At 46.7% G+C, this 72089-nt stretch overlaps 1 protein-coding gene across 1 annotated transcript; it reads right to left on the reverse strand.

Moving 5' to 3' along the window:
* Positions 1-4758: 4758 nt before the first annotated feature.
* On the reverse strand, positions 4759-31880 carry LOC144135239 (uncharacterized). Its single transcript, XM_077667973.1, has 4 exons — positions 31760-31880; positions 19080-19289; positions 12015-12216; positions 4759-4835 (listed from the first exon to the last, which is right to left on the reverse strand). Exons 1-4 carry the CDS (start codon positions 31821-31823, stop codon positions 4781-4783), a joined length of 531 nt encoding a protein of 176 aa, XP_077524099.1. The 5' UTR covers positions 31824-31880; the 3' UTR covers positions 4759-4780.
* Between the last annotated feature and the right edge of the window lie 40209 nt (positions 31881-72089).

Here is a 72089-nt window from a genome sequence, read left to right on the forward strand (position 1 = left end):
AGCATCACATGGCAGACATTTGGAACATGAAAGGAAATGGCCATTTATAAGACGGATGTTTACTGGCAGTTTTGCTTTCACCTGCCAGACCAGTGCAACATACCGGAGCACTGTTTTATGCTGTTTGTTTTTCTTACTTCGGTGGTTGACTTTATACATGACACCTGTTTGGTATAGACCTTTCTGTAGGGTGAGGGAGGTGACAAAACACTCCTCTCTGGGCTGTTGTAAACTGGTTCTGCTGCTTCTAATGGAAGAAGCTGGCTTCTAATTGAAGAAGAATGCTGGCTTCAGATGTATGACCAGCGAGCATATTGGTGATGCCCAGGGAGCCCTTATTGGAAAGGTCTGTAGTAGGGAAGAAAGAATTTTGAATACCTTTTGTCCATCTAATTTTAAATTTCGTTCCTCATCCTCATACAACAGTTGTGTTGGCTTTGTACAGAATGTAATGGCATTGTAGATGTCATATTTTGAATTTTTTGTCACGTGACAGATATGTTTGGCATTGGAGATGTAATAGCATCTTGTGCTTCACCTTTTTGTTCTTAATAAAAGGCGTGGGCATTCATTTGATTGTAGTTTAGCAGTTTCGTTGGTGCTAATCAAAAAACCTTGGTAATGCCACGTAACTTGCTCCACATATAACATGACAACACTGTCCAGAATGAACACATTATTGAATGGTTAGTTCTACCAGTAAAAGATTTGTCCACAGCAGAAGCTGAGAGAGAGGGGGAGAAACCCTTTATTGAAAGGCAAATTTTAGCTGGCAAGAAAAATTAGCTGACATGCTACTCTGTGTGGGCAAGGGAATTGGGTATAGAAGAGCAGGACAGAGGTGCACAAAGTTATAAATAAGAGGAAAAAATAATTATGAAAAGACTGAACTTGGCAGCAGCTTAAGCTCTGCCTTAAGAGTAAATGCTCTAGTGCCCGCTCTTTAGACCACCCACATGACTGGATCACTACGCAATGCACCTAGTCTCTCCCATGCTCAGTGGAAACTTTCAACTCCAATTCCTGAAGGACTAACGATGACGTGACATGCTCAACGTTCCTGGTGGCCTCCGCGGGAACTGAAGAGCTCCGTTCTCCCAAGCTGCGAAAGGCCTCCGGAGCTGCTAACAACGCAACAGAGCCACACCAGCCTTCGACTGTGGCGACGTTGACAACGCCGGTTTTTTTGCCTCACGAGCTCCTTAACGCTCTGGTGTTAAAATTAATGGGCGTTTGGGCTGAGGTACAGTTTTGGTCAAGTCTTAAGTGTAAAGGCGTTTTGGTTCATCCGCATAACAGAGCCATTACAGCACTAATAAAGACCGAATGACTTGAAATGCTAGCAGAAGGTTTCTTCTTGCGGTAGAGAAGCTTCCTGCTTGACATGTTTTTAATTATCCGCTACGCTGAGCATTCTAGGAACAAACATTTCGCTGCAGCTGAACATTGTGGCCATACGACGTTTGACCAAGACTACATCAATGTGTAATGCTACAAGGTGTTAAATGACCTGAATAGCATGGCACAGATGGCCAGTGCTTTCCATTAAACAATAAACATTTAATATATGCCATATTCTTCCTCCTGAATGGCAGCAAAAATTGTTTAGCCAATTAAGTTCAGTTTTAAGGCTATGATGCAATAGCTTTAATGGCTTCCTTCAGTGGCGTGGAGTTCTCTGCGCATAGCTTCACAGACAGCGACATATTTTTTCACCATCTCATTACCAGTAACCTACCCTTAAGAGAGCAATGTGATAGCATTAGAGATCCCTCCCTGTGCAAGTACCACTTCTCCATTGCCTAGGTTCTGCTTGCATGCCCGTATATGCGGAATTGGTCGTCCTCTACTTAAAATTCATAGATTGTGGGGAGTCCGCATACCGCTCCTGGCGCAGTGGTGCAGCGGTTAAACAGTGTGCCACTGCTCCAGCAGGTGGCCACCGGTGGGGCTTGCGAGAGTCGCGGTGCACTTCCCGAGCAACCCCTCGCAAGCAATCGTTAACTGCTACGGTGGGCAGGTTGTGATGACGTAAGGTCACGCCACCTACTTGCTTTTCTCAACACGCTGGCGTTCCCGCTGAACGGGACACTTAAACCCTGTTTCACATGCAAGCGGAAACACCAGCAAATCCAACCGCTGCCACGCAAAAGCCAGTTTTGAGTCGTTGTGGCAGCTTCAGCGGCAAGGACTGTGAGGCTCCAAGAGGTTGGAAATTTTCGCTGACACTCTGCTCAATTTGTTCAACCGCTTGCATGAGAACCAGCTTTAACGCTGCTGCATTGAAACAAAACTATGGCATGTGCGCGTTATGTTGTCCCGCACTAAGACGATGTAAAAAATTGTAAACTGCTGGTTTTAATGCCCAGAAGCAACAAACGGGCTATGAGGGACGCCATAGTGGAGGTGTCCGGACTAATTCAGACCACCTGGAATTATTTAGTTTCTTTACGTCTCACAGCACGTGGTTATTAATGCAAGAAATAGCACGCTTGGTTAATAACTTTTTAGGCCTTCAAAATAAAAACTCTTCTGAATAAATGCAAAAAAAAATGCTGGCCTTCTGCAAAGATCAGCTTCATGATCACTGCAATTGAAATGATATAATATGTGCATAACAGCGAAGAGGAATATAGGCATCCACAAGTACGAAACAGCGCTGACTGACGGGACGAAAGAGATGACACACATGTGCTCTGTCAACATCCGTCAGCGCTGTTTCGTTGTACCGTTCAACATGAATAATCCAGCCCGACTCGGCCCTCTCCTTGCATCCACAATGTTGACTCGATCCCTATTTATGTTCATCGAATGGAGAAAAAAAGAGCAGAGGAACTACATAATGGCAATATTCTTCCGGACTAGTTGGTGTGGTTCCATTTGTAGGGCCAGCTGGAACAAAGGGATGTAACAAAACACACAGCACATTGCTGTATGTGTTCTACTGTGGTTCTCTGTCTCTTCCTGTGTCCCATTATTCAGGTGGCCTCAGAAATTAAGCAGAGGTATGCAGGAGGTAGAGAGTGCTTCAAATTTATGTTCGGGGTAGGATTCATTTGGGGGGGGGGTGAAGGACCCTTTCCGTTTAACTGTGGCTACGTTTACCGGGCCGATATATAACCTTTAATTTGCATGAATTTCAATAGAACATGCAGGTAGTTGTCAGTGGTCACCTTGGGATTCATTCCAGGCCCCGTGGGTGTTAACCATACTTTAGAAAATGCCAGTAAAAGTGGCAACCACCTAACTAGAGAAATAACACTCTTTAAGAAATTTCAGATAAAGACAACTGCATCAAGTGATTATGGTCACACAGTGAAATTTTTTCTAGCCGCGAAATTTTATGGTGTATCCCAGAGGATTTTGTGGGCTTTAGTAGAGTTTTCTGATTTTTATTGTGTCAGCATTGGAATCACCATCGGAGAAAAAAAAAAGTGGCGCCGTGTGCTGTAAGATTGGTCGATTTATAGGGTTTAACGTCCCAAAGAGACTCTGGCTGTGAGGTATGCCTTAGTGGAGGGCTCCGGATAATTCTGACATCTTTGGATTGCTCAACCTGCACTTGTATTGCGCAGTACACGGGCTTCTAGCATCTCGCCTCCATCGAAATGCGGTGACCGGGATCGGACCCTCGTCTTTCGGGTCAGCAGGCGAGCACCATGCAACTACTGAGTCACCACGGCTGCTCAAGATGTCATAAAGACTGCTGATTGTCCCTTTCGACATCACAAGGCGACGTGTAACGGGTGTGACGTGACGTCACCGTACCTGAAATAACTTGAATTAGCCGGAAGGGACGTTACTTCCGGTATAGGCACCAACACCGCTTGATGCTACCGCATTATGTGTATTGTCCCCGAGTTTCCTGTTATTCTTTTTTCTCGTTTTTCTTGTCCTGAAACAAAGCATAATATAACAGTTCCCTGTTCTCATATATATGTCTTGTGCTTCAGACTGCGCGAACCTTCCCAAGACTGTCCGCACAAGCTGCACGTTTTGCAAATGGAACATCTGACCTGTTCACCCCTATCATTCGATGTGGATGTTTTCTCGACTTTTGCATGCTTTCTTTTGTTGGATTGTCTGTGTTCCTTCTTACTTCAGCGTTTTTCCTCTCTTCGTCGCTTTCGATGATTTATTCAAACGCAGTAGGTTTGGAAAACAAATAGAATTTTCAAGTTTGCAGATGCCTCGCTTTACGGAACACTGCTCAAACCTTGCCTGCATGCTTAGTAGTGACTTTATCTTGAAGATGCTCATCATTAGAATTGAACGCGAAATGGAGCGCACTTCAAGGTGATTTCTTAACGAATTTGAATACGGCTGCTCGGCAGCGCTCTTCAATTATACCATTTGCAAAAACTTCGCTTCGGAACCGGGCTTTTTCCAGTGGCCACATCGCAGAGGTCAAGAGACAGCGGCGCCTTTTGTGAGCTGTGCTGTTAGTTGTAGGCGGCGTCTCCAACATCAGTTTCTGTACTAGATTCGTGGTCCGAGCAGCGCTGCGCATTTCGTCTAAACCTCGCAGGTGGCAGAACAATCTGCCAACCTCCTAGTTTCGGCCCAGAGCGAACGTCTGCAATAATTCGGAGGAATGCTTAGGGCAGCGAAATATATTAGCAGGAATTTGTTGTGCGGTACGCCGCCTTTGCATCGAAAAGTGTGTAGCAGGGAGGCACGCTTGGCAGGTGGAAAGAAGGAGTTTGCAGGAGTGGATATTTACTTGCTCCTTCAAACAGCTCGGCATCTGAACAGCACGAAGTCTGTCGGGAGTGTTTCATTATTCAGTACGCTCGGATCTGTTACTTCCGCATACATCTGCTTGGCTGAACCCCCTGCAAAAGAAAAGAAAAGGGCTGAACGTAAAAATAAATCGGAGCAGTCACCAGGACTGATGGGAGCAGTATAAACGTGCTTTTCGGTGAGAATAATTTAGGATTGACTGGGAAGCTGCCGTTTTGCTGTTATAGTCACGGTGCAAGAGTACTGAGGTGTTGACACTGCGCCCTGTGGAGCGTCCCGATTATGTTCGGCCGCGGCACAGCGCGCCTTGCAGTTCGGCTGCAAGCCGACAGATGGCGCCGATGTCAGCGGGTTCAGTATCTGACAGAGCATGAAAAATATGTAATGAATAAAGCTAGTAGGAATGCAGCTGTCATGAAAAATAGGGCACTGTGGAATTACAATAGGTATGAGGTGGTAAGAGGGATCTGGAAAGGGGTGATGGTCCCTAGCCTGACCTTCGGGAATGCGGTCCTGTGTATGAGGCCAGATGTTCAAGCAAGGCTGGAAATTAGGCAACGGGGAGTAGGGAGGTTAGCTTTGGGAGCACATGGCAATACACCAAATCAGGGGGTACAGGGTGATATGGGATGGGCGTCTTTCGAGAGCAGAGAGGCTAGCAGTAAGATAGCATTTGAGGAACGATTGAGAAGGATGGAGGCAAAGCGGTGGGCTAGGAAAGTTTTCAGATACCTGTATATAAAGAATGTTGACACGAAATGGAGAAAGCGAACTAGAAAATTGACAAGCAAATATCTGGACAGCAGTAAGGGGGCAAATCAGCAATTATCGGTTAAGAAAAAGGTTAAAGGAACAGAGAGAGCTTTGTGGAAAACAGGGATGCTGACGAAATCGGCACTGGGAACATACCGGACCTTTAAACAGGAAATTGTCAAAGAAAATATCTATGATAATTGTAGGGGAAGTTCTTTGTTGTTTGAGGCCAGGACTGGAGTTTTGCGGACTAAGACGTATAGAGGCAGGTACCAGGAGATAGACACTTTGTGCATTGCGTGCGGAGAGGAGGAGGAAACAGCTGAACACTTGATACTTTTCTGTAAAGGGCTTCACCCTACAGTGGAAGGCAGCGGGGCTGACTTACCCAAGGCATTGGGGTTTAGGGATAGTGAAGGGAAAGTGGATTTTAAGAGGTTAGAAGTAACCAAGCGAAGGTTATCTGATTGGTGGCTAAAAGCAAGACAGGAGTAAAATTTCACAAGACATGGCTAGGTGGCTTGAGCCACCGCCCGATGTAAAGGGTTCAGCCGTATCCATCCATCCATCCATCCATCCATCCATCCAGTTTAACGGTTCTGGTGCCTTGAGATTCCGCTGCCCAAGCTCGATTTTCGCTTTGGTGGCGTGAATTGAATTCCAAACGCAAAGTAAATTCGTTGCTTGAAATTAAAATCAGTAGTGTGACAGTCTTAAAATTTTGTTTGGATGAAATTATCTTATGTAAAGGAGTTAATATTGTTTATATGTATATTTTGTATCCGTCTGCTGCTAATATTTCATAATTTTATTCTTTTGGTTTTATTATTTTGTGTTGTGTTGTGTTGGGTTTTGTGGCACATAGGCACTAAGGCCATCATGCGCCAAGCTCAAGGTATAGAATTGGTTTTCTGTAGAATGTTTAGGAATATGAAAAATCGTCGATGGCGTAGATGGCCTAAGATATTGAACTGCCTAGTAAAAAACAGAGAAGAAGAAATCTGGAAATAGCTAATTGTAAACGCCCCAGAGAAGGTAAGGTAGCCTCAGCGGTTATCCTTGGCTGGGAAAGGATTCTGAGGCTCCCAACCAATCAAATAAAAAGCCTCAGCCTTCTCAGGAATGAGAAAGGGGCTGAGATGTATCATGCAATAAAGTGATCCAGTGGTTCAAAATTTACAGTTTTTCAAGTACCCCTGCTTCTTTAAAAAGGTAAAAGCAGAGGGTATGTTAACAATGGCATTATTATCTAAGAGCAGTGCTGGATGAAACGGAATGCATTCATTATAAAATTGAGTAAAATACTTCTTTCTTAGTGTTTCAAGTTTCACACATGAAAATAAAATGTGATTAACAGTGAGATCATTTCCGCATTCGCAAACAGGTTTGTCTTGTTTTGTTAGCAGGAAGTTGTGCGTAAGGTGCGTGTGGCCTATCCGGAGACGGCATAAAATCACTTCCTTAAAGCGTTCCTGGGGAACACATGATCTAAATTCACCTAAAACCGGTTTTACCAATTGTAGTTTATTATTCGCTTCGCCGTTCCATGCCGACTGCCATTTTCCTCTTAATTTACGCTGTACAAAATTTATGCAATCCTTAAAAGGTATAATTACTTTTTTATTTCCTTGACACGAGCTCTAGCAGCGCAGAAATCTCTCCTGTCGTTTCCTCTTATTGCGACATGACTGGGAACCCAGCAGAATTTTATGTTTTGTCCTCGAGCTGTGGCTGTTACTATCTTGTGTATGATGTCACCAAGAATCGGAGTGACTGCATTTCTAGAGTGCAGAGCTGTAAGTATACTGATAGAGTCTGTGTAAATAATACTGGTGGTGAGGTTTTCGTTTTCTATTTTTTCTATGGCCACACAGACTGCGTAACATTCTGCAGTGAAGATGGATGAGCATCGTGGAAGTTGTACTGTTTTCTCCGATTTCACCCAGACCACTGCACTTCCTACGTAAACGTCCGTTTTTGAACCATTTGTATAAAACTGCAGAAAACTAGTGTATTTTTTTCGAGTGCACGGAATTCTATTACTATATGTTGTTGCGGAGTTTGTTTTTTATGGAACTGAGTAAGAGTGAGATCACAGATTGTAGGAAAATTTTACCATGAAAGTAGTGGATTTCGTCTCCGCGCAATGTCAGGTAATGCATCTAGTACGCCGAGGTTTTGGCACATATCTTTTCAAGACGAAGCAGGAGTGGCCTGATAGCGAGCGGTTTGTTGTTAAACAATGTTCTAGATGGGCATTTTGTGACTATTGGGTAACATACGTGTTTGGGCAGTGAACGGATTTTTAAAATGTATGAGGAGGTGAGCATGGTTCTTTTATCTATAAGTGACGATTCGTCGATTTCTACATAAAGACTATTTATCAGCGACGTCCTGTAAGCACCAGAGGAAAGGCGCAAACCAAAATTATCTATTGGATCTAGTCGTTTCAGGTACGAAGGTCTCGCTGACCCATAAACAATACACCCTTAGTCTAAGGTGGAGCGCACCACTGAGTGATCGATTTGTAAAAGACATGTCCTGTCAGCACCCGAACGCTTACGTGACAGTACTTTGAGTATATTTAGTGATCCGGAGGCTTTCTTTTTCAGTGCGTTTATATGAGGCAGAAAGTTGATTTTTTTAACAAAAGTTATCCTTAAAAATTTATGCTCATTTTTGACGGGTATCTGTGTTCCGTTCGGATGTATGAATGGGTCGGCTTGTATGCCTCGTTTCAGCGAGAAAAGGAGGGCTCCTGTTTTCTGTGTGGAGAACTGGAAACCGTTCTGATCTGCCCATGTCACTAGTTTATTCATTGGCAACTGTATTTGTCTGTCGCATGTTGCTACGTTTGAGGATGTGCAGGCTATTTGAAGATCGTCAACGTACACTGAATACAGGATGGACTTTGGGATTATTTTACTTATCGAATTCATTTTTATAATAAACAATGTCGTGCTTAAAATACACCCCTCAGGAACCCCGTTCTCTTGTACGAAGCTCCTAGACAGGGTTGATCACAGGCGCACTTGAAATGAACGGTCTGAAAGGAAGTCAGTCAGGCAGTTTAACATCCTACCGCGGATACCTAGGTTGCCCATGCATGTCGCGGAGGATCCCAAACCTCCAGACTGTATCATACGCTTTCTCCATATCGAAGAAAACGGCAAGACAGTGCCGTTTGTTTATAAGAGCTTCTCTTATTGTGTTTTCGCGGCGAACTAAATGGTCTGTTGTTGAACATCCCTTTTTATAACCGCATTGATGGACACCAAGAAGTTCGCGGGATTCAAGGACAAATGTTAATCTTATATTAAGGACACTTTAAAAAGATTTCGCGAGACAGCTTGTGAGGGCTATCGACCTATAGCTACAGGAGAAAGTCAGTGGTTTTCCATGTTTCAGGAATGACACTATGACGGCTTTCTTCCACTCCATAGCTATTTTTCCTTCTGCAAATATTTTGTTAAAGAAATTCAAGAGTGCCTCAATGGCAGGCTGGGAAAGATGGGCAAGCATTTGATAGTGCATCTGGTCCGGTCCTGGAGCAGTTTTTTGCCGGCAGACAGTACAGTATTAATTTCTTGAAGAGTGATTAAATTGTTGTATTGTTCGTTTGCACCTTCACTTGTTGGAAGTCTGTTTTTCGGCAATAATTTTGTATTTCAGGAATGACTCCGTATAGTGAGATGAACTAGAAACTGCAGCGAAGTGTTCCCCTAAAATGTCTGCCTGTTTCCTTATGCTTGTTTGTATGCCAGGTATTGTCAAAAAGAGGAATCGTGAACGGTGAGAAGTTGCCATTTAATTTCCGAACCTGTTCCCAGATTTTTTTAAATGTTATTTGACAGCTTATACATGAAATGTAACTCTGCCAAGAGGCTTTCTCGGCACTGCGACGGACGTACAGAGCTTTTGCTCTTGCCTTTTTAAAACCTACGAGGTTCTCTTGTGTAGGGTACCTGCGAAATTTTTGCCCCAAGTATTGTTTTGATGTTTTTTGCTTCCTTGCATTCCTTTGTCCACCACACTTCGTGTTTTTGCCGCACCCCTCCTGAAGACTGAGGAATAGCTATGTGTGCGGCAGTAATTATACTATTCGTGAACATTTAGTTTATCTCGTCGATACTGAGGTTTTCTAAAACTATATCTTCTAAATTGGCTTGTGCTCTAAACATTTTCCAGTCTGCTAAATGCAGCTTCCAACGTCGCGGTTTAGTTTGGATGATTTCTGGTGTGGATGTAAAACTTATTAACACAGGAAGGTGATGACTGCCATATGGGTTGTCGATAACATCCCATTTAAAATCATTAAAAGCAGAAGGTGAACTAAAAGCCAAATCTAAACAGCTCATATTGCCTGAGGTTGGAGAGCAGTATGTGGCCTTTGCCGTGTTTAAAAGACATATATTGTTTGTGAGAATAAAATCTTCGATTGTTTGCCCCCTAGAGTCGCAGCGCTCGCTTCCCCCAAAAGGGGAGTGCGCGTTAAAATCCCCAACTACCAGATATGGCTCTGGAAGTTCATCTATTAGCTCTTGTTGGTCATGGACTCTTAATGTAAAGTGTGGATGAATGTATACGGAACAGATTGTTAGTGATTTGTAGCTGACGATGCTGACTGCTACCACCTCAAGTTTTGCTTTGAGCTTGATTTCTTGAGCAGAGACGCCGCTTTGAACAACAATCGCGACGCCTCCAGAGAGTCGATTTGCTTGCTCTCGATCGCGTCTAAAAGTTTTATAATGTTTTAGGATATGCAGATTTTGTGGACCAAGATTGGTCTCCTGAAGACATAAAACTATGGGTAACATTGACCCTGAAATATGTGTTATGACACTGTAATTTCGCATAAGTCCTCTTCAATTCCACTGAATTAAAAAAGCAATGTTTATGTTTTTGAGAGAAAATGAAAGGGGATTTACTTATGTTTTGGGCCCGTTATGAGGGGTCTGTCTTTTTTCCGCTCAAGAGAGCTGTTCCGCCGCTGTAAAGCGGGCGGACTGGGTGATATCCATCACCTCGCCAGAGGTGCTTGAGGACCGCGCAGCCGCGATTGTGTTAGTTTCAGGCCTCTCCCGACGGGAGAGGTCCTGCGGGATGCCGACCCATGGACCGGCGCTCCCTGCTTTGGCAATGACAGGGCAGCTTTCGCTGACCCTGCTTGGGGCGTGGATGGCCCTGCCATAGGCTCTGTGAAAGCGGTCTTGGCAGGTGCCGGAGTGGTGTGTGGTGCTACGCCCCTGCTCATCACATCAGCGAAGTTTTGTTTTGCTGTGAAGGAGAATGTGTTTGTAAGCGCAAAACGCCTTCTCGCTTCTTTAAATGAAATGTCTTCCTTTGTCTTTATAGTGATTATCTCTTTTTCTTTCTTACAGGACGGACACGCCCCCCCCCCCCCTTCGGCCCCTTCAGACGATCTGACGGGAATGGAGCATGCAACCAACGGCAGTCCACAGTAGTTTACAACCGCGAGCGAAAAAGCATCGCGATCATAGTATTCGGCGGCGTCGACGTAGACCGCTGTATGATCTGTTAAATACTTCTTATGCAGAGACTTAGCCCTGTCCTTGCGGCGAGCGAAATGATACTCTGGGTGCATGTTTTTCGGCAGAGGGGTAACGATAAGGTTGCTGTGGATATGGGACGGAAGCTGGGCCTTGTCGGCGACGGTCGTTCCGAAGCTTATTCCAAGCTCGTCGAGTATGTGACGTTCAGTGGAGGTGTGGGAGAGATGCTCGTACGGAGAGGTGAGATGAGCTTCCGAGAGCTCTGTCACAGTGTTGTAGACCCCTAATGCCAGTAGTTTATACGTAGGGGTCCTGTGGGGTAGATGAAGAGCCGCCTTGTATGCCTTTCTAGTAAGGCTGTCAACGTGGTCCCGTTCTTGGCAGCTAAGGTAGAGGTAAGGGAGGGTGCATGTGAGGCGACTGATAACAAACGCCTGAACAAGACGTCGGAGGTCAGCCTCTCGCATGCCTCCATGTTTATTAGCAATGCGAAGAATTAGACGAATGGCCTGCGAGACGGAGACTGAGTTTAGCCAGAGTGCCGGTGTTTCTCCGATTGCTCTGGATGAGAAGCCTCAATACCCTAATGGTGGATACTGCGCGCATGGGTTGGCCACTAGCAGTAATGCAGATGGGAGGATGGCCATGGTGGCTGGGTCGACCTCAAATGAGCAGTAGCTCGGACATCTGAGGCGAGCACGAGAGGTCGGCCCCGGCTACGTGGCGCTCAATGACATCCACCGCTTGTTGAAGTGCGGATGTGCCAAAAACACGTGCGCAGTGCCGCGCCACGCCGGACCGAGCCGCCCGGTGTGAGCCCGCCTTTCGCAGCGCCCTCTAAGTTAGCGACCGGTTTTCATGGCAACCCTTGCCCCCCCCCCCCCCCCCCCTCGAACATATTGTGGCCGCGAGCGGGCGGCGCTCTCGCACGGCGGGGGAGAGTGGCAACACCTCAGTATGTTATTCTTACACCGTGGCTATAGCTAACTATAGAAGTATACTCACTGGCACTGGTATTCACAATTGATACGATCGTAGAAGCCATTCACGTCCGTTTCTTTGGCCTGGAAGTAACCACCGCAGTCTTGGTACTCTTCGCATTTCCTTGATGATACGTTGTAGAAGTATGATATTTCATAATCGTCGGATATGGTAGACTCATTGCAAGCATTCCACGGTTGCTGAGCACAGAATGGGGCGCCCTGGCCTGAATGGAATTACCAAAAAGCATCGATATTGCAGTTGAAAACAGAAGTAAAACCAGAGGAAGTTGGTAGGGGGAAGGGGGAGGGAGCATGGTACACTAAAAAGGAGTAGCATGTTCGGTATTTGGCTGCACTGCTGAAGGCACAAGTGCCAATAATTTGTATTTGGAGCTTAACTTCGCGACGCTGCGTACCACGCGGTTATGAGGGATGCAGTAAGTGGTCAGCTCCGGATTGATTTCGACCCTGTGGGGTCATTTGAGGTACGCTGGCATCGCACGGGCGTCGTTTACATTTCGCCTCCATCAAAACGCGGCTGCTGTAGCTGGGATTCTATCCTGGACCTTGGGCAGGGCAGCTGAACGCCATAGACCCCAAGGTACCACTGCAAGTACAAGTACTCTAAATTCGTATGATACTCGGCGGTTTCAATTTTTAATATGTGCGCATATGTGATAGTGGGAAACGATAAACCAAGAAGTTTCCTGGAGGCATCCAGTGAAATTGGGATGCGATTAATCGATTTGCTTTCAGTCGTGAATATGGAGGGCTGCTAACCCTGTGTGCTAAGCAAAGGGTGTACATCCGTTATGAGCGCATAGGAGTCCTTGCCGTGGCAGAGCTCCACTGCAGAGTCCAAGAGACTCCACGAAATCAGTCAGTCTTGACATGAGAAGTTTCTAACCGGCAGAACAAAAAGTATAGAGGAGGTGGGATTGGGGCTGTGCGAAATAAGCCACAACAATGGACCCGAGATAAGCCAGAGGGTTAAGGACACATGTGGCGGACTGGGCAGCTGGCAGACTTCTTGGGAGCCCTTGCTTTGAGCTTACCCGTGACCAGGATCAAACTATGAAAAAAGCAACCTCAACTGTGCTTGCTGTTGCCAGGATGGCAACGCGCTCCTAGAGCACCACAAACTGCTTATTATTAGTGACTTAAATGCACATATTAAAGAGCTTGTAGAAAGAAGGGATCCAAACGCCAGAAGTCTGTAGAAATTGGCTTCTAAGCGAGGTTTGGTGGTGTCAGATTGCAGCCCAAATGTCAAGGTGCCATCACATTGGCAGTGCATAACCATTCCCCATGACAGAGAGCTTGCTCAATGTTCAAAGCTCTGTTTGCTATGGTTATCAATGAAAAAAGTGCTGGCAACCTCAGCGGCTATCACACCCAAATCCGACTCACATTTCACAATGGCTATGAGAAGACCGGGTGCCAGCAGCATGCGAAAACTTGGACCAAGCGACTGGGATCTACAAGCCACGGTTGGGACTCTAGAAGGATGTGACAAGAGACCCGACACACATGAAGAGCTGGTGAAGGAGATGCGGGTTGTATTGCAGCTAAGGACAGCCCCTGAACAGCATCGTCACTGAGAAAAAAACCATGTGGTCTAGGGAAGTGGGAGATACAAACACCGGAGAGAGAACAGCCAGTTGTATCGATGGCTTAATAAAAGTGATTGTGATGCTGTAGCCGAAGCCTGGGAGTCATACCAAGCATGCAAGAGGAAGGCAGCTGAGCTCGATGAATAGAATATTTACTGCCTCGACCAGCCTGTCATGGGAAAGCTTTAAAGAGCAGATCACGATGCCCCAAAATGGTGTTGGAGGGAGATAAGGGCTGGTACACAAAGCTTCATTCGGGAGGGCTTGGGAAATTGCCCAATGATCCACTAGAAGATGAAATGGCTCATGTACGGCTCTCGTGGGAAACTAGCTACTGTCAACTCGGGCAGCTGAGGATGTGATCCAAGCACCACACGACAATCATGTGCTAGTCCTGGACAGTGGGCTGGGAGATATAACTGTTGAACATCGATGCAGGGCAACAGCCTGTGGATAGCAACCAACAGCTTCTAGGATAGACATTGACACGCAGCATGCGACCGAATCGACATGAGCATGTTAAAGAGCTTGGGTCCTCAAGAAGTTGGAAGATTGCTTGATAAGATGTTTGGTCCTCAAGAAGGTGGAAGATTGCTTCAGTAATAAGATGTTTGTCGAAGCCGCAGTACTACAGGAGTGGAAGCAGAGCATGGTAACACCGCTGTACGAATGAAGACACAAGTGAAAGGATATGCGGAGTTACCGACCAATACTGGTTTCTACAGTGCTTTACTGGACTGGTTTCTCCAGTGCTTTACTGGATGGGTGCCCAACGTTGTCAGACACCAATCATGGTGACGGACTGAAAAGAAGGGAATTCTTGGGGAGCTGCTGACTGCATTTCGTACTCAACGGCGGATTCAGGACAAATTGTTCCGGCACACACAATGCATCGAGATTGCTGAACACACTCTGCAACCGTTGTATGCAGCCTTCCTCAATATATACAGTTATTGTCGGACATCCTCTCGGATCATGGCCTTGAGGAGGGTGATGTGGCACTACTGAGGGCATTATCAGGGCCCTTACACAGACGTTACTGCAGTGATGGATTAGGATAAATACTGAAAAGCACCAAATACCATAGAACGTCTATTTCAACAAACATGCCCACTGTCGCCGCTGTTGTCTACGTATGCTGTATGTGGTAGGAGCAACACAGCTGGAGGCATCGGGCTGTGCTTTCACCTTGTAATACCATAAAGAGGGTCAAGTAATGGTCCAATGGACTCCTGCCATGTTAGAAGCGGACGACAGTGTGCTGCTTTAGAATATAACAGAGGAACTCCGAATACTTTTGGACGTACGTGGCACAGACAAGAGCTTCATCCCTTTGCGTTTCAACGAACACAAATGTGTGGTCTTGAAGTGGGGATCATGGGAGCAATCGCGCGCTCCATGGACACTACAGGGGTACCTGAAACAGCTAGTAGAGCAGACAAAATACCTGGATGTGCACTTAAACAGTGGACCCAAATAATTGATGAAGCATGAGAAGCACCTCAAGGTTGAGGCGGCCCGGTAGCGGCGCCCAAGAGACGCTTGACGACTTGCGGGGTGTGCCTAGAAGTACGCAGCTGTGGAGGGCATCCGGGGTAATGTTGGATGGTCGACGTTCGTATAGCGCGAGAGACTGGCCATTGGCCAAGTACCATTCTGAGTAGCGACTTGCGCGCTTACCGAACACCCATATTGCCCGCCAGGTATGGACTCGTACCGTACCCACCAGCTGCGCTACACGTTGGACGAAACGCACACAGTTCCTTCGAAACACGTACAGCCTCCTTGCATGCAGTCTGTAACAGTGCCAAGGCCAGTACGGGCCGTCAGCAGCCAAGGTTCGCGACCTAGTGCGGCAGGCTGAGACAGCGGAGTGTGCGGAGGCGACACTAGCGCTAAACGTCGAGAACCAAAAGTGCATTGAGAAAGTAGATTGTTTTGACAACTTCAGAGGCAGTCACCTGCTGGCAGAAGCACGATGTGGTGTGCTCAGAACACGAACGTGGCGAGCACGTATGGTTGACGGCTAACCGACAGAATGTTCCCACTTGGGTTCGCCGGACGAAATGCTGGAGCATGTTTTGGAATAATGTGCTTGAATTCTACCACACACCATTACCGACTCCCTTCTAATGTGGTTCGCCTAGGACAGAACTACCGCAGGAAGACGCTTGAAACTATAGTGCAATACTTGAAACAGCGAAATTCCGCCTGGAACACCGGTGACGCTTTGATGCATGCAGCAGGTTTGGTAGCTTCACCAAGGAGTTGGATGAGTCTTGTGTGAAAGTGGTCGCCAGCAGAGCCATAACACTGTGCACAAATGTTTTCCAATTTTCTTTCCATTTCTAATTTTTCTGGCTTGACTGTGTGATACGTCCTGCGGCTCATTCGTTGCAAAGGGCATAGCCACGACCCTCATAACAATCAGCGTTGAACTAGATTATGCTTTTAGGAACGCAATGTGGGTACGATGAAATTTGCTCTAATTGTTTATCCGATAGCTGCAGCAACGTTCAGGTATACGCAACCGAAAAGCGCACATCAAACACCGTTATGAATGACGCAAGTTGATGTTAATGCCCGAAGTCATTATTTTGTTCGTACCTTCTTTCAGGCAATCGCCTTAGGTGAAAGTATGCTGAACTCGTGCTGGCATGCATCACGCATCTTGCGAAAAGTGATGACGCAGCAGCACTTTTTTTTTAAAGGAAGTGGAGGGGGGGGGGTTGTATCGCGCGATTTGAAATAAGATGATCCTTTGAAGCGCTTATCGTAAATTCTGGGACCATAACTAAATAGTGGTTTTAGTTGTTGATTATAGCCTATAAGTCATTTCATAGTACCGTCATGGCATTGTGGCTTTTTGATGTGGCTGCACATATGTTTTCGCGTCGGAACTGTCGGCACATTGCACATGACGTCATGGACGCCATGATGGTGGCCCACGCATAGCATCCACAGTAAAATTCTGGGCACGTAGCGTAGTATTGTAAAAGCGCGAAACATTTAACCGTATACTATTATTGACCCCCAACATGACGGCCACGTATAGCGGCATCAGTGCAACCCATTTATACGTGCGATGGAAATAAGAAGGTACAGATTGAGTGGCCACTGAAGACCGAAATCGTAGCAAAGAATACGGCTTGCGTACTTGCCAATGGCTGCAGCATTTACGAGCATATTTTGTCCGCTTACTATTTAGCCTTTGCTTTTCTGGGTCTTCGATTTTTTTTTCCAACCAGCATGCTGACATCGTTTTATCAGTCGGGGTGATGTAATGGGATTCGCCAACGATGTTATTGCAACAAGGTTGAGGACTGGGCGAGTTGGTAAGTATTCATTTTAAACCAGCCAGAAGACGCGACACAAAGGAAGAAGCAAACAAGACGAGGCTGGACTAACAACTGAAGTTTTATTGAAAGGAAGAAAACAACGAAGACTCGCACTGAGATGCGCGCCTCGGCTGCGATTGCCAAGAGTTTTAAGAAGGTTAAAGCAAAGCCATCATCTTACAGGAAGAAGGCTATTGCATGGCTTGATGATCACAATCTGAGGTCATTGAGTTCAAGGGTGAAGGCGGCCTCAGAAGCCCATTTGGACGTTTTCTTCACGGCGAAGACGCACAAGGTGGACATTCCGTTCAGGACTATTGTTTCAGAACGTCGCACCTGGCAGTACGAGATTTCCGGGTTCCTGCAGAGGCACCTGAAGACGCTGAAAGTTCAGGATCCGTTTTTGATTCCAAGTTCTTCTACTGTGATCCAGTTTCTTATGGACAAGAACCCGGGCACGTGCTCAGCAATGAGCATCGATGTGGAGGACCTTTACTATTCATTGCCACAGGACAGACTTCTAAGGTGTGTGCAAGATTGCATCACGGTGGATAATGATGAACAGGATTTCATTGATGCGTGCGGAGTATCGGTGGCTAGCTTCATGGAGCTGTTGTCCTTTTACCTCAGCTCCACGTTTGTCTGTTGGCAAGACAGCATGTACGTCCAGAGGTCAGGCGTTTGCATAGGGTCACAGGTCGCACCTTTGCTCAGCGACATTTTTCTTTCCAAAGTTGACACTGCTTTACAGCCTGGTTTGGAAGCCATCGGCGTAGTAGCGTTTCGCTACGTTGATGACTACTTGATTTTCTTAGGCAAGGATGACTCTGATAGGTTGGCACAAGATTTTCTAGGAATGTTCAAGGAGGGCGGTCAGGGCCTGTCTTTTACGTCTGAATTTCCTAAAGATAACCATTTGCAGTTTCTTGATTTAGACCTGTTCTTTGGGGACGATCACGTATGTTGGGGCTACAGCCCCAGGTCAGGGAAGCCTCTGCTTAGCTATCAGTCTGACCACTCGAGGTTGGTAAAGGACGGCTTGGCAGTCGCATGCATCAAGTCCGCTTTACGTAAGTCTTGCCATCACCGCGTTGAGGACTCATTCTCGCAGCAGGTTTCAAAGTTAATGGCAGCTGGGTTTCCAACTGCCCACCTTGCCCGCTTGTCTGAACGTGTTTTGACTCGCTTGAGAAAGAGCAACACGGGGCCGGAAGATGCTGACGTGGAGGTGCGGCGAAAAAAGGTGGCCGCCTTCCCCTACCTCCATGGTGTTTCACACCGACTCAAGAAACTTGCGGCGAAGTATGACGTTGGCGTTGTCTTCACAGCTAAAAACAAGATAGGAGGCTTGTGCGCCAGCGTAAAAAGGAGGCTTGATAAAACATCAAGTGATCGTTCCCGATGCACAGTGTCACATAAGACACGGCTCACCCCTTGCAGAAAGGATGTGGTGTATCGCGTTCCGCTGCCTTGTGGTCGATGCTACTACGGGCAGACGGGCAGATGTCTAAATGTGCGCCTGACGGAGCATTCTAACTCTCTGGGTGGGAAGGCGAACTCTAATCTGGCGTTGCACGTGCAATCTCGAGAATGCAAATCGGACGATGATCTGTCTCTTTGCACGCCTGACTTCAGCGACACTACTGTAGTTTATAGAAATGAAAAACAAATCTGTCGCGAGATAGTTGAAGCCTTCTACATTGCTAAGGCTAAGGACACGTGTGTGGCTGAGCCGTCGGTAAACCTTCATGCTAAGGAATTTGCCTTTTTAGATAACTTGTTAGTAAGACCCTGACATTGAAAAATGTTTTGTGTGCCCTTTCACTGATACGGCTTATGTGCGCGCGCATCTCAGTGCGAGTCTTCGTTGTTTTCTTCCTTTCAATAAAACTTCAGTTGTTAGTCCAGCCTCGTCTTGTTTGCTTCTTCCTTTGTGTCGCGTCTTCTGGCTGGTTTAAAATGGATGTTATTGCCAGGAATGGGCGGTAAGAGAAGCGTCGCAGTGAGTACAGTTCTGCTGCGAAGAATACGTCGTTGAAATAAGCAGTGTTAAGCTATTAGCATAACTGTTTGTGAGTTCTTAAATAGCAACACCAACAACAAGAATAATTACTCGCACGACAAATGAGCACGTACCTGTATTACACTGAGATACACACTTGAAGCGGGAGTCGAACGTATAGTTGCGAAAGGTCGGGTCGATAAAGACTTCTTCGCACAACTTGCTTGTCTCGTTGAATATAAACCGAAAATCCGTGTTATTTAGGATTTCGTAAAATGGCTTCTGTGGAGTCTTGCATTGTGGCTTGTCGCTGGGATCTTCTTCACCGTGTACTCCAGGTGACGCTTAGAAGAGATGGAACATGAATGAGCCTCCTAATTACCGCAAGCGCTGTCATACTCGTATAGTTGTCCTGCCCCGTCTTGCTTCCATAGACTATTGTTGTATTGCGTTTTTGATAACAGAAAAGCTGGCATAACCACCCACTCCGAGATCACCTGCAGCTACTGCGCAATGGTAATATGTGATATATGGTGATTGTAACCAAAGTGGGCCAGCCCACCTGACCACCATTGTGAACAGTCTTGGCAGAGAGCTCGGGTGGCAAGGCGGTACAGATATCACCCACATGTCCCAGGATTTCCTTGATCACGTGACAGCAGATGGATAGGGAGAGATGCACTTCAATTATTTTGTGAAACGACAAACTGCGCAGTCAAGGGGAAATGTCCCTGATACCGCTATATCTGTAAAACGAACGAGAACACCGCATCAAATGTTTACGCCGAAGAATGCAGATCCTATCTCGAAAGTTGATATCTTTTCTATACGCTGAGCACTTGATCGGATGACGATGTTTAATTGCTTTTATTTTATTTCAGTGGTATCTACTGTTGCCTTCGTGTACCAAGTTGATGGCCTCCATAGACGGAGGCTAGTCCCGGATGCATGCAGAAATATAAATTAGAAATGCGCGTAACCCTGCACGCACGAGCACAAAAAATTGTCGCATACACATATAAATTGTCACATAAACATGTCAAATATACTAAAAAATTACAAACTTTGTGCTATTGTGGAAGTTACACAATACAATCCTAACATTAACTAGATAATACATGCCAAATATCACCTAATTTCTTAAACGATAGTTACAGTATTGTAGAACATCATACAGCGGTGAGCAGCCCTGTCTAGAGCGCGCCGACGGTGCTCTGCGGAGCAAGTCAGCGCCATCTAACGTTAGGCATTGGGTTTGAGTTATGCGTCCCGTGCGCATGCGCGGAAAAAACAAAGCGGTGCCTGCTCGTGGGTTCTCGGCCTCATTTCCGCTCAGTGGTTGCGCTTCACGCCGCCAGGGCCGCGCTGAATATATGTAACAGCGGCCTGAAAAACAGCACGTTCCGCCTGAATCACGAGGCGGCTAGGCAAGCAAGTGCAAGTGATAAAGGGTGATCACGCGTTTCAAACCAGCACCAGGCTGAGTGTGCGAGAATTGGGCCTAGTTGGTTGTTTGTCTGTTTTCGTCTTGCCGGTATATGGTTTCGCATTACCACACGTACCATGCGTTACAGGCGTATTGTTCGACTGCGTGTCTTTGCGCTGTGTTATCAGCTAAAAGGGACACTGCATTTGGCATCCGTACATATCTAGGAACTTGGATGCAGAAACGCGTGATAATACGCTACCACTCGCGCTTGCTTGCGTGGCCGTCTCGTTACACTCGTGGAACAAGACGACGCCCTGGCCACCGTGATAGCGTCACAAATGCAGGCAGCGCGGCCCTGGCGACACAAAACGAAGTCGCAAGGCGGGGGGATTGACAAGAAAGCGACGAGCAGGCTTCCCTCTGTTTTTGCTGCGCATGCGCACGGGACGCATGCGTTCTTCAGTAAGCTTCAAAATACAGAAGAAATGTTACTTGGCGTACCTGAAACCATGAAAGCCACTGAGGCATACCACGTAACGGAGGCGATGAGAAGACCCCACACCACGCTTTTTCACCCAGACGAAATGAGTAAGTATATATGTAGAGCTGGTGATGCTTCACCTTGGACAGGCTTCTGTGATGGCACAGCTAAGAATATATATATATATATATATATATATATATATATATATATATATATATATATATATATATATATATATATATATATATATATATATATATATATATATATATATATATATATATATATATATATTCAAAGTTGAAAACGCTTCATTTATTTTGAGTCGACGTTTCGGACAGAGCCTGTCCTTTCTCAAGACTGAAGTTACAGGGGTCTTCTTCCTCTTCTTAAGGAGTTGGCACTAGGCCGGGGAGCACCGACTCGCGGCGTCAAAGTGGTTGAAGAGGTGCTTAGTCTGTGAATCTCCAATTACTGCCCATTTTGGCGGATGAAGAGGAAATTTCCAAAAAACTGTTTTAGAAGCGTTACTAGCAGCCATCGATGAAATGCAGTATAGAAAGATAAACGTATTTGGTTGCTAGAGGCAAAAATTCAAAGTTGAAAACGCTTCATTTATTTTGAGTCGACGTTTCGGACAGAGCCTGTCCTTTCTCAAGACTGAAGTTACAGGGGTCTTCTATATATATATATATATATATATATATATATATATATATATATATATATATATATATATATATATATATATATATATATATATATATATATATATATATATATATATATATATATATATATATATATATATATTTCTTTAAATATCTAGTGCCAATCAATTAGTTTTTTAAAGAAAATTACTTATAAAGCAGCAGAAAAAACAACCATGCCGCCGGTGGGATCCGAACCCACGACCTCCGAATATCGCGCCCAGAATTTTCTTTTAAAAAAACTAATCGATTGGCACTAGATATTTAAAGAAATATATATATATATATATATATATATATATATAGAAACATTCCCCTATGCACCTTGGTTTCGGTGACTGTTGGCTTCCTTAATATATGTTTGTCAAACGAGCCCCTCACTTCATTTGACTAGTCTGCTTATATATATATATATATATATATATATATATATATATATATATATATATATATATATATATATATATATATATATATATATATATATATATATATATATATATATATATGGGAGACACGCTCTGTTCACATGATTAAATTTTTTTCTGGCCTGAAGTGTGGCGTAAAAGGTTTGACATATGCTTTCAACAATGCGTTGATATTTGCGCACATAAACCCGTCCGCTCCTATTCAATCTTTTTTTTTTTTTGGCACAAGTTCTGTGCAGTTTTGAGTAAGGGTGCCGACTTGCACCGACTTGCACGAGCGGGTACTCCTGCGCCTGCTCACTAACACGATGCTGTGCCCGGCAACTCTAAAGCATTTCAATCCTCAATTCGACGGGCGGTGCTCACACTGTGGGGAGGTGTCGGACACCTACCACATGGTGTGGGCCTGCCAGCAGAACCCATCCCTACCCCCTATCCCAAACCCAACCCGAGAGGACTGGGAGGCGACCCTGTCCGGCTGCTGCACCCTCCAGGCCCAAAGCGCCTCAACGCAGCGTGCCCGGGCTGCGGCAACCGCCAATGGGGTGCCTGACTAGGCATCCCCACCTAGTGGTTGTAAGGGCGTGACCCTTCATGTCACGGACCCCAACACCTCTCCCTATAATTAATAAATGTTTTTACCACCACCACCATTATGTGAGATGAATCTCACTCGGCTCGCCCCTGCTCATCACACGCATCAGCAAAAATTCGCGGTCATCACACGCTCTGGATTTGCTGTGTAGTAGACTTATTTTTGGTATAAGCGCTCATGAGTTTGCTTCCTCGCGTGTAAAACCGCATCTGAAGCATTGGTAATCCTTTCAGAGTTACCATGTGTCCTAAGTGCGATACAGTAAAAAATTCTCAAGTTCTCCTGAAATCGTACTGCTGCACGTTTTGCAACAAAAGTGGATGTGCGACTTATCAAATTCCTTTTAAGGCCCAAAAATGTAACCGGTGTTATGTTACCATTATGTAACGAAGAGTATGTGTTAGTTCCACTGCCGCGGACGACGTTGGCCTAAGAGAAGCCGTACAGATATTACTTTTTTTCAGACAGTATTTACACCGGCATTGGTAAACAGCGGCCACGGTTATTCGCATCTCCTCCTTTACAGGCCGAGACAACCTTAATTATATACTAGACACCCGTGTATTACCCTGATACAATGTGTAATTAATGTTGAATTACAATAGCAGATCGGCCTACAGACCTCCAACAGGGTGAATACCCTGTTTTATTGAATATTTAGACACAATATAAAATGGACTTGTCTCAAACTGATGAAAATGCTATTGTTGGAGACATCAATATTGATTTACAAGTGTCTCGCAATGCTCAGAGTGAAATTTTGTCAATGATGATTATTCATGGCCTCAGAAATACTATAGCTTGTCCCGCGCGAATAAATGACACTTCTGAAACTATCAATGATATTTGCTTTGCAAATTACGAGAGAGGCAACACCGCCTCCAGTGCACTTGTGTCTGGAATTAGTGACCATCGGCCTTTGTTTTGTATATTAGAAGGTAGTGTGACAAGACAGCTGACAGCACCAGGTAATGCAGCCAGAAAAATTAATCAAAAAACGTTATCCACTTTTAGAACCCTTACTCCTGAGACAGACTAGCCTGGCGTGTTTTGTGAAAGTGACGCACAGAAAAGCTTTTTCATCTTTTATGCTATAATTAGGGACCTATATGATAATGTGTTTTCATCATGCTATTGGAAGAAATCTAAAAAGCGCAAAAACCGTGGATGAACGCGGATATTTATCACAAAATAAGACAAAGAAACAAGGTGTTTGAGGATTACCTTAAGATAAAAGACAAATCAAAATTCAATGAATTTAAAAAAAATCCCCGATAAAGTTAATGCTCAGATCAAGACAGCTAAACATGCCTATCAGAGCAGTAAATTTGAAAATATTGACCGGCCACTTAAGTTCTGGAAGCCTTATATTGAACTTTCAAATGCTCGAAGGATGGATACTGCTCCCTCTGACATAAACTTAGGTGGCGAAATGACATCAAGGCATTGAGCTCTGTGAAAAGTTTAATGAGCATTTTCTCGTAGGTGATAATAGGCAAACAAATTCTGGGTTGTTACCTGACCAAACAAAATACATACAGACATGTCAAACATTCAATATTTTTAGCACATTTTGATGGGGCTGAAATTAAGAATATTGAATCATTAAAATATTTGGTGCAGCTGGCCCTGAAGATATTGAAGCCTTGCCAATAAAAGTAGTAGCTGATGTTCTTGCAGCACCGTTGTCGCTTGTTTGTAATTGCATTCCGAATGACGGCTGTTTCCCTGAAGAACTAAATGTTGCACGAGTGACGGTAATACATAAATGAGGAGGAAAGGAATTCCTAAACAACTATAGGCCAATATCTATATTGAGTGTTTTTTCGAAAATTGTCGAACGTTTGATCTAAAGGAGGCTATCCACAATTCTAGACAGCCTAAAGATTACCACTCCGAATCAGTTCGGCTTTAAAGAGAACAAGTCTACAGAATTAGCACTAATAGCCATAATGGAAAGAATAGTTGAAAATATTGGGTCGTTTCGTGGGGTCTCCTACAGCCCTTGATCACAGCGCCATCTGTGGCAGCAACTACTCACCACGTTTGGAGATTTCGTTAGGTCTCTTACCGATGATGATTGGATGGATGGATGGATGGATGGATGGATGGATGGATGGATGGATGGATGGATGGATGGATGGATGGATGGATGGATGGATGGATGGATGGATGGATGGATGGATGGATGGATGGAAGGAAGGAAGGAAGGAAGGAAGGAAGGAAGGAAGGAAGGAAGGAAGGAAGGAAGGAGCGTCCCCTTTGAAACGGGGGGATGGTATTTGACAGCATGCTCAGATTTTTCCTTTATTTATGTTTAACGGTGCTGTAAGCTGTTAATAAAATTCGCCATTTTCTTTAAAATACGTCTTCCACACACTTTTAAACTTATGTCACCTCTCTGCTTTTGAGCCACCAATCTTCCAATCGCTTTTTGCTAATTTCAACCGCAGATTTATTTACATGACTATCGTTACCTCTAAACCTTAGGACCCCAGGAACAATGACTGTGCCTGCATCGACATCGGGATGGATACCATCACATTTTAGTATCTGGTGTTCCATTGTTTTTTGCAGATTTAACACACACAGCACATGTGTCATCTTCGTTAAATTTCTTTTTGTAGCTGCGCGTTCTAAGGCACCCTGACTTAGCTTCAAAGAAAAGGGAACTGCCTCTTGAGTTATCATGAAACGTTTCCTTCCTGATCTGCCTTTTCCAGCATTGATATAGTTCGACACTATTCTTCTTTTTCATTAAATCTATCCAATTATTACCTTCCGCGTTTCTAACCTCTCGTTTAATGCTATTACTTTATCCTTCCTCGAGTCTGGCAAACTTGCTGGTTATTTTCCGCCACTGTGTGTCAACGCTCTTTATGTACAGGTATTTAAATACCTTAGCTGCCCACCTGTTATCATCCAATTTCCTCAGGCGTTCTTCGTAGCGTATTATACTCTGAGCTTCCCGTGCTTCGAACGATGCCCAGCCCATATCTTCTTTTACTGCCTCGTTTGGGGTTTTCCCGTAGGCACCAAGTGCTAATCTTCTAAAAGCTCTCTGATTTACTTCTAATCTCGACTGAACTTCATCCCTTAAGCATAGAACCGCATTCCCGAAAAGCCTTGGCACCATTATTCCTTTCCAAATACCTCTCAGTACTTTATACCTGTTGTACCCCCACAATGCCCTATTTTTCATTATTCTGGCATCTCTTCACCCTTTTGCTATGAGAGACTGTTCGTGCTTTTCCGTGTACATCTGCCATTCGTTTACTCATGCTCGGAGATATTTGTATTCGGCCACTCGGGGTATTTCATGGTCTTGTATTGTAGGCTGCTGTTAAGTTGTACTGTTAAAAACCATCACACCTGACTTAGTTGCGCTAAAACTGAAACCTAGACTGTCTCCCTTGTCTCCACAGCAATTAACCAAAGTTTGCAAATCTTCCTGGCCATCTGCTAACAGTACAATATCGTCCGCCTACATTAAACCCGGTAGCCGGCAACCACCCCGAGATCAAAGCGCCATCTGTGGTTGCAACTAGAAAACAGCGCATCTCGCATTGAGACTTTAGCGCTATATACAATAGCATTGTAGAAACAACCACCTGCCGCGTGCCAATTATGTCGTCGTGGTCCAATATGGTGGATAGAGGTGGAACTATGTGAGTATGGCGTCAGGGGACGAAATGGCGGCATATTTTCTGTTTCTTGAGTCAAAGATGGTGGCCATTAAAATTGGTTGTGCCTTCTCATCCCCCCCCCCCTCCTCACCAAAAAATATCCTAAACGGGCAGGAAAACTGCCTCGTTACGAGACTGCTATACATGTATACATTCGTTCCGCTATATATATTCCGGCAACAACGGGCAATAAGTTAGAATTAAATACACAAAAAAACCAAATATGTTGTTTTTCGGTCAAGAAATGTCTTTGTAGATAGCAACTTCAGCTTGTATTATCGGAACGAAGCCATACAATCAACATCATGCATTAAATTTTTGGGTGTATACTTTAATTAATTTTTATCTCGGAATGACTATGTAGACAACTTGAAATTAAAGTTAGCAAACCTAACTAGTGCATTGTGGAAGCTTCGAAACCAAATTCCAGAGAAATTTACATGAACTCTTTATTATGGCTTGATACAGTCTCATTTAAATTACTGCCTTTTTTTCTGGCAAACAACTTCTATTAACATAAAAGCTTTAACAACACTTCAAAAGAAAACCATTAGAGCAATAGAAGGTTCAAATCCTGGGACAACAACCAGAGATTTTTTCGAAAAGCATACCATGTTGTATACGCATCAGTTATATACATATAAACTTGCAATGCACATTTTTCAAGAGAGGAAGAAAAATCGTGCTTTTTCTCGTGCAATTATATTTTAAAAAATGAATCCTTTCTTTTTAGAGTAATTAAAATAGAGAAATCAACATTGCAACTGAAACTTCCTCAACCAGAGTGTTTAAGAGACATTTAGTTAGATATTTATTTGAGCAATGTTCCGTTGTTTGGCATGTATTGATGAATTTATGCCTTAATAATGGTGACCTCTGTCCGATAACACTTTTAAATTTATTAATACATGATCCCTTCTCGTGAAAGACCGGTTTTATTGTTTTACATGATGAACTATGTCTGCTTTGTTCATTAGTTGTAGTACTGTTTCCCTTGAAGTATTATGTGTTTGTTGTAATGCTGCTTTATTAATTCTGTATGTAATGTTCTTTAGTGCCGAAATCGGCAGATTTGACCGGAACCCAGTGTGACGTTTTCTTTTCCCCCGCGTCTGCTTCCGGTCAGGACGGGCTGCTTCCTTCCTGTCGTCGCAACGCGGTGATCCCGGCAACATACATGAAATATTTTTGACCTTTTGTAGCGTGAGTTCCATTGGCAGATGTTGAGCAGTTTCGCGTGGTTCCTGGAGAGCCGTGCTGCGCATGCGCGAGGAGCAGTGACGTCACACGGCGCACAGCTGGCGCGCCTCGACGGTCATAGCCGCGGCAGACGCGCTGGCGCCAGCGCGTGCCCAGCTGTGCGCCTCCGTTGCGCAGTAGCCAAGTCTGACGCTGCGCCGGAGCCGCTTTACAGCGCCTCTCATTTTGTGCGCATGCTCAAAGGTATCGGGGGGAGGAGAGGGGGGGTATACATATCGCGGGGCGTTTGCCAGTGTGGTATAGCCATGGAGAAGGAGAGCGAAATTGCTGCTCACGTTACGTATATCCCGGCATAGCCGAGCTAAGCCAGTGCTAAATTTTTTTTTGGATTGGATTCTCCCAAATGTAATTATTTTTCGTTTTGTTCGCGTCCGCACAAATTAAAAAAATTGTATTAACAGGATGTAAATTGTTTTGTGACCACATTTGAGACCAAAATCGTTGGCCTGTTTTACCTCCCGCGCTTTCTCACGTCACACGACGCGTACTCGCTAAGCCTAGCAGCTCCGTAAATACGGAAGTAATCTGGAAATCTCGCGCGTTTTATCACTACGGTTTTGCGGTGCGGGCATCTTCACACAAATCGAAAGCTTCGTGCTCCTTTTGTTTGCCGTGAACGTGAGAGATAGAGTGGCGTCAAGGACGAATCGCTGGTGAAGCGACAGGCCCCGCTTCGTCGGGCGCTGCCAGTTGAAGTGCCCCCACAGAAGCACTCGCATTCCATTCGCAAAATGGGAGGGTCGGAGCTATGCGCTCCGTGGCCTTGTGGTAGAACGCCCACCTCGGCTTCGGGAGGTGGTGGGTTCGACTTCCACTGCCGCCGGTTACCCACCGGTCATCCTGTAATGGGTACAAGTCATTCCCTGGCCTGGTTCTCGGCTTTAATAGGGTGCATGGCTTGGGAAACGAGCCCGCGCCTTCAAATCCCAACACTGTGCGAGCCTTAGGAGCCTGTGGGAGCTATGCGCTCTGTATGTGGTACGGCGGAGAGCTCGGGATCTGCCATTGGAATTCAACATAAGTAACTCCGTCATAATGGATGCCAGATCGTCGATGTTGTCTTTTAGGAACTCGAAGCTTATGCCATCACATCCAGGAGCTATTCGATTCGCAAGACTAAAAATTATTGCGGTAATCTCTTTATAATCCGTGGTTTATACACGAAACTGTTTGGAACTGTACCAATACCTGCGATAGTCTGTGCCAGAGCTGCCGGGGCAGTTAGTTGCATTTCAATGTTCACAAAGTATCTTAAAATTTTCTGCTATTCTAGGATTTGCCAAATAAGGAGCTGTGAATTGTTGACACTGCCCCTCCTCATTTTTATAAAGAAGGCGCTGTGTTGAGGTGGATTTCCTATTACGCTATTAACAACCTCCCACGTTGTTTTTTCTGCCTATTTCTTTGCACCTGTTTTATGGGTGAAATAGTGAATTCTTTTTTTCTCTTTCTAATAATGGTCCCTCATAGCCTGAGTAGCTTTGGGACGTTAAACCACCATAAACAAACTTTCTCATAATAGCCACCACTCTGTTTCTAGCCACGTGAAACTGCTGCAAGTAGAAGCTGTTGTTTGTGTGTGCCTATCACTTTTGGTACCATGCGTCTTTCTCTATTATCACATTGAGTACAGCGGTAGTTATTCAAGGACATGTAGGGTCACTCTATTTGCGCTTAGGATATGTGCTACAGTGTGCAATAAATTCATTACGAAAGAAATAAACTTCCAAAATTCAGCACAGCCAAAGTTCACAGCTAAATTTCACAAGATCAAGTTCGTTTCGCAACAAGTTGTGAATGATTGTGGACTGTTGTGAAGAAATCAAAACACTGGTAAGTTGTCATATCTTGCTACATCGTAGACTCCAGAAAATGCATTGTGAACTTTGCACAAAACATGATCCTAAACGGTGACCTTATGTTGCCGCAATTCTAGTAGGTTCTGGTATTAAGTTGGCAAGGTTGTATTGCTGCAACAACAACGTATATTCGCAAGCTGAATGTGTAGACGTGTCAGTGTTGTGTGTGCTATTAAAACAGGGCCTTTACGTTTTATATGCATGGATTGACGGATTTCATCCATTTGCTCTATAAATAGCGGACGACGAACTGGAGGGCCTGATAGCAGTTCCAATATTACACCATTAGACAACTCAAAAAGAGGACGTTCTAATGCTTGATGAGGAACTGATATGTTGATTATAATCTTGCGTCGTAATGTTGATTTCATTAATAGTGCCCCTCCTCCTCCTTGTGACAAATAGTTCCTACAGTTAACAAGGTTAGAGGGTTATACACCTTTGTCCGTAAAGTATCGAGACTGATTTATTTTCTTCTCTAGAAATGATTCCCCAAAACAAATGTTGGTGCGTTTGTGTAGTGCCATATCTTTTCGGGCTAACCTGAGCTATATATCATAATTGCTGCGGCAGCCGCTAGCTGGCACTACATGTAGAAATATACGTTGTCACTAGTCATCTGCGCACTCTACTGTGAGTGAATGTGGAGAGATGGACGTCCACCTCGAACAGCGTGTAAACATAAAATTCTGTCTGAAGCTTGGCATGACAGCCACAAAGACTTATGAGCTCCTTCGTGACGCTTACGGCAACGATAAATTAGACGTTTTTAGCATACCGGAGACGTACTACCGGAGACGTATACCGGTTTACCGGACACCTGCGCATGAGCAGTGGCATTGTTAGGGTGAGGGGGAGCCACTGCGCGTGCGCAGCCGACGTCCGGTAAACCGGTTTACGCCTCCGGTAGTACGTCTGTGGTATGCTAAAAACGTCTATTATCGCGGACGCGAGTTTTCGAGTGGCACAAGAGGTTCGTTTCGGGGAGAACTTCGGTGGAAGACGACACAAGGCAGGGGCGCCCTTCAACCTCGTAGAATGAAAACAACGTGGCTTGGATCAGAAAAATCATACAGCAAGGCTGCATCATTACATTCCGCATGCTGTCAGATGCTCTCGACAGTAGTAAGACAACACGCCACCAAATTTTGCGTGAGAACTTGGGGAAACGAATGTTCAATGCCAGACTTTTGGCGCACTCCCTCACATATGACCAGAAAGACACGCGGGTATCAGTGAGCGCTGATTTGCTCTCCGAGGCATAGAAGGATGCTGCATTCGTTGACAGCATCATTGCTGAAGACGAAACATGATGTTTTCAATACGATCCTCAAACAAAGAGGCAGAGCGCCAAATGGCGTTCCACAAGCTCTCCTGCGTCGAGAAAGGTGCGGCGACAGAACACCAAAACAAAGACGATGCTGATATTTTTTTCGATGCCAGAGGTGTCATACACCACGAATTCGTCCCACAAGGGCAGACGGTGAATCAGGAGTTTTATATCCGCGTGCTCCAACACATGCGTGATGCACTGCGACGCCGTCGCCTTGACTTATGGCCATCTGAACAATGGAGCCGTCTCCACGATAACGCAAGGCCGCACACTGCTGTCAGCGTGAAAAAAATTTCTCGCCAAGCGTAGCATTACTGTAGTCCCCATCCGCCATACTTACCTGACCTCTCCATATGCGATTTTTTCCTGTTTCCTCGTGTGAAGAGAGCCCTAGAAGGTCGCTGGATGGGGAGCGTGGAGGCCATTCAAGACACCATGACAAAGGAGCTGACAGTCCTGCCAAAAGAAGCGCTTTCGAACTGTTTCCAAGACCTGAAGAAGTGTTGGAAGCTGTGTATAAACTGCAAGGGAGACTATTTCGAAGGGGTGCTGCAGAAATGGTTTTAATATTAAACGCATTTTTTAATGGACTTAGTCTCGGAACTTAACGGACAAAGATTGTATAACCAGGCTTAATGATATCTTCCCCAGTCTTTAACAACATTTCGGATAAAGCTATAATTTCAAACAGGAATTCATGCTCAGAAAGCAGTGCTAACAGTGAGTTTTCATTCTCTCAGAGCCTTCGAATAGTGCAGTGAAATTCAGGTACGTTACCTTCCTTACTGAATTCAAGATTTATGTCATCAACTGCAAAACCGCTATTTTTGTTGATATCAAAAAACTGTTTTGCGCGCTGGGGTCACTGACCTACACAACTTGTTCAAGGTGCTCTTCTTTGATTATGTGCAGAACTCGGAAAAGTCTGTTTTTCTCATTAAGATCTTATCTCGGCTTACCCATGAGGATCTCCAGCCCGTTTGCTAAATTAAAAACTTCAAACTAAAAACAGAATAAAGAGGTGGCGTACCTGCAACCATCAAAGACACTAAGGCGTACCATGTACCGAAGGCGTTCAGAGGACGGCAGTGCATAGTTGGTCCACGCAGATGAAAGCGCTAGGCAGATGGAAAGGCTTGAACTTGTGCAGCTTTATAGGCACCCTGCGCATCTAACTCCCGCGCGACGCGCGCGCCACTGGCGGCGGCGCGCGCGTCTCTGTCAGGAAGGCGGGGGCAGTCTGACAGCTCGCGCTGTGTTGCGCGCGCCGTCGCGAAGCAGTTGTGCGCCTCCTTTCCGAGCACAAAATGGCTAATAACAACAGCAGGACACATTGCTGTGTAGTAGGATGCAGTAATACGTATCTGAATTCGCCTGGGACAAGGTTTTATGGATTCCCGACGCGACACTGGGAGACGGAACGGCGTGAGCGCTGGATTCGGCTTATTCGTCGCCAAAAGTAAGTTTGAGCTCCTTTTCTTGTTCTCATACCATGCTGTAGACATAGGGACTCGTTGCAGTTTTACGGGGCAGGAAAAATCAAGTTTTTTGGCACTGTCTTGATGCACTTTCGTGAACTTATTGACGATAGATAAAAAGCGCCGCAGCATCGTTCCTTGCAAACGTGTAGCGGAGTATCATGTATATTGGTTATTTTGAACTATGCAGCGAAGATGGTACGGATTGGATGCCTTCGAGGAAATCAAAAATATGCAGCAGGCATTTTGTAAGCAATGCTAAATCGTATGAAGAAGGGCACCCATCCTACGACCCAAGCATCTTTCCATCAGAGTACAAAAAAGCAAGCACAAGTGGTTTGTCCGGGCGTCATGACAGGTATGCTGACAAATGTATCAACTTCGGGTTCATTAATGTGTACTTGTTGTTGTGTTTTCGGGGCTAGATATTTTCTCCAAGAACGCGTAATTTGCCTGAAAAACGACAGCAGGCACATGGGTGCATGCAGGTGCGCTTGTAAAACTATCATATGTGTTCGCCACAATCTCGAACGTCTCCATTCCTGTCGTCTTGCTGCACATCTCTTAGACCATTTTAAATGTACTACGCTGCTGTATTTATTCCCCGTTCAGAGCGGCGTGTCACAATACTTTTTTTTTTCTCCGCCTGGTCGAGAGCTTAGTTGTTTTAATACATTGTGCTGGCGGCGGTGAGCGAAACGTCTGTTCGTTTGACGACTGACCTTGATTTCTTTTCTTTTTGCACTTCCGCTTAGTTTTGTTGCATAATATTTGCAGGCGAAAGGAAAGAGAGAGCAGAAAGCATGATCAGCAGATCGACGATGATCCTCGCCCACTGAATGCAGTTTCACCTGACGCCAACTCTCCACCGAGTGGCGGTGACTAAGATAAAAAATAAAGTAAGATCGCAGCGCTAACAGACATTAGATAGAAATATTTCTTACCGTTAATTTGATGGTTTTCGGTGGCGCAGTGATGCTCGTCTGCGCAATGCACCGGGCTGCTACTTCGCTCCTGTCGCACGACACCACCTCTTTCACGTTGTGTACGTGTCCTGCTTCAAAAAGCTTCGTGCCCCTCTTGATGTTTGCTCCTCTAAAGAATTTTTTCGCATCGTGAATAGCGCGAAATCCCGCCTCTACAATAAGCGGCACGCCGCTGGCAGACGCCATCCCTTCGAAGTCGCGAGGCGAGCCTTCCTGACAGGGACGAGGAACTGGCCGCGAGGGGCGCTGAACGCAGCGTTCAAGCAAGGCTGGAAATTAGGCAACGGGGAGTAGGGAGGTTAGCTTTGGGAGCACATGGCAATACACCAAATCAGGGGGTACAGGGTGATATGGGATGGGCGTCTTTCGAGAGCAGAGAGGCTAGCAGTAAGATAGCATTTGAGGAACGATTGAGAAGGATGGAGGAAAAGCGGTGGGCTAGGAAAGTTTTCAGATACCTGTATATAAAGAATGTTGACACGAAATGGAGAAAGCGAACTAGAAAATTGACAAGCAAATATCTGGACAGCAGTAAGGGGGCAAATCAGCAATTATCGGTTAAGAAAAAGGTTAAAGGAACAGAGAGAGCTCTGTGGAAAACAGGGATGCTGACGAAATCGGCACTGGAACATACCGGACCTATAAACAGGAAATTGTCAAAGAAAATATCTATGATAATTGTAGGGGAAGTTCTTTGTTGTTTGAGGCCAGGACTGGAGTTTTGCGGACTAAGACGTATAGAGTCAGGTACCAGGAGATAGACACTTTGTGCATTGCGTGCGGAGAGGAGGAGGAAACGGCTGAACACTTGATACTTTTCTGTAAAGGGCTTCACCCTACAGTGGAAAGCAGCGGGGCTGACTTACCCAAGGCATTGGGGTTTAGGGATAGTGAAGGGAAAGTGGATTTTAAGAGGTTAGAAGTAACCAAGCGAAGGTTATCTGATTGGTGGCTAAAAGCAAGACAGGAGTAAAATTTCACAAGACATGGCTAGGTGGCTTGAGCCACCGCCTGATGTAAAGGGTTCAGCCGTATCCATCCATCCATCCATCCATCCAACGGTGGCGGTGCCTGGCGGGTGCAGGGTGCCTATACATGCTGGCACTGCGGTGAGCTTTTATAAAGTACCGATCTCTGTTCAAAAACACGCTTTTACAATAGCTTACAAATATGAAAGCACGCCGTATGCCCGGGAGATAAGCGCCGCACCCACGCTTATAATTCGTCTGTGTATGTATAGTGTGCGTCATTGGAAAAAAGGTTATAGGCCGGCGGTATCCGCGCACAGATGCCTGCCTGCCGCTTATTTTTTTACTTTGTTGGAGAGGCTGCGGCTTTGAGAAAGTGATTCCTAGCTACGTCCGTCTTTTTTTGTGCTTGGCTGCACGTAGCATTTAAAGTTTTTCTGCCGGCCGAGAAAGGACGACACATCGACGAAGACTAATGCGTGGCCCCCAGGCCCATGGCCAAAGGAAAAGAGCCCTCGTTTATTGCAACCTGACAAGTATATATACAGACACTGAGTACGTCACGCATGCGCCGAGCATCACAAGTGTACACGTGCACTTGCTACGATAGATACTATCACACGAGGATCGATAACGCCACAAACAACATTTCGGATAAAGCTATAATTTCAAACAGGAATTCATGCTCAGAAAGCAGTGCTAACAGTGAGTTTTCATTCTCTCAGAGCCTTCGAATAGTGCAGTGAAATTCAGGTATGTTACCTTCCTTACTGAATTCGAGATTTACTTCATCAACTGCAAAACCGCTATTTTTGTTGATATCAAAAAACTGTTTTGCGCGCTGGGGTCACTGACCTACACAACTTGTTCAAGGTGCTCTTCTTTGATTATGTGCAGAACTCGGAAAAGTCTCAGTTTTTCTCATTAATATCTTATCTCGGCTTACCCATGAGGATCCCCAGCCCGTTTGCTAAATTAAAAACTTCAAACTAAAAGAGGTGGCGTACCTGCAACCATCAAAGACACTAAGGCGTACCATGTACTGAAGGCGTTCAGAGGACGGCAGTGCATAGTTGGTCCACGCAGATGAAAGCGCTAGGCAGATGGAAAGGCTTGAACTTGTGCAGCTTTATATATGCTGGCACTGCGGTGAGCTTTTATAAAGTGTCGATCTCTGTTTCAAAAACACGCTTTTACAATAGCTTACAAATATGAAAGCACGCCGTATGCCCGGGAGATAAGCGCCGCACCCACGCTTATAATTCGTCTTTGTATGTATAGTGTGCGTCATTGGAAAAAAGGTTATAGGCCGGCGGTATCCGCGCACAGATGCCTGCCTGCCGGTTATTTTTTTACTTTGTTGGAGAGGGTGCGGCTTTGAGAAAGTGATTCCTAGCTACGTCCGTCTTTTGTTGTGCTTGGCTGCACGTAGCATTTAAAGTTTTTCTGCCGGCCGAGAAAGTCATGATGAATTCTAGGGACATAGTTCTCGAAAGACAGACAGTAAAACTTTATTGCTGCAAGTGAGTTTTAGACCCGGCTGGGTCCCTGGGCCACTGCGCGGTCCGGCAATAGTTCCCCCGGCGAACAAAAGTACAAACGAACGCTTAACAATTGTGATAGGGAGGTTCTGAATTCAAAGCATTAAAAAACAACTGTACCGCTGCCTTCATGGATACCTTGGTTGTTAACAAAGACACTGCACTGCGTAAACAATTATTAGAAAAATTGACAAATTTTGTGTAAGTTGTAACTCTGCGTGCTAGGTAGGAACGTTATGCTAGTATTAAGATCAGCGCAAACAGTTCATTGCATCCTGAGCAGTAGTTTAACCTTCAAACGAAAAATACTGTCGCACCTTAATAAAGGAATATCCCCCTAGTAAGGCTAAAAGAAAACGCACTTTCATGGACGACCGCGAACAGTACTGCACTGCAGCTTCAGTCTCCTTCAGCCTAAAGCCGCTCTCAGGCATCTTCGTCTTTCCTATGCGGCCCAGCAGTGGCATTTACCTCCCTCCACACCCTCTTTCTAGTCTTCTCGATGATTACATCAGGATTACATCAGGATGAACATAAGGAGGATAATTCTGCCGTGAACGCGGTCCCTCTATCTGTTAAGATCAGCGCCGGAACGCCTGCCCTGAGGGCAGTGTTTTCAGTAAGGAACCGGTCTGCTTCAGTGTAGATGCCCCTAGGTAGAGCTTTGGTCTACGCGTAGAGGGTGGGGTAATCGGTGGTGACAACTACCAAGTTGCTGAATTAATCGAACAAGCGAACTGTCTTGAATTGATCGTGCATCATCGCCTTCGATGCGGCGTTGCCGTGGCAATATAAAATTAAGGCAGGTTTTAAATGGCAATACAAAGTTGAAATAAAAACGGTAAAAAAACGATACAAGTGCATTTCAAGCGTTGTATCTCAGTGCTTCTCACACAGCTCCTGTAGTAATGTTCTTCAACTAACAGAAATTTACAGCTTAATCCCTTGGATTCTGTCTCCTACAGACTGTATCCGCAGCTCGAAAATTAAATTAGAAAACTTTACCTGCAACAATTTGCCACTGGCACTTCTGAGATACCTTTCATGACTACATGAGTCCATGGTATCAGTTTGAAGGTAAGGGCGTGAGTAGCTCGAATTAGCTTTACTCTATTGCGATGTTCCGCTGTTTCCATTTGCAGAGCGTCGATTGAAGCTGCCTTATCTCGCAAATATCGGGCATGGCTCTGCAGCGTTACTTTGCGGTTAAAACGGATGCTTGGGCGAGTTGATAAGTCATTTTAAAACTGAACAGCGTGCGCTTTGACAGGAACTACGAGGAATCCATTGCTTTTCTTTACGTCACCTCATTCTAAGCTGGTTAAACGTGCTGTGGCGAAATCATGCTTTCACAATGCGCTTAACAAATTTTGCGCCCACTCCATGCAAGATAGCTTCTTTCACCAAACTGACCGGCTCATAAAGGCTGGTTATCCCAAGCAGCTGCTAGTGTCAGTGTCTGAATCTATTCTCAGTAGTTTGTGCAAAAACAGAAAAGGGGAACTAGTAGACTCGGTGATGCGAAAGGAAAAAAAAAACTGTTGTGCCTCACATTCATCATTTCTCTCACAGACTAAAAAAGATGGCAAATAGAGCACGTGTCAAAGTTAATTTTTCGGCTCCGGATAAGCTTGGGAAGATGTGCAAAATGCTTAATACCGATTTCGTTCCTAGAGAGTGCGACATCAATCATGAAAATCAATTCGCCTTCTGTGAAGAAGGTGTAGTTTATGCCATTCCCTTTTCACGTGGCCAGCTTTATGTGGGTCAGATGGGGAGATGCCTCAATGAACGCCTGAAGGAGCACAACAACAATGTGCATAACACTGTAAAAGGGCATCTCGGCATCCGCTGTAGAGACAGAAAAACTTTCCACCCTGACTTCACTCGAACGCAAGTTTTAAGCAAGCACCGTAGCCAACTAACACGTGAAATAATTGAAGCAGCGCACATCGCCTGGTCAAAAGACGCCTGCGTCAGCAGCCCCTCTTTATCGATTGGTTCCAAAAAAACTGGCATTTTTAGCGAGGAGGAAATATGATTTTAGTCATCGTCCTTGTTGAGTGCAGCATGTTTAGATGACTTGAATCTATGAATGGGTGTGTGTTTTCTTCTTTTTGTAGGGACTGTATATATGCCTCGTTCCAAGCAATAAACATCAGTTGAAAGTCAGCGCTCGTCTGTGTCGTGTCTTCTTCGTAGTCGCTGTCAAAGTGCGCGCTGTTCTGTTCTAAAATTATTTTGCTGTTTTATCTCACTTTGAACATAGTGTTGGCTTCCTGATTGGGTAATTAGCTTTAAGAAAATATCAATTAACATTTATTATGTAATCTTTGATTAAAGCTACAAAGAAAAAAACTGCAAGAAAATATATTATCGCTTGACTGAAACAGAAACAAATTGGCTGGCGGATTAGCATTGCTTAGCACGAAATATTGTGCGAAAGCGCCGCTTTTGCAGGTGGACACTACCGCCAAGTACCTGAAAGCGCGATTGAGGTGTTCACTGACCCGGGAAGCCAGTTTTGACCGCGTTCAACTTTCTCATCATCAATGCCAATTTACCCAATGTACGCCCGTGTGCTGTGCGATGTCAGTGCACGTTAAAGATCCCCAGGTGGTCGAAATTATTCCGGAGCCCTCCACTACGGACCTATTTGTTCCTCTCTTCTTTCACTCCCTCCTTTATCCCTTCCCTTACGGCGCGGTTCAGGTGTCCAACGATATATGAGACAGATACTGCGCTATTTCCTTTCCACCAAAAACCAATTATTATTATTATTATTATTATTATTTACGCCGGCGTCCTACGCTCCAGTGCCGCGTTTCTGCAGCGATGTTATGAGCGCCAGCGCGTGATGCTCTTGCGCCTTGTTTCTGTCACAGCGCTGTCCACGCCAACGCATGCAGCGCACATCTTTCTGTCTTTATACCGCCACATAGCTCAGACAGCTAATATTCGTTGGTTAGTAGTAGTAGTTGATGAAGACGAAGATGTGCAGTGCACAGCGCGAGTGTTTGGTTTATGGTTTATGAGGGTATAACGTCCCAAAGCGACTCAGGCTATGAGAGACGCCGTAGTGAAGGGCTCCGGAAATTTTGACCACCTGGGGTTCTTTAACGTGCACTGACATCGCACAGTACACGGGCCTCTAGAATTTCGCCTCCATCGAAATTCGACCGCCGCGGCCGAGATCGAACCCGCGTCTTTCGGTCCGGCAGCCGAGCGCCGTAACCACTCAGCCACCGCGGCGGCTACCACAGCGCGAGTGTGTGTTGCGTTATGAACGTTACCAAATACATGTGTACCTGACACGTGAGCCCATCCTTGGTACAGTGGATTTCGAACATTTAAAAATCACATGGAGCATACGTTCTTGCGCATCAAGACAATGTGAGGTGTCCATGACGCTGTTGCGCTGCACGATTCCTCGCCTTAATTCATATTTATGCCGTTCTTGGTTCACGCCGTCGAATCTATGTGCGTCATGCGCGGACGTTGAAACAATCGATCATTTCATCCTCTACTACCGGCAGCTTGCACGGCAGAGGATTCAGTTCTTGCAAAATCCTCTCGCTCATTTAGAGCTGCCGTTTACTCTTCCCGTCCTCCTCTCCTTCGGTGCAACCGTCAAAGGGCATGCCATTATGCGGGTGTGTCAGCTTCTTCACAAGTATATTAGGAGAATTTTTTGTTAACTTCTCGATGCCTTTACTTTTCTCTCAATATTATTTTCTCTCTGATTATTTCTTTAAAATTCAGTTATTCAACCCACACCGCTTTGTTTCCTTGATTTGTGTGCGTGTGTGCGTGCGTGCGTGTGCGCGTGTGTGCGTGTGCGTGTGCGTGCGCGCGCGCGCGTGTGTGTGTGTGTGTGTGTGTGTGTGTGTGTGTGTGTGTGTGTGTGTGTGTGTGTGTGTGTGTGTGTGTGTGTGTGTGTGTGTGTGTGTGTGTGTGTGTGTGTGTGTGTGTGTGTGTGTGTGTGTGTGTGTGTGTGTGTGTGTGTGTGTGTGTGTGTGTGTGTGTGTGTGTGTGTGTGTGATCTTGTAATCTTGCAGCTACAGTTACTGGTCAGAGGGCACGCGCAGGTGCTTCTAAAGGCGGCCGCAGTAATGGAAAGGGAAGATCGCGTCTACCTAGCAGAACAGGGGCGAGGCTTTTCAAAGGGCATCGGCCAGCGGGAAGACACAGACCCCTCCGACCTTATAGTAAGGCGGTAAGGAAGAAATGAAATCTACCCGAAGGATCAGAAGGCGCTAGATCGCGGGACACCCGGCACATGCGAGCGCAGGGGTCGAGCAACAGAGACCGCGCACGCAGGCATGTTCAGCGCGCGCTCTGGAGAAGAATGCGTCCTGCACTTTCCGCACTGTATTCGAGGAAGCGCGCAGGGCGAAAGGGTAGGCGGGCTTGCCTGGGGCGAGAACAGAGAGCAGCTTCTCGCTCCGGTCGCTGTCAGTCGCCCGGAATCGGTTATCTGCACTGCATGGGCGCGTTGCGGGGCTGTGGAGATGACAGCAGCAATCAGGGATGTCTTTTTTCAGTTGCCCTTTGTCACGAGTTGACAGCAGTACAATCAGTCAGAGCGCGACCACGGCGGGCGCGGCTGAAAGACTAATCCTTTCGACGCGGGGGTGTTGAGCCATGTTTCACCCCGCGTAGCAATTCGAAGTAGCTGTTTTTTTTATTATTATTCCTCTTTCGGTTGTGTGCGTGTAAAATCGGGGATGGTAATGCTACCTTGTTTTAGGTTAAAAATTTAGATTTGATCAAGTGTTACGCTTTTCTTAACGCCTAAATAAAGGTAATTGTGCGATTGGGTTAGAAAGGACGTGTTTCTATTTGAGATGCTACCAAGTGATAAAGGCATTCACAGGAGTTCAGCGAAGACATTTCCCGAGTTGATGATAAGCTGTTTGCTTATGCAGAACCCTTCCGAGCAAGCAAATTTCTTTGTGCTTGAATTTTGAGCACACGTTTCGCTTTGTATCTTTAGCAGATACCGGAAGACAAGTTTTGTTGGGGGGGGGGGGGGGGGGGGGCATAGTTAGATACCAAACGTTTGTCTCATTCGCGACAGTGTAGCTAACGCATTGCAGAGGCAATGAAAGTACGTGTATTTGTGCCCATTTGAGTATCAGTGTTTAGCGGCGCTTGGTTAGCTAGCCGATTTTGGTATTCAAAGATTACGCGGACGAAGTGAGGCTACAGAATTCTGCGGAGAACAGCTGTAGCAGCTTTCTGTACAAGTGATGGTGACGAGGCGCATGACTGACTCATTGAGTTTACGAGAAGTCTCTCGCCAGTACGGGAAGGAGTAAGGATTGCGATGCGCAGTTGCGTCTATGTGAGTTCAGCTCGAACAGTTCAGCGTCAAGCTTCTTTGGAAAGAGCCAGTGGATTAATTTGAGCGTGGGCCAAATTTTAAGCAATCTATTGGTATTCCGGTGGTATAAGGGGATCAGAGCTTTGATTGATAAGGAATAGAGTTTCTAATCAAACATTTGTAGGCTTTGACACGCCATCGCGTATTGTACAACTTGGCAGTCTGTCTTTGGCGACATTAGAGGAGACGCGGACGCTCTCTTGAGCGTAAATTCGGGCAAAATTGAGGTGTCAGTTTGTTTGTTTATTCTAGTTTTGCTTCCAAATTCGCCACCCCTCTTCAAGCCGTGTACGGCGAATCTGGCCTTGGCAGCAAATTTGGCAGACATGGAAGCTGGTCTTAGTAGCCGAGATTATTGCTGTCAGCTACAAAATTTTGTGCTTACGTTTATATTAACAATGCAGTAGTATTGCATAACAGCCTGGCGGCTCTCGGGTGAATTTTGGGCACTGCCTGGGGAGTGGCGCTATGTTGAGTGGTTGGTTTCGACTAATGCCTCCGTTGACCGAGGTTTAGGACTGCTCTGTGCTTGCAGACAAGATGAAGAAGGGCCTCCCACGCTACAACTCAAGTCATCTCTCCTCCACCAGTGATTGTGACCACTGGCCGATCGAGATTGTCCTGGCCGCGGAGGAGCACCGCTGCCACCAGTTGTTAGGTGTGGGGCTTCTGTCCCGATAGCAGGCCACCGGTGTTGGGGGGACTGCGCTTCGATCCCATTGCTGCCATCAGTTGTTAGGTGTGGGGCTTCTGTCCCGATAGCAGGCCACCGGTGTTGGGGGGACTGCGCTTCGATCCCACCGCTGCCACCAGTTGTTAGGCGTGGGGCTTCTGTCCCGATAGCAGGCCACCGGTGTTGGGGGGACTGCGCTTCGATCCCACCGCTGCCACCAGTTGTTAGGTGTGGGGCTTCTATCCCGTAGCAGGGAACCGGTGTTGGGGGATTGCGCTTCGATCCCACCGCTGGCACTAGTTGTTAGGAGTGGGGCTTCTGTCCCGTAGCAGGCCACCGGTGTTGGGAGATTGCGCTTCGATCCCACCGCTGCCACCAGTTGTTAGGTGTGGGGCTTCTGTCCCGATAGCAGGCCACCGGTGTTGGGGGGACTGCGCTTCGATCCCACCGCTGCCACCAGTTGTTAGGTGTGGGGCTTCTATCCCGTAGCAGGGAACCGGTGTTGGGGGATCGCGCTTCGATCCCACCGCTGCCACTAGTTGTTAGGAGTGGGGCTTCTGTCCCGTAGCAGGCCACCGGTGTTGGGAGATTGCGCTTCGATCCCACCGCTGCCACTAGTTGTTAGGTGTGGGGCTTCTGTCCCGATAGCAGGCCACCGGTGTTGGGGGGACTGCGCTTCGATCCCACCGCTGCCACCAGTTGTTAGGTGTGGGGCTTCTATCCAGTAGCAGGGAACCGGTGTTGGGGGATTGCGCTTCGATCCCACCGCTGCCACTAGTTGTTAGGAGTGGGGCTTCTGTCCCGTAGCAGGCCACCGGTGTTGGGAGATTGCGCTTCGATCCCACCGCTGCCACTAGTTGTTAGGTGTGGGGCTTCTGTCCCGATAGCAGGCCACCGGTGTTGGGGGGACTGCGCTTCGATCCCACCGCTGTCACCAGTTGTTAGGTGTGGGGCTTCTATCCCGTAGCAGGGAACCGGTGTTGGGGGATTGCGCTTCGATCCCACCGCTGCCACTAGTTGTTAGGAGTGGGGCTTCTGTCCCGTAGCAGGCCACCGGTGTTGGGAGATTGCGCTTCGATCCCACCGCTGCCACCAGTTGTTAGGTGTGGGGCTTCTATCCCGTAGCAGGGAACCGGTGTTGGGGGATTGCGCTTCGATCCCACCGCTGCCACCAGTTGTTAGGAGTGGGGTTTCTATCCCGTAGCAGGGAACCGGTGTTGGGGGATTGCGCTTCGATCCCACCGCTGCCACTAGTTGTTAGGAGTGGGGCTTCTGTCCCGTAGCAGGCCACCGGTGTTGGGAGATTTGCGCTTCGATCCCACCGCTGCCACCCGTTGTTAGATGCGGGCCCCTGGTTCGCCTGTGCCGTCTCTCGCCAAGGTCGGTGCCCCCGGGTTCCGGTTCGGGAGACTGCTTTTGTGGGGTGACGAAGAGATGAGAGGGTCTTCGAGGTGGAGAAGAGACTGAAAGGGTTTATTTACATTTTTACATAGTTCGAAAGAGTGAATCGGGAGCTGGCTGATCACACGCCAGATCGCTGCTTATATAGGGTCCGCTGTCCCCAGGTCCCTAGTTGGGGAATTTAGTTCATTAAAAATGCGTCGAATCACTGTGATGTAGATCACGTGTCCAGTATTCAGGATCCGCCTTCCAGGACGCCCCCAACAACACACTCTTGCCACTTCTGGCAAGTTATGGTCCGCGCTGTCCAGTCAGCAGTGATGAATAGACCCAAGCGGGTCCCAAGCAGCGTCGAAGGTCAGTCACCTGTACTTCACAGCGGTAGCGTGGGAACTAAAGGTTGCCACTGCAGTTTGCAGAAGGTTCCACGTATAGGGAAAAGCACTTAGTCTTAAGACGAGGTTGTTTTCGAAGCACGAGGATTCCGGCGTCGTTGGCTTAGTCAAACACGGCCGCATTTGCCACGGCTCATTTGCAGCCCCGCCGCTCGCCGGCTCCCCCGCCGTCCCCTCCGGGAGAAAGATGTCCCGGGTGGGTCCGGCGTTTAGAACAAACGACAGGATCACCAAAGCCGTCCTCAGGCAGCGGACAGCCGTTTCACCCCGTAAACAGCAGGGGGGGAGGACCCTTGTAGACGCCACCACCTGCACTCGTGGCGCTGCAACCACGTCGACGGCCCTTTGAAGCCTCTGTCGATTGATGCTTCTCAGTGGCTTGAATATTCTTGGCATGTTGGCGTCTCCAAACGTAACACTACAGACTTTATAGACAGAAGTCTATGGACAGTCGACAGACTGTCTAAAGAAATATTTGTACGGGACGACAGACATTCTGTTTCGATGCCACGTTTGGTTGACGTACTTGCCTGATTCGACCAGATATAATTAGACGTCCGCGTTGTCTGCAGCATCGGTGAGCGAAAACAAGCAGCTTTTGAATAGGTGATATCAACCGGTGGCATCATAGAGCGCATATATGAGGTACGATTGTTTTTCTATTCAAGCTGTAATGAATAGGGGGGGGGGGGGGAGATGCGGTTAATTTGAAGATTCTTTTTCGACTTCAGACTTCACGGCTGTGTGGTACGGTGTCGGCACGCCAAGATGCTGCGCACCGATAACGTCCCGCCGTGTTTATGTTTTTAAAGTAGCTACGGTGCTGACGGTGGTGGTGGTAACAACTTCACTGAAGCAGAGCAAAATAAAAGAAGGTCCTCAAGGGTGGGCTCCTACTTGTCCATGAGTCCACTGGCCTGGGCTTCACGGAAAGCTCTGTCCACTAGCCATGTTTGGCCAGCTGTTTGAGCAGCCTCAGAGTGGTCTACCATGAGGAGGGGGATTGGTTGGGCATGAGGGGAACTGCCATGGGTTGGGAGCACTCCCACAGGTGGTGCATGAGGGTGGCCTCCGCCCTCCCACATGTTGAGCAGAGTGGTAGGGCCAAGATAGGGTGGTAGCGATGAAGGAGGTGCGGTGAAATACAGCAGCTTGTCTGCAGTGGCCGCCAGACCGCTCTGCATATTTTGAATCTAGTGTTCGGTGAGGTGGAGCGGTGGTGAAACTGCTGTTTTTATAATGAGTGGTGATGTGTGAATAGAGCCCGCGAGGTTTCCTGCGTAGGTTTGGGTGTCCGCGATCATCCGAGGCCAGGGCCAGCGCATGAACGTGCTGATTAGTGGGGATCGAGGAAATCCCAGGAACCCATGTGAAGATTATCTCTTGGGTTATTTTGTGTCCTGATGCGAATATGTGTCGGGTGGTTGATGTGCTAGTGCTTTGCTGCTATTGACGGTACATGGCCTGGGGATCGGTGCAGATTTACGTGACGTTGGGATCTTATGTAGCGTGTATGAGCGCCTGATGGCTGTGCATTGTAGAAAGTATAAGGTGAAACACGCTGAATGATTAAACAGCAGGAAACAAAAAAATGAAGTATTTTTTTATATGAAATGCTTATTTAACTCCAGAATTCAGAGCTACCCTTTTATTGACGGAAACATTTTCCTCAAAATCGATATTTGAGTCGTCCTACAATTTAAGACGCGGAGCAAATGCACTGCTCATTGTGTGCGGTATAAGTCCCAGTAATTTAAGATGGCAGCCCCCATAGTAAATCGCTATAGCAACCTAATTGGTGATTCATTGGGAACGTCATTAGTATATCTAATTGATAATTGATTGGTGACGTCACTAATATATCTAATTGGTGGTTGATTGGTGACGTCACCGATAAATTTAAGATGGCGGCCGCCATAGGAAATCAATAGCAACCTAAATGGTGATTGATTGAGGACGTCACTTATAAATCCATAAACGTACAAATTCGTATTTCCATTCGTGTACCTCACTTTAATCTTATTCATATCAATTCTTGTAAACCAAACAGCTAACGCTCCTTAATTCACCGTATTCCAGGCAGTGGAGGTATTTTTTTTAAGACAATGCGCACATCTTGTTTGCTTTTTGTGCAGAATCACAATGATAACGATGCCGTTGAATCTGCTCACGGCTTCCATTGAAGACTGGTGGTCCTTTCTGTGCACACACAAGACAAAACTGAACACACACAACGCAAAGCTTACACAAGAAAAGTTTAAAGCCTCTTGAACCTATAGCAAGCATCATGTTTGTAAACAAAGGTGGCGCTGCGGTCGGCAGCGACGCGGGGTGTAGGTAAAACGCAGCACGCCTACACTGCGTCAAGCGACGCTGCCTTCGAAACCAACTGGTGTATGCGAACATTTCAAAACCTGCGCGTCGCTTATGGTTACAAACATTTTTGTTGATGCTCGGAGAGTAGTTCTGCACGTTTTCAGCCTGTTCGCCAGACAGAATTAGTAGGCGGAGCGCTGGATCAGGTGCTTTTTGGCTCCGCCATAGTTGGACGGACGGACGGACGGACGGACGGACGGACGGACGGACGGACGGACGGACGGATGGATGGATGGATGGATGGATGGATGGATGGATGGATGGATGGATGGATGGATGGATGGATGGATGGGTGGATGGGTGTATGGATGGATAGATGGACGGACGGACGGACGGACGGACGGACGGACGGACGGATAGACGGACGGATGGATGGACGGATTGACGGACGGATGGACGGACGGACGGACGGACGGACGGATGGAGGGATGGATGGACGGACGGACGGACGGATGGATGGATGGATGGAAGGATCGACGGATGGATGGAGGGATGGAGGGATGGATGGATGGATGGATGGGTGGATGGACGGATGGACGGATGGATGGATGGATGGGTGGATGGACGGATGGACGGATGGATGGATGGATGGATGGATGGATGGATGGAGGCTGAACCCTTTAAATCGGGTGGTGGCTCAAGCCACCTAGCCATGACATGAAATTTTACTCGTCTTGATTTTGGCCACCAATCAGACAACCTTCGCTTGGTTACTTCTACCCGCTTAAAATCTACTTTCCCTTCACTGTCCTTAAACCCCAATGCCTTGGGTAAGTCAGCCCCGCTGCTTTCCACTGTAGGGTGAAGCCCTTTACAGAAAAGTATCAAGTGTTCACCCGTTTCCTCCTCCTCTCCGCACGCATTGCACAACGTGTCTATCTCGTGGTACCCGACTCTATATGCCTTAGTCCGCAAAACTCCCTTCCCGGCCTCAAACAACTAAGAGCTTCCCCTGCAATTATCATAGATATTTTCTTTGACAATTTTCTGCTTAAAGATCCTGTATGTAGTTGGCGACAAGTAACAGCGCAGCGCTACGGCGGGTGAAAGCGCGAGGCATGGGGAGGGACTAATCGTCCACAGTTTTCAACTTATGGACCGATAAGGCATATCCGATTGCTAGTGCAAGATAGCACGACGTGATGCACGACGCGAATCATCTTTCTCACATGACGAACCTTGTAATGTGCTTCCTGTTTTCACCGAGCCACTTGACTCCGGAGACCTTGGAATTTAATGAATACTACAGCTGCTTTTAATAAGGCAAATGCGATCCGAGAGCTTCACGAAATCATGCACAGACGTTTTCCTCGAGCTGCAAACTAAATTTACGCTCACTTTGCTAAGCTATAAAATATTGCTTCTTATTTTAGAATTTATTCATGTGTGCGCATTCTGCTGGATCGGAGTGGCTTTTGGCGTGGAATTTGCTGTGTTCGCCAGGTTCTGATTGACCTACAATGTGAAAATTCAAATAATTTGGGAAATTACACTGCGCGACATTGTTGATATCCTAGCGTCGTTGGACAGGTGTTGAAACGACGTAATTGTTGAAATTCGCGAAAATAACAACACAGAAAAAACCGTCGTGCGTGCTACTACTCGAGTCCGGTGCTTCGTCAAGCGCGGCACGGTGTGAACGCTGAAGGCGACTGGCGGCAGCTCTTTGTCTTGTTTGTTGCGCGCGAAGTGATGACGGGATCATCGTTTTATTAGCCTGCCTGTAGCATTCCTCGTGAGCTCTGTTGCCAGCAGTAAAACTGAAGCATTTACCCTCCCGCACCATCGAGAAAAGGTGGCGTGACACTCAGCAACAATTTCTGAAACCTGCATCCAGCGTGCGCAAAAAAAGAAAGGGTAGTCAGACAGGCATTTGTGCCGAAATAGCATTGCACTATCAGCAGAATTTTTTAAGTTCTTCGATTCATTTCTCAGTCTATAAAGGATAATCTTGTGAACAGAGCGTGTACGTCATTCAACTGATACAAGATCGTGCAGTCAGCGTGCCTTCTTTCTTATAGAGCATTAAATTGATCTGTAAAACCGGAGTGATCCATTCGGAACAATGCGCGAACACGACCCTGAATACGTCAAGTTCATCGCTGAGCTTGTATATAAAGCTGCACAAGCACAAGCCCTATCAGCTACGCATACGTAGCGCTTTCATCAACGTGGACGAATCATGAAGTGTCTTCTGATCGCCTTCGTTTCATTGCATGCTACAGTGGCTTTGATGGCAACAGGTACGAATTTTCAACTTTCTTCGTTTTGCCTTTTCATGGTTAACAAGAAGACAAAAAAATAGCTGCTGTTCAACTGCTGCTTTACCTGGTTAGAGAGCGAAAGCTGTGATGTATCGGGCAAGTAGACGCGGCATGGCCTCTGTAACGTTGAGTGCGTTCCGCACACTGGATGGGCAACGCGCCCACCCTGCCAGGTCTCGGTTAAATTAATGGTTGATCGCGAAGGGTTGGTCACCCAATGAACGCTGATGCCTATGGCTGCAATGGCGCGTGTCTGCCACAACGTTGTCAGTGCGATTGAGGCGTCCACTGCCCCAGGGAGCCAGTTATGCGCCTCCCTTTCCTCACAATCGGAGCCTAGAGCGTTGTCAACGCTAACGCCAGTGCAGGCAAAGAACGCCGACGGTCTATAGCTGCAGTGCCGCGTTTCTGTCGTTGTGAACGCCAACGCATGCAGCGCACACCTGTCACTACTGCCACGTAGCTTAAAGCGCGACTGAGGTGTCCCCGTCATAATCTCATTAATCTCTATTAACTTTGTATTTGATCTTGACCTTTGGCTTTGAGGTGCCTGGGATAGCATGTGGTAGGACACCATAGTTATAACATGGCTTAGTCTTGGCTTGACCTCTGGCTCGCTTGAAAGTCAGAACCACAAACACCGCGAAATCGTTACGAGGTAGCGTAGTGAAGCTTTCACACATTTGCGGAGCTCACGCAAATACCCCGTTTGGACCGTCGGACTTGCCTCCCTCCCCACCCCTCTCTTACGCATTCCCAACAGATCCTCTTCAGACGCCTGCAGACTTGCTCTCTGTCATCCCCTAAGCTGTTATCCCACTATTGTGGCACATCCCCTGCAAGCTCCCTATGCGGTGACCCTCGCGACACACTCTCCCACATCCTTTTCGGCTGCCCTGCTGACCCTTCCCGGCAGGGACAGCACGCCATCTCGAGCTGGGAGGACTGGGAGGTCCTGCTCACGTCTGCAGACCCGACATGGCAGGTTGCTGCGGTGACTCGGGCTGCCGACGTCATGTCCCGATATTGGCCAACATGATGCAGTGCGGGACCGCGCAGTGGCCCAGGGACCCAGCAGGGTCTAAAAGTTATTTGCCAAATAAAGTTTTCCTGTTTATCTGTTCGCTTCAACAGAAATAGGAAACTCTAAAGGGGTCGGTGCGCTAGTATATGATACCCCGCATTGCCGATGGTGTTCATCAAAGCGTTCGCGAACAGTAACAGACGAGAAGATGAACTGCATACCTTGCCCTCACACACATCGTAGTATTCTCCCTGAGTGCGTAGCGTATAGCGCGAACAGTGTGTCAACATTTCACCTTTTGCATGAAGCGCAGCCGGCTGTATCCAGCGCCTGTCAGCCTGTCTGCGGTTTTGTTTTCTCGGCCGAAGCGACATGCCGGGCCTAATTCTCAGAGCGCCAAGAGATGGCGCGGTGCTCATGCTTATTGGGAACGCGAGGCCACAAAATACGAGAGCGGGTTTTATTAAAGGGAAGCTGAGACACTTTTCGGAAAAAACTTCAGTTTTCGGAGGCTTTTTATAGTTTTTATTCCACTGAACATGAACGGATACCAGCGCCTCAATGCACCGAGCGAACGCCGCTGTGGCCCTTGATTGGCCGGGACAGTCGTGACGTCATCCGTGGGATCTTCGGTCGGCGCAGACGGTTTTGCTGCGTAGTGCGTTGCTTCAGGTGTCTTGACAACTCGATTCAGAAAATTATTGATTATTCAAGCGTTGACGGACACTCTTACCGTACGTATTCGAGCTATCACCGGCTACAGAAAACCGAAGTCGCCACATTTGTGCTGCCGGCAGCAAAAGTTTGCGGGAGTTTGAGGGTAATTGTTTTAAAAGGTCTTTTAAGTCGTGGAGTGTTACTGTCAGGTGTGGTTGGAGATATACAGAACATACTGTAATTGTTTTAAAATGTAAACTAGATACTGCAATGGCTTCAAATGTAGTCTGAATCTTGACTCCACGAGTGGCCACACTACTTTGAAGAACTATAACAGTGCCTCCAGAGAGCCTATTTGCTTGCTCTCGGTCGTGGCGAAAGGCTTTATATTTACTTAAAATATTTGTATGCTTTTATCCCAAGTTTGTCTCCTGGAGACACAAATCCACCGGGGAATAAATACCAAGAATATCTTTTACATCACCGTAATTTTTTTGATATGCCTTGACAGCTCCACTGAATTAGGAACGCCATATCTAATGCCTTCTGGGGATGTAGTTAAAAACCTATGCTTCCGGTTTTGTGGGGCCTGTTATTGCAATTTTTCCTCTCTTTTTGTGCTCAAGGGAGTTGCACCGCTGCTCCTGAGAAGGCAGGTTACAGCTTATATCCATCGCCTTTTGCGGGGCGATGGATTCCCGCGGGGAACCCGCGGGGGTACGGATTTGTGACTTCTCCCGATGGGGAGAAGTAGTGTGGCCTGCCGGCTGAGAGGCCAGCGAGCCTTTTGAGATGACAGGGCAGCATTGGCTGTATCCAGAGATGTGGATCCACATCAGAGATGCATCCACATCAGAAATGTGGATGGACCTGCGTGGGCAGTGGCCTGAAGTTGGAGTGGTGTATCCGCTCGTACTAACTTTGGTTGTGCCAGAGGCCGCCGTCAGGTGCACCCCTGGGATGTCAATGGTGCCGACACCGGGGGTGCCGTTCGGGTGGGGGACGGGGCAGGCACACATCAAGATATATTTTCTCAGGGTAAGATATATTTTCTTGTACTTTCAGATTGATTGTTTGTTTTTCTATTCTGAATACTTCACAGGTTCGTGAGTAGGCTGCATGTGGACCTTTGCAATTCGCACATTTTGTTTCCGTTGATTGGCATTTGTCTTATCATGCTCGGTTTCGGAACATTTGCCGCAGGTCTTTTTGCCTCTGCATGTCTTGCTGCCATGTCCAAACATTTGGCGTTTGAAACATCACCCTAGGGTTAGAAATGTATGGGCGCACTGGGCACCTGATGAATGCAATCCGGACAGACTCGGGCAAGCGAGTGCTGCCGAATGTTAGCACGATGTGAGGTGTTTTTTCTTCTCCTTTACGCCTTATTTTGATGCGGCGAATGGACGTTACGCCTTGGTCTCGCAAATTCTCGAGGAGCTTGTTTTTATCCTCTGCCATTAGCAGCCGCTCAGAAATTACTCCCTGAGCGCTGTTGAGGCTTCTGTGAGGTGTTAGTGTAATGTCTAGGTCGGCAAGTTTCTGTTGTTTGAGTAATGCATCACTCTACTTTTCTGACTTGACCTGCACAAGAAGATCTTCGGAGGAGAGTGTTTTTGCTTCATATTCTTCGCCTATGTTAGTCACTAGTCACTTTTGTATTACAAACACTGATTGCGCAGCCACTACAGCGTTTTGCTTAACAGCGTGGTCTATCAGGAACTGTGGAAATTTTCAGCAGATTTCTTCGGTGCGGTACCGTTTCCGGTTCCGATCGTTTGTTTTGAGAGGGGGCAAACTGAGAATCCATGCGGCATGTATGGATTACAGGTTCCTATCCTGTCACCTATGCTGCACCCTTATAGACACAAGAAGGTCCCGGAGCCCCCCACCAGGTATGCAGATGGGGAGCCCGTAGGCCGGGGCTTGACCATGGCCCCGACCGCCACCGTTCATGGTTTCTGCCCTACACCTTACAACCTATCGCCACGGCGCGGATGACAGCTTCAGTATGTGGGCTAAGGGTCTGTGGTGGCTCTAAGCATTATTACCTTGAGACTCAAAGTGTCCTTGCGGGTGAGGTTCTGTGTGTTTTGTTCGATTTCTTGCATAAGTGGATTGGCGCTATTTGAATTTTTAGTGCCTTGAGTGTGGAAAGACTGTTGGAGAAGATTTGATATTTGCGACTATTGTTGCCAAGTCTGTTATCTATCGGCTTACTAACAGCTGCTACTTTAGCTTCAAAATTACCGCTGTGCTTGGGTAGGCTTACTTGTTTTGGATTGATGTTCTGCACGTTGCCGGCAGTTCCATTGCCAAATCTTCTTCATTCTAATCTTAATCTTAATTTTTCTTAATCTTCTTAATCTCGATTCCGGCACACACGGGGATAGAAGGAAACGAAAGTTCAGACAGCTTGGCTCGAGAGATCACGTACCGAGCCGAGCGGCCATACGCCCTGGGACAGCACTTCACCGTGGAGATCGGATTTTCAGAATACCTAAACTATCAAAGAGGCAGGAGAATTAGCTACTCCCCGCCACATAAGGGCCTCACACAACAAGAAGAAGCTAGTTGGCGGAGGCTGCAAACGGGAACATTCTTTAACCTACATATACTTAGCAAGATGTATCCTACACAGTATAGCAACACACGCCCGTGGTGCGGGGCAACCCCCACGCTTTACCATATAACCTGGGAGTGTAAGCGAAACTACACGTTCCACCAACACAAAACCCCGAGTGCGGAGCAGTGAGAGAGCCGGCTCACCAGCTGCGAGCTCGCCGCCCAAAGGAAAATGGTGCAGCACGCAAGCGAAGCAGCTTGACTCAGTGGAGCCCTGGACTAGGGGCCCAACCCTGCTTTGAAGGTCAAGAGTCTGCAGCGATGCAGGCGAAGACCGAACGCTAAACCCTTAATGAACCAAATAAAGTTTCTCTCTCTCTCTCTCTCTCTCTGCACGTTGCTATTATAGTATATTATGAATGCTGCACCAGTTTTGTTTTTTGTTTTAGACCCGTCGTTGTAAACTGTGAATTCTGCTGATGAATTGGGCTCTTAAGCGTAATCAAACATGGCTATCTGGCCTAGATGACATTCCGATAAGTAGAACTTATTAGCTATGTCTCTGCCTGTATAGCTAGTTCCTTCAAGTTAAAATTATGTATGTTTTAGTATTTGATATGTTCCTATTTCGCTTTCTGTTTTCAAGTGGGCTGGTGGAATGCTGGTAAGAATTTTTAGGGTGATGTTGGCTGTATTTCTGTCTGCTTTGGTAATTAAATCCATAGGATTATCTGGATATTTAAAAACTTTGTTCATGAATAACACTTGAGGGCTATACCATACTTGTCCTCCATAAGGCGTTATTCTTTCTATTGCTTGTGTGTATGTTCTTTTAGTTGTGTGCCCTTCATACCTCTATTGACTCCGGTAAATCGGGCTATACTCTTATGCAGAGTCGTAGACGAGCATAAATTTACGCATGCTAGTCGTCATTTTTTTGGCAATATAAATAATATTTTAATATGGTGTTCGCGGTAGGCAGCGCTCGAGTAAAAGCAACGTGGTGGCACCCACCTATAAAAATAAAATCGTGCATAAGTGCTACCGCACTAAAAAGCGCTCTTCTAGCTCAAAAAGGTTGTTTTAATAAAATTGCTAGCAGTCTTAGGTGGGACACCCAGTTCGACAGTGTACGCTTAAAAATACATTATAGGCAGGCTATATTTTTAAACAGGTGTGCCTGGCACGCCTGACGAGTTTTATTGGCCCGAATTCCGTTTCGGCAAAGAAACTTGGCGTCGGTTGTGCGATGGACTGGCGCAGCGCGGTTGGTGTAACTCAACCGGACTCGATGCGGTGGCAGGAGGCTGGCTGGCAGCTGGCGGCGCCGCGGCCAGAATGGCTGTGACTTTTATTGGCCGCTTGCTTCCCCACCTCCTGTAGCTTTCGTCACATTGACGCCACAGTCAAATCAAATGGAAAAATCGAATGTATTGGCATAAAATTCGGCCCTCGTTGAGCTCTGCAGTACGGACGCAAAACTGGTGCTGCGAAGTGCGAATGCAGATAGTTTGTCCGAGAAAATTTGATGTGAAAGCCCTTGACTGTATTTCTGAATTGAAAATATTTGTGGCTTCGAAATTAAATCATGGTATTCGCTCAATCCTTTCACATGCACACTTCGACATCTTGTATGCATCGACACGAGCTTTTGCTAACATGGAAACATGTGCCACTACTCGTACTTTATAGATAGTCTTTGAAACTACTTTAGTGCTTTAAAGTACGGTTAAATAAAACACTACTCATATCAGTCAATGTCTCACTCGTAACCCGCCTGTGCGGCAAGCCGTCGTCGCGTCGACTGCCATTCGACAGCGGGTATATAACGTACGTTTATTCGGGAAAGGAACTATCAGTTACCGCAAAGTAATTACAGTCGATAAAGGTCAGCATGCAGGCTGTCACTTTGAGAATAAGGCATGTTCTTTAAGCACATTAAATGCCGGTGTGCGGCTTGAGTTGAAAGTTTAACGTCGGCATGTGCTATTGTGATCACTCAAATGGTGCGATATAACACAATGGCACGTTATTCTCAGGCGCGGGTGGTTTGGATACTTAGCTGTGGCATTCACATTGCAGATTCAGTGCCATTGTTCTTCAAGCGCAGCTCCTTCTATACAGACGGCGAACGTGTTCTCCATACCTACGATTCCTGTTCCGAAATGTCACCGGGTCCTTCCAACAGACGTGTGCCATCTTTTAATACTAGCTAGTGCTATATGGGGTTGTTCAAAAGACATTCCAGCTGAATGGCAGTCGAACTCGAGGGAGTTCAGCACTGCTGTACATCTTTTAAAACGCTAAGGCGCCCGTGTGCTGTGCGATGTCAGTGCACGTTAAAGATGCCCAGGTTGTCGAAATTATTCTGGAGTCCTCCACTGCGGCACCTCCTTCTTCCTTTCTTCTTTCACTCCCACCTTCCTCCCTTCCCTCACGGCGCGGTTCGGTTGTCCGCCGAGATATGAGAGACAGATACTGCGCCATTTTATTTCCCCGAAAAACCAATTTCAATTTCAACTTCATTTGAGTAGAACCGCTGCCGTTTAATTTCGTTTCGATAACTTCACTTGAATCTATGGAGCATATACTATATCTGGGCTCCGCGAAATGTATTGTTAACGATATTATGAACTTCACTTGGCGTGTCTGCTTACTACTTTCCGTAAGTTAAGGCTGAAAGGAATAACGGGCATCTATCTTCTTTTTTTTTTTGTTATGCGTGAAAAGAATGGTTTTTCGTCATTCTGTGTTAACTGTGCCATTCTGTGTATTCAAAGCGTCATTCTGTGTCATTCTGTGTCATTCTGTGTATTCAAAGCGTAGTTGTACGTTCACTCGTTCGTGTGCGTCGGTAATATCTGCTGTTAACGGTTATAAATTACGGCTGCAGATGCGGCCCTTATGAAGGCGTTCAGTTTCCTTTTATGACGGGTGTTTTTGTGCCCATATTGTTGCGGGCTCGCAAACAGCGTAAGCTCGGCACAGGACGTCTGCCTTGGTCTTGAAACCAATAGCAAGGCAGTAGTAGTCAGACGGCGGCCCAACAGAGGAGCTTCAGCTGGCCCAAGCGACTTTGTCTTCGCCAGCGCCAGGCTGTTTCACCAGGTTCGATGCACGCAAGCTACTTACACCCCCTTGCGGGAAACGGCATGTGCTCGCTGAGTCAAACAGCAGTCTATAGTATGGTAATTATCCCTAGCGTTAGAGCAGGGGTGCCGACGCAATGATCCTGCCTCCAGCAGTACGGCTTCAGGCGGGCTACATGGAACACCTCAGGGCGCGAGCCTGCCCCTCACGAGTGTCCTGTTCCCTCGGGAACCACATCAGTGCTCAAGACTAAGATGAGTGCTAAAATGTAGACTCCGAACCGGAGGATAAAACGATGGAGGACTCCGATGCTGTGCTTATGAGTTGACGCGTTAAAGTACGCGTTTTGGTGCGTCATCTCATCCGACTCTTTAGAACATTTTTTTTACAAGATTCTTTTATTAGGACGACGATATACACGTATACTTAGCATCAGCAAACATTGGCTTTCCATTCTGAGCAGTCTGACACCTTTGGACGCATTTGTTTGTTTGTTTTTTTTTCTACCAGGAGCCGTGCTCATTTGGGAAAAAGAAAGGATTTAGTTCCAGGTGGCAGTAAATGTGAGAAGCGCTAACGCGCTCGAGGAATTTACAGCAGATGCACTTTGCTGAAATTGGGCGGTACTTTTCCGGTAAATTTTTGTTTCCGCTTTTAAGCACAGGTATGATTTTGGCAATTTCGCAGTCTGCAGACAGCGAGCCTGATGATAATAATCGCTCGGAAATAAGGCAAGGAATACGACAGGAGGTCAATACAGTGTTCTTTAATTATATTTTAGAATTAACTTTGTCGGCATCAGCGCATGTTGAGACCTTTAATGAGATGAGCGATACCTTCAACGGTGATGTTAATAGGGGCATATGTTGGTAATCATCATCAGGAACAAAGGGCAGGTTGGAATCATCTTCACTTGTGAACACAAATGCAAAATATCTGTTAAATGCATGGAAATCTATGGGGACATTCACTGCCCGAAAATGGTAGGTGGTCATCGTTGCACATTAAAATATGGTTAGTATTACTTTTGGATGTTATTTTTGTGTTCCTAATTGTGGCTTAATAACAATGCGCACGACTGTACACGTGTTCGCTTTTCGAAGGCAATTGAAACTTTCGAATGTGTCCGCGGCGTTCCGCTGACTGGAATGACATTTGAACGGATAATTTCGAGCACCTGGGGATCTTCAACGTGCACAGACATCGCGCAACGCAAAAGGCGCCCGCGTGCTGTGCAATGTCAGTGCACGTTAAGGATCCCCAGGTGGTCGAAATTTTCCCTGAGGCCTCCACTACGGCACCTCTTTCTTCATTTATTCTTTCACTCCCTCCTTTATCCCTTCCCTTACGGCTCGGTTCAGGTGTCGGCCGTTATAAGAGACAGATACTGCGCCATTTTCTTTCCACAAAAACCAACTTTAAATTTTCATGTTCGTGTAACAGCGAAAACTAGCAGTTGAGTCGAATCCCGTTCAGTTCTGCGTGACTCGTATAGCCCACAGTTTATGAACACGTTTTTTTCTTATCGAATGCCAAATAAGACCGACGGCGGTTTGACTGATCTAAGCAGTGTTCTGCATGGCTACATTCTATCACAACCAAGCTACCGACCAGGAGCGCTCCTTTCTTTGTTTATCTGATTAAATGGAGAGGCCGCCTACCGAGAAGACCTGCGTGTTTGATCACGGTATCATCATTCAAATAGTCTGTCTTAGCATTCCTTTCGAGTTTTGTTGCCGGGAGTAAAAGTAAAACCTTTACTCCGCCGCACTATCGTATAAAGATGGCGTCTCAAAGCTGCACCGAGCTTGTACGATATATATATATATATATATATATATATATATATATATATATATATATATATATATATATATATATATATATATATATATATATATGTGTGTGTGTGTGTGTGTGTGTGTGTGTGTGTGTGTGTGTGTGTGTGTGTGTGTGTGTGTAGTCAGAATGGTGTGTGCGCGTAAATACCATTCTGGCATCGAACCATTGGTCACATTGTACTTCAGGCTGCAGAAAATAACCATGTTGACGGAGGGTGTCTTTCAACCGATGTCCGATTGTGGAATAAACGTGACGTCCTTTTCATAGATCATTAAGAAGATGTAAAAAAACTAGTGTGCTGTGTACGAAAGCGCAAACGAACACATCCATTTTATCGCTGCGCCAGCATATAAGGCAGCGCAAGTTCAAGCCCTGCCAGTTGCGCATACTTTGCGCTTTCATCTACGTGGACAAACCATGAAGTGTCCGCTGATCGCCTTCGTTTCATTGTACGCCTCAGCGGCTATGATGGTTGCAGGTAGGCCAATGTTCGATTTGTTCTTTTTTGGTTTGTTTTTTTTAGGGTTGAACGTCCACAAAGCTTATCAGGCTATGAGGGACGCCGTAAGTACAGGGCTACGGGTAATTTTGATTGCCTGGCGTTCTTTAACATGCACGGACATCGCACAGCACACTGGCGTCCATCGAAATGCAACCGGCGTGGCCGGGATCGAACCAGCGTATTATGGGTCGGCAGCCGAGCACCATAGCCATTAAGTTACCGTGGCGGCTACCTTGCTTTTTCATTTTGAGGGGTCACTGATGAAAACATATGTACAAGTTACCCTCGCTTAAAAGCGCAGTAAAGAAATAGGTAGAAACAATTAGTTTCTAATTTGTTTTGCTGTGTTAACTATGCATTACTGCAGAAGTCAACACTCTATCAACAGCTTTGTGTAGACCCCCCCCCCCCCCCCCGCCCCATCCCTGAATGTTTGTTCAAAAACGGTTATTTCTATCAAACAGTACCATGCGTACGGTTCTGGCCAAGAATTTCGCAGGCGAAATTCTTGGTGATTTAAATATGTTCAATTTAAAATAAAACTTGAATGTTTTGAATTATATTGAATTATATTGAATTATTGAATGTATATTGAAATTTAAATCCATTTAAAATGTTCTTTCACATTCCTTCTTTTTCCAGAAGTGCAAGGGCACGAATACAAAGTGACCAAGAACAGACCAGAGTGCGAGACTCCAGAGCCACCATTTTACGATTTATGGGATGAGTGGGAGGAAGATTTTGTGTTTATATACAACGCCACAAGTCGGTTGTGCGAGGAAGAACTCATCGACCCCCGCTATCACAACAACACGTTCAAATCCCGCTTCGAGTGTGTATCGACCTGTAATCCGGGTAAGTTGCTCTTAGTACTGTGCAGTGAGCATGGCATAGTTCCGTTGTCTACTCCAGCCCTACCTTTGGTTGGACGTTAGGCTATTGATTCGAAAGTAGTAGTCGTTGTGTAACGATTGGAGGAAGCGAGTGCCCTTAGTTGAGTATTGAAACACCCACATTCAATACGACAGTCGAATGCGTGACAGGCCCTTCAACAGCATCTTTGGCCAAAATAGTACAACATTGATCTGTGACGTAAGAAAGATGCGGTGGCACAGCTGTCGCAGGGTAGGGTTAACAGCGTGGGGCACGATGGATGTGAGGCCGCGAAACTACACACGGCCTAAGAAGTGAACAGAGGGAAGAGTAGAAACGGACACAACACAGCGCTGAACTAACAACTGACATGGAAAGAAAAATGACAGGTTAAGAGACCGGAAGCGGACAGAGTATACGTGAGGGAACAAACGCGGGTTAATGACATCCTAGTCGGAATCAAGAGGGAGAAACGGGCTTGGGCAGGGCTTGTAATGCGAAGGCAAGACATCCGCAGGCCCTTGAGGGCAACAGAGTGGATTCTAAGAGAAGGCAAGCGTGGCAGGGGGCGGATGAGATTAAGAAGTTTGCAAAAATACGGTAGGCGCAGCTGGTAAAGGATAGGGTTAATTGGAGAGACATGGGAGAGGCCTTTGCCTGCAGTGGGGGTAGTAAGGCTGATGATTATGATGATTTATTCTGCGCACTGCGCATATAAATAAACGTAGGGCAACCAAAAGAATGAATGAAAACCACCGCAATGAGCACACTCATGCACCAGGAACTCCGCGAAAGTAACACCAAAAATACGCATTCTTTAGCGCCGCAATGCACATTTTTTTTAAAATGGCGTCGTTCTTATTTCTAATACAGCAAATAGGGAAGCCGTTTGTACATTTTATGCCTCAGAATCAGTTAACTTGATTTCCGCGACAATACTACGCCCAGCCAAGCCATTTTAAAAATACGAATTGCGGGAAGCCAACTTTACGAGCAAGAAAATAGCGTATTTTTGACGTTAAATATTTCGAAATGCATTGCCGATATGAAAAATTTAAAAACTGGGCTCAGGTTCTATTTTATTAGTCGTTTAATCACTGAGCTCTGTCATATTCACAATGTCCGCCTTGCTGTACAATCTACCTGCACAGACCGCACCGACGTATCTCTCACAGCGTTTAAAAAATCGATCCGTAAACACTTGAGCAAAACACCCGGTATATAAGCCCGAACAGGACGGATTTGTGACGCCTGTGAGCTTGTATGCGGAACATATGAATTCATGAGACACATTTGCGACACGTATGAACGCATTTGAAGCATATATGTGCTAATACGAGGAACGTTTGTGACACATACAATACATATGTGGCACATACGAATTCATTTCAAATCATATTTGATTTCATTCCAAATATACTTCAAATCATAAGGGATTTGTCAACATAATCATGACTTAGATTGCAGTATCACATATGTAAAAGGACGTGGTACGCGTCAACGAGGACTTCAACAAGCGAAGCGGAGGAACAAGGAGGAAGAAAGAAAAGAGAACAAAAAGCAGTTTATTAGACGTCCCTGGGGCGGACCGCATCCTTGACTCGGGCGCTGGATGTTAGCCTAACATTATATCTGGTTCCTAATTTCATGCCCTTAATCTCTTTCTCATCTTTGCCAAAATTATTTTTTTTGCAACCGTGTGGAATAGCGATCTTGTTTTTAGTCGCACATGGCATAGTAATAGAGTTTTAGCGCAGCATTACTGCAAACACGGTAGCGTTTTGCCGTTGCCTACCCAAGCAGCACATGTACATCCTCCGTAAAGCTCCGAGACTGAGACCATTAAAAAAAATGCGTTTAACATTGACATCATTTGGGCAGCACCTCTTTGAAAGAGTCTCTTTCCTCCCTCGCAGTCCAACGCTTCCAACAGTTTCCAACGCTTCTTGAGGTCTTGGAAACAGTTGGAAATCGCTTCTTTTGGCAGGGCTGTCAGCTCCTTTGTCGGGGCGTCTTGAATGGCCTCCACGCTCCCCATCCAGCGACCTTTTAGGGCTCTTTTCACACGAGGAAACAGGAAAAAATCGCATGGGCAGAGGTCAAGCGAGTATGGCGGATGGAGAAGTAGAGATATGCTGTGCTTGGCGAGAAATTTTATCACCCTGAGAGCAGTGTGCGGCCTTGCGTTATCGTGAAGAAGGCTCCATTGTCAAGATGCCCTTAAGTCAGGGCGACGGCGTTGCAATGTAACACGCATGAGTTGGAGCACCGGATATAAAACTCCTGATTCCCCGTCTGCCCTTGTGGGACGAACTCGTGATGTATGACACCTCTGGCATCGAAAAAAACTATCAGCATCGTCTTTGTTTTGGTCTGCTGTCGCTGCACCTTGCTCGACGCCGGAGAGCTTCTGGACCGCCATTCGGCGCTCTGCCTCTCTGTTTGAGGATCGTATTGAAAACACCATGTTTAGTCTTCAGCAATGATGCTGTCGACGAATGAAGCATCCTTCTCTGCCTCGGAGAGCTAATCAGCGCTCACTGATGCCCACGTGTCCTCCGAACTGGTCTTGTGTGAGGCAGTGCGGCACAATTAAGTCTGGCATTCAGCTTTTCGTTTCCCCAAGTTCTCACGAAAATTTGGTGGCATGTTGTCTTACTAACGTAGGGAGCACTGATATCATGCGGACTGTAATGGGGCGGTCTTGCTTACGATTCCCCTGATCCGAGCCACGTTGTTTTCATTCCGTGAGATTGGAGGGCGCCCCTGCCTTGTGTAGTGTTCCAGCGACGTTCTACCCGAAACGAACCTCTTGTGCCACTCGAGAACTCGCGCCCGCGATAATGTCTCGTTGCCGTAAGCGTCACGAAGTAGCTCATACGTCTGTGCCAAACTTCACACAAGATTTTATGCTTGCATGCTGTTCGAGGTAGACGTCCATCTCTCCACATCCACTCACAGTAGAGTGCGCAGACGACAAGTGACATATTTTCTACATGTAGTGTCATCTAGCGGCTGCCACAGCAATTAACATAAATAGCTCAGAATAGCTCGAAAAGATGGCGCTAAACACTAGCCCATAGTTTGTTTTGGGGAATCATTTCTGGAGAAGAAAATAAATCAGTCTCGAAACTTTACGGACAAAGGTTGTAGTCGGCCAAATATCGGAAATTGATTGTTTCACTCTGGTCTTTTGTTGGACCGGCCTTTACCGATGCATTTTCGGTATTGGGCCAATCACCTGTCCTGCTTAGGTAGCCCAATTCTCCGTATATTTGTAGCTACCTGCTATCGTAGTTCACGTATTTAACGCACGATCGTGTTGTAACTATCTAACGCGACGTGTGGGATGAGCCCTCGCCTGCAAGACCAGTTATGTGCATTGCACAAAGTGCCTATTGTCGTGTAAATGCCGATCTTTTTTCCCCGAGATTTTTACTAAGTGCAACCCTTCAATAAGAGCGACAATTTTTTCCCACTCATCTCTTTTCTTTTTTTTTTACTAGGATGCTACCCATCTTATGAGCACCCCGTTTGTGTGATGACCCGTATTTTATAACTCATTAGCTGCGGCCTCACGGGCCCGTTACAGAATTATCAAGTCCAGCTTTCTCGTGCAAAAATTTTGAATATTAGAAAATTGTAAGACACTGTTTTGGAAATGTTGAAGGTAATGGTTCATTATTCTGATCAGTGGCAAAATCCTTCTTTTAAAGTGTTTCCAGCTATCGCATCGAACAGTTAAGAGTGCCATAGAAAACCAATGGGGAACGCTTTTGACGGTAGCAAGAACGCGAATAAAAAAATATATGACTGCCGTCGGGTGATCTGAGGATATATTGATTGTTGTAGTGAAATTTTACTTTATATGATAAATTGCGTTCATAAGCGGTTTGTCGCCCAAAAACGCTTTTGTCCAGAATTGCTGGGTATGCACATTAGAGTTGCCAATACGACGACCAGCTCGAACAACCCGTGTAGAACAAACGGGTAGATAATTTCATATGCAGGCGGCAGTCACTCCAAGTATTCTGACTGAGAATAGAGGCGGACACATTTGCGTAAAGCAATTTGATTTGGCGACTTGAGGCTTCTCGTCAGCAAGGGTGCGCCCCTATACCAAGGCTCCACTGAGTCGTGCTGCATCATTCGCGTGCTGCACTAAGGCCCTTTGGGTCGTGAGCTCGCCGCTGGTGAGCCGACACTCCCATTGCTCCGCACTCGGGTGTTTGTGTTGGTGGAATGCTTTGTTGCGTTCACACTCCCACGTGATATGGTAAAGTGTAGGTGTGGCATCGCACCAAGGGCAGGTGGCTATGTGTGTCGGGAACATCTTATTAAGTGTGTGTCGGTTAGGAAAGGAGTTGGTCTGTAATCGGCGCCAGCCGGTCGCTTCCTCCTTTGTTAGGGCTTTGTGTGGTGGTGGATATCTAATTCCAGCTCCCCTATGCAAGTTCAAGGTCTCTGCGTATCCCCCCTCGCAAGCCTGTAGGCGGAGCTCCGGAGCATTTGACTCCCCTGCTCGGAATGCGTTACTTCGAGCGGGGCTGTCTGCCCTTTCGTTCCCCCTATGCCGGTGAGGCTCGGGATCCAGATTAGGTTATGCCTGGGTTTCTCCTCGGCGGAGGTTACCCCGCTGAGTATTCTAAGGGCAGTTCTGCTGATCCTGCCCCTCGTGTAGTTCCTGCACGTCTCCTTCGAGTCCGTCAGTATGTTGAGAGATCGGCCCGTTCTGTAGCCTTCTGCTGCCGCCAGCGCAACGGCAATCTCTTCGGCCTCCGCTGTGCCGGCGACCTTTGCCGTGGCACACGTGATCATGTTTCCTTCCTTGTTTACCACTACCGTCGCGGCTACGCGTTCTCTCGCGCGCGGATATACGGCAGCTTCCGTGTATACGGTGTTATCTAACTGGGCTAGCGTTCTTTCTACGTATTCGGCCCTCGCTTTTCGTCTGTTTTCGTGAAGATTGGGGTCCATGTTTTTCGGCAATGGTCCCACGTTAATGGTTTTCCTAAGGTTGTCCGGTACGTCCGCGTATCTGTCTACTAGTCCGCTCGTGTCCCGACCCAACCTTCTTAGGAGCGCTCGTCCCGTAGGGGTGCCTCTGTGTCTCGTGGTTTGCGTTCCCAGCAGAGCTTCGGCGAGCTCGCTGAAGGTGTTGCTGATGCCTAGCTGGAGCAACTTTTCGTTCGACGTGTTCTTAGGTAGGTGCAGAGCAGTCTTGTACGCCTTCCTGAGAATGGTGTCGGCTTGCTCTCTTTCCGCCTTGGTCGTCGCGTGGTACGGCAGGGAGTACGTGACTCGGCTGACAATTAGGATGTTGACTAGCTTGAGAGTGTCTTCTTCCTTCATTCCGTATCTCTTTTGGGAGACTCTGTTGATCATACGGCCCACCTGCTCTGCCGCCTTGCTCAGCAGGCTGATGGTGTGGCTGCATTTCCGGCTTCCTTGCAACCACATGCCCAGGATCCTTATCATGTTCTTTTCCGGGATGTTCTGTCCCTCGAGAATGACCTCCAGTGTCGTTTGGGTGGGATGCTTGCCGACCCTTAGGAGTTCCGACTTCTCCGTCGAGCATCTTAGGCCCCTCTCTCTGGTGTAATTTTCTACGCAAGTTGCCGCGTCCTGTAGTTTTTCTTGCTTCTCCCCGAGTGATCCTTGGGTGACCCATATCGTGACGTCGTCGGCGTACATCGCGTGTTGGATGCCCTGGATCTCCTTGAGCCGTCTTGCGAGTCCAATCATTGCCACGTTGAAGAGGATGGGCGATATGACGGATCCTTGGGGTGTGCCTTTGCACGGCGTGGGAAGACGTCGCTTCTCAGCTCGCCCAGCCCCACGGTCACCGTTCTGTCGCTCAGGAAGGCTCTGACGTAATCGTGCGTTCTCCTCCCGCAGTTGGTGTTGTTGATGCCTTCCATGATGGCCGCGCGGCTTACGTTGTCGAAAGCCCCCTTTATGTCGAGGGCCATGACGACGTTTTCGCCCGCCTTCGGCATCGTCTCGAGCACTTCCTCCTTGAGTTGGAGCAGCACGTCTTGCGTAGAGAGGTTGGCTCTGAACCCGTACATGCTGTCCGGGTACCATTGTTCGTTCTCCAGGTGCGACTGAATTCGCTTCGTGATCACTTTCTCGTACAGCTTGCCCAGGCACGACGTTAGAGATATCGGCCTGAGGTTCTCGATGTGGAGCTTCTTGCCCGGCTTCGCAATCATCACGACGACGGCGTATTTCCACTCCGCCGGCACTCTTCCCTCTTGCCGGAGCTTGTTGGGGTAGGTCGTAAGCTGATCTATCGCCTCGTCACTGAGGTTCCTTATTAGCGAGCTCCGGATATTGTCCTCCCCCGCCGCCGTGTTCTTCGTAGCCGATCTTATTGCCTCGACGACCTCCTCTCTCGTGATGGGTCGGTCCATGGCCGGGTTCTCCTCGCCACGGTATTCTTCTCGGTAGCTGTCGACCTGATCTTTGCCGTAGCACTTGATCCGGACCTCATCGAGTAGTTGTCCGTCCGTGCCTTCGTATTTGGTGCACCAGCCTCTGTACCGACTTGCTGCCTTCGGATTTGTGTTTGCTCGGGTCCATGAGGGCCTTAAGGATCTGCCACGTTCTGGCTGTGGTGAGGGTGCCGTTCAGCGAGTTGCTGAATTGCTGCCACCCCTGCCTGGCCAGCTGCGTCGCGTACTGCTCGATTTTCTTTGTTATATCGGCAATTGTCTTTAGCTACCTGTTGAGTTTTTGTCTCTTCCACCGCTTGGTGAGCCCGCGTCTCGCCTCCCATAGCTCGAGGAGGCGCTTGTCCACCTCCGGCGTTTGTTCCGTTCTGTCTACTTCTTTCGTGTATAGGTCTTGGATTCGTCTGAGTTGCTGGCTCCACTCTTCCGCAGAACCGATGTCGCCCTCGAGCTGCTTGCAGTGCGCTCTGAAGACGTCCCAGTCCGGTAGCCGAGCCGTGCCAATATTCCTCCTGACGTTGTCCACCACCGTGCAGATCCTTATTATGTGGTGGTCGCTTCCAAGGTTCTCGAGTAGGTTTTCCCACTCCGCTTATTTGGCGCCCCTTATGAAGGTTAGGTCGGGACTCGTGTCTGGACTGACGCTGTTCCCCTGCCTAGTCAGTTGATTCTCGTCGGTTAGCAGCTCGCATCCTACGTTCTCTGTCGCCGTGCAGATACCGCGCCCCTTTTTGTCCTCTTTGTTATAGCCCCATCTCGGAGTCTTGGCGTTAAAGTCTCCCGCTATGAATAAGGTGTTTTGCCCCGCCAACTTTTTCGCCTCCGCAAAGAGCCTAATAAAGTTCCCTTTTGTTTGCTTGGGTGGGCTGTATAGATTTACGATATAGGTGCTTTTGGAATTTCTTTTCTTTTTGGGAATTATCTCCGTAATTACGTGTTCGATCTGGGTGTCCTCTATTTCTTTGTGTGCTATGGCTACTACTTGTTTGCTTATGAGGGCTGCAGTGCGGCCGCTTTCCTGACACGTGTAGCCCCTGAGTGTTGGGGTGTTGTTAATTACATCCGGTGGGGTTCCTCTGGTGTATATGAATTGCTGCAGGAGGCCTTGCTTACGCTTGTACACCCTGCCGTTCCATTGCCATATTTCTGGTTGTTGGTGTCGTTCTGCCATGTTTCGTTATTGTTGTTTGTGTTGGGGGTTTGCGACGAACCTGCGTTCGTTGTATAGTCTGTCTCTGGCGTCGTTGGTGGTTCTTTGCGTGGTCGGGTTTTTTACATAGTTTCTAAAGCTCTGTTCGTGCAGGGCAAACTTTTGTTGTGTCTGCTGCATTTCATTTTGCATTTGCTGCATCTGACCCTGTAGATTCATTATGAGGTTTTTGATATCATCAATGGGGTTTCCCCCTTCGTTGTTTTGTTGCGCAATCTCCATCGCAGGTGGTGGAGTCGGCGTTCTAGCCGGCGAATAACCCGCCCTCATTTCTTGTTTCTCTCTGATAATGTCGTTTAGTGGTTTCTTTAGTTGCCTCGCTTCCTCGCGACTTTGCTCGAGTTCGCGCCTGAGGCTCGTAATCTCTTCTAATAGTCGTTTGTCTTGTGTGGTTTGTATGTTGTTTGTGTTAGAGTGCGGAGCAAAAAGTGATTTGGGAGGGCCGTCCCCCCAGCTCACCTTAACACCTCCACCGCTCTTCTTCTGTTGCCACGAAGACGAATGCAGAGCCACTATGCTCCGTCGCCTCCGTCGCTCTTTCCGACACCGGCGGCGTCACGCGAGAGTGGTCTGTGAGAAGATTATACCTAATACTGAAGCGAAAAGCTTCACTACGCTAGGTAAAGCAGTCGTCAATTAGGCCGGAGAATGACCTTGAATGACCTCCAGCCCAGCCAAGGATAGCCGTGTATGACCACATGTGGTACAGTTATGGTGTCGAACCCTTGACCCATGACCTTCGGTTCTCCTTTGACATTGGGTGACCTTTGTGTTGACCTTTGACCTTAAGAACACCCGACGGAGTGATGTGAAGCCACGTGATGACACCCGATGGGGGTGTCGTAGGACCATGTGATACCACTTCATAGCCACTTGGTCGTGTAGGTACATATAAAACGGCTGTCACGAGCGTGTAGCGGAGCTGCCATGGACGAGCCTCAGACGCTTAGCAAGCGAGCTCGATTCTCGCTGAATTCCAGGATTAGCCAAGCTATGCCACTGCCAATTTTTCTAGTTCTATTCGCTGCAGCTCGGTAAACCCATGTAGTTCACCGGAGAAGGCGCGGTTGACTTTAAAGTCTTCTTCCCCTTTAGGCCGAACTACTGGGTGCATGACACGTGAGCAGAGGCCTGTTTTCTTTCCCATGCCGCGAATTCTTGGCTGCAGTACAAACTGTGCATGCCACGCCTGTTCGGCGAAGTATTTTGCACTTTTAAATCGATGGAATTGGGATGGAGGCGAAATTCTAGAGGCCCGTGTACTGTGCGATGTCACTGCACGTTAAAGAACCCCAGGTGGTCGAAATTTCCGGAGCCCTTCACTACGGCGTCCCTCGTAGCCTGTGTGGCTCTGGGACGGTAAACCCCCATAAACCAAACCAAACCAAACTTGTAAATCGTTGAGATTTGTGCCACGACGCCGTTTAAACCTTAGTCAAGGCCAGCACTTCATGGCGTAAAATTATTGCCGACCGTTTAGAAAGCACTACGGGGCTCTATGAGGTTAAGCTGCACTCTGTTTGACGAACAAATGTCATTGACATTTGTTTGGCATGGTGGCATCGGTAACCTCCTGGTAAAAGTAAAAATGGAAAGGCAGAAGCAGAAAAAGTTGCAGACACAGCTTCTAAATGCTGGGTGCAGATGCTACAGAAGCTTACACCATTCCATTGCATATAGTATGGCAACACGCAGGGAGAGCTTTTTGAAATATTTATATTAAGACGAAAGCCCTTAAACGGCTCATCGCTGTCCATCCGTCCTTCCGTCCCGAAATCTTTCACACTATGACGTCATAAATGGCATAATTGCTCTAATTACTAAGTAATGGGTGATTAGTAATTAGTTATTAACTAGTAATTAGTAAAAATAAAACGATTAAAAAGAATAAAGTAAATACAACAGTTAAAACACTAAAAATTAAAAATAATTAAAAAAGAATTGCAATGGCTGCACGCGCCATGGAAAAAAACCCGCGTTGTAGAGAGTTTCATGCTTTTGCATTCCTGCACGTAAGCAGACTTAAGTGCCCTCAGTTTTTTCCCGTCTATATATAACGCAGGTTTCCCATAATTGGTTTGACTATCTACTAACCCATATGAAATAGCCGGAGATCACTCTTTTCCAGAGCAGGTATAGTTACTCACCTACGAAAAACAAATCAGTAAGAAATAAGACATCATGCCTTTGTTATGAAAAGAGGTTTACCATATGTTGCAGGAAATTTATGCTCTCCATTGATAGACATGCTTCGTCCCTCATTTTTCTGTTTATGCATGTCGTGAGGAAATAAAGATCCTTATGCACTTGTGCATCCAGGAGAACGGCTGAAGTCTTTAAAATGGCACTGCTTGTTGACCGCGTTTTGGGAGTACCACACATACTTGTCATATGTCTCTGCTTGTACTTTTTTATTTCAGATCAAGGCGCTCCCTTCTGCGCTGTGGGCCCGAGGTACGTTTGCAACGACACCGAGATATGCGACCCCATAGAATGGTACTTCTACAACATAACATCACAACAATGCGAGCCATACCAAGACTGCAGTGGAGTGTACCACAAAACAGAATATTTAAATGAAGGCTACAATGAAATCAATTGCAAATTTCAGTGCGGGTGAGCCCACTTTTATATCTGGCATTGCAGCAATAGCTTTCAAAACATTGCCTTCACAGCTCATAAAATAAACTACCTCTGAATTAGTGTCTATAAAAAGGACGTTTATAAATGCATTCAAAACAATTGTAGTCACATGCCCACTGTCACCTTCGCTTCGGGCGATTGTTGACACCAAACTGCTTCTAGTTTGGTCCTCTTTTTATTGTTTTTATTTTCTTTTTCAGAGGATTTAACATATCAAACGTATACGGAACCAACACAACCGAAGAGGCTGAGGGATGAAACGCTAGCCGGCCGAAACATAGTTCTTCAAAACCCGAGCAGTTTGTGAGAGCGAGTAAACGCATAGGTTACCTTGCAATCACGTCTTCCTGCCTCATTATTTTGTGCGTAAGCCTTTCTTGGCTCATGAATGGCGAGGACGGAAGTTTGCGGACGGAAGTTGTCCGCACGAACTGTCAGTCATAAGTTGTACGGTAAATAAAATAATTTGTAAAATTTGATTAAGCAAAACCTAATGAGCAACATATATGTAATAAAATAAAAAACCGGAAATCGAAAAATAATTAAAATGAATAAAAAATTCAAAATTAAAAATAAATAAAAACAACGGACAAAAACAATAAGGAGACAAGAAATAAAAAAGGCAAAAATAAAAGGCAAACACAACAAATATTTAAGACGATCAAAAATGAAAAATGGAAGGAGAAAGAGAGAAGAGGGAAAGGCTTTCGCATTTCCGCTCATACTTAAGTGCTGTCCTAAGTGCTGACTTAAGTGCAGTCTTAAGTGCAGCAACAGACTTAAGTGCAGTCCTGTAATTTTTGCTGCTCGGTGCAAGTGCAGCGTGAATACGCCGCACAAGTTTGAATGGCGGAGTGCGCATTCCTGCTGCTGCTCCGACTTACGGGTGCAAGCACCAAGATACAGAACAACCCCAGCAGACAGACTTAGACCGAGCTGTTGTAAAGGGCGCTCTAGCAGCTGGCACCTCCGTAAAGAGGAGAAGCGGCGGCAGGTCAACAATAAGTGATCCATCGTCTCGGGTTCCGCGCAGGGCGGCCACAATGGGGAGACCGCCAGACCAGACCTATGTTGGTAGAAGTTTAACTGAGGCACGCGACACTGTAGGCGCATGAAAGACACCTCAAGCTTGCGCGATCGCCATCGTTTACTGCACCACAGGTAGGGAAGTTGCTGGAAGTCAGTCCAGTACGTAAGGGCTGATGCTGCGAATCCTTTCACTACCACCTGCGAAACCTGCGATACCTGTGAAACCTGGCCGCTGTAGTATATGCGCTGGGAGGAAGGAAATATATTATGGGGCCTTGAGGAGATGCCTTCGCCAGTGTATCAGCAACCTCACTGAAATGATTTCGTGTGCCCAGGCACCCAAACCAACCATAATGAACACAAGTGGGGTGGCACCAAGCATTTGAGTAAGTGGAGTGCCTGTGATCCCTGTGTGCCTGTATGCGTTCCGTAGAGAGTAACGCAGGGATAATGAATCCGTCATAATTATGACAGAAGGCTAAGGGCTGTTTGAGTTGAACAAAGCTAGGACTATACTGGTAAAAATTCGTCCAAATAAATAGGGGTGAAGTAGAGTAGGCGGAGTGAAAACGACCAATCCAGAGAGAGAGAGAAAATACCCACACCAGCCTTTTCTTCACACTGAGAAGCGTCTATTCGATGAGAACATGAAAGGGAAAGCACATCGAGTAAGCTTGTAATAAACTGTTGAGCAAATGGAAAGGCATAAATTTTGCATTGTTTGGAAAGATGTCATCAAAGACAATCTGAATATATGCAGAATTGGCACACACCGGTAGGATGTCCGAAGTGCAGACGTTTAAAGGGTAATCGAGAGATTGCACGAAACAAATCTGTGGAGAATAGAACCGAGACGAGCTTTCATTGAAAAATGTCCTATAGGCTGACGAAGAAAGATCAAATTTGAGGCATGAAGCGACGAATCGCACATTTTTCAAACGTTTGGACTGTTAAAAGCCGAAATCTTGAAGTCAGTGATGGAATCCGGGCCTCCAGGTGCAAAACGAAATTAGCCACAACGTTTGGAAGGCCCAGACAAAGGCGCGACGCCTCCCGCTCCAAGAGAAGAAAGGGGCGAAGTTTATACGCAGGCGCTCCAGAGGACAAGACACACCCGAACTCTAATACCGGACGAACACACATTCCATAAATCATCAGAAGCGAGCGCCTTCTCATGCCGGAACAGATGTTGCTCAGCCTGCGCAGCATGCCGACCACTCGGACTCCTTTCGCAGTTATATCCTCGATGTGGGCCCGCCAGAAAAGTGAAGGATCATAAATTGCTCCGCGAAGTATTTGATGGTTTCCACTTGAGGAATTACATGGTTCTGATAAACAGTAGAGGTAATAACCGAATTAGAGAGCGGAAAAACCAATAAAGCACATTTATTTCCATTAAGGAACAGGTTAATATCGCCTAACCATTGGTCCAGGATATTGATGTAAGACTGTAAGGACTGGTACAGAGAGTGTATGTCATTCTCGGAAACAAAGAAGGCGATGTCATCTGCATAAACATAGGTTGTCACCTTATGACTCCAGAGAATACTGCTAAGTAAAACGTTGAAAAGCACAGGGGAGAGGGCCTCACCTTGGGGCACTCCTCTCGCCTGCCGAAATCTGCCAGAGGATACACCATTGTGGAAGCAGTAAAATTCTCTGTCAGCCAGAAACCGGTGTCCTCACGTGTGGGCAGCGTCTTGGGTCGGTCAGGCCATGGGTTCGTGTCGCGACAGCGTCCTCATATCGTTGTGTTTTGTGGTCGGGGCGGAGTCGGAGCTGGGGGGAGAGGCGAGGTCGGTTCAGGTCCGGCGTGCTGGGGCAGAGCCGGGCGGGGTGGACCAGGTGCACAAGGCCGATGACCACAGCAGGCAGAGGACTCCGAAGCTCCGGGACCAGGGTGGCGATGAATACCCAGCACCTCACACCAAATGTTTCGTGGCGGCCAACCGAAAAATCATGGTAGAGATATGATTTAATGGCCGCTGGCCTAGCGCGAGAG

This window comes from Amblyomma americanum, chromosome 5, assembly GCF_052857255.1.
Source record: "Amblyomma americanum isolate KBUSLIRL-KWMA chromosome 5, ASM5285725v1, whole genome shotgun sequence".
NCBI lineage: Eukaryota > Metazoa > Arthropoda > Arachnida > Ixodida > Ixodidae > Amblyomma > Amblyomma americanum.

Coding starts and splice junctions, on each gene's coding strand:
- LOC144135239 (XM_077667973.1), bottom strand. CDS start 31,823: ATGCACTGCCGTCCTCTGAACGCCTTCGGTACATGGTACGCCTTAGTG. Junction 12,217..19,079: donor TGTATCTCAGTGTAATACAG/GTACGTGCTCAT, acceptor AATTCCATTCAG/GCCAGGGCGCCCCATTCTGT. Junction 4,836..12,014: donor AATTGTGAATACCAGTGCCA/GTGAGTATACTT, acceptor TTTCTTTTGCAG/GGGGTTCAGCCAAGCAGATG.